This window comes from Pinus tabuliformis, chromosome 5_2, assembly GCF_031772625.1.
Source record: "Pinus tabuliformis cultivar Carrire ecotype Pingquan chromosome 5_2, CPIR1, whole genome shotgun sequence".
NCBI lineage: Eukaryota > Viridiplantae > Streptophyta > Pinopsida > Pinales > Pinaceae > Pinus > Pinus tabuliformis.
In genome coordinates, this window is record NC_142306.1 from 483,222,726 (window position 1) to 483,294,814 (window position 72,089).

At 37.1% G+C, this 72,089-nt stretch overlaps 1 protein-coding gene across 1 annotated transcript; it reads right to left on the minus strand.

Moving 5' to 3' along the window:
* Window positions 1-52,696: 52,696 nt before the first annotated feature.
* Window positions 52,697-53,194, minus strand: LOC149159771 (uncharacterized). Its single transcript, XM_089434420.1, has one exon. It carries the CDS (start codon window positions 53,192-53,194, stop codon window positions 52,697-52,699), a length of 498 nt encoding a protein of 165 aa, XP_089290546.1.
* Window positions 53,195-72,089: the final 18,895 nt, after the last annotated feature.

Consider the following 72,089-nt stretch of genomic DNA (forward strand, 5'->3'; position numbering starts at 1 on the left):
CAAATAGATTAACTACCATTAACCTCATTCATCTAGATGAAAATGAGGCTTTGATGAGGGAAGTCTTGTTTGCAGAGGTGGAAGAGGTGGTAATGGTGATGCCTAAGAATAAAATGTTGTGTATCGATAGTTAAAATATTCAATTATTCCATGTATGTTGGCCCTTCATCACCCTTGAAGTGCATGATTTGATAGAAGAATATCGTTTCTCCTAAAAGGTCTGGTTAGGTCTTAATGCTACTTTCATTACTTTATTTCCCACATCTAGTAGGTGAGAGGATCCTAGCAAATTCTGACTAATTTCTCTCTATCATGTGATTTAAAAAATATCTCTTTAATAATTTTGAACCATCTTAAACCTCTGCATAACAAGATCACTTCTCCTAAGTATTTTTTTTTTTATTTTTTTTTGTGGAAGGACATTAAATTCTTGATGAAATTGTAGCAACCAATCAGGTCATACACTCCTTAAAGAAATCAAAACAAGCTAGTATTCTAAAAACTCATAACCTCTCCAAAGCCTATGACTAGTTAAATTGGGATTATATTATCCAAATGATTTAGGCCTTTGGTTTCTCTACTCAGTGGATTGACTAGATCAATTCCTTACTCTCTACCCCCCTTACCCCCTTTTTATTCTATTCTCTTGAATGGATTTTCAACCATGACTTTCAATCCCTCTAAAGGCCTTCACTACGGAGATCCTATATCACCTTTCATTTTCATCCTAGTAGCTGAGGGGTTGGGAAGATATCTTAAAATTGTTGGGAGTTAAAACATCATTAAGTTTCTCTGACATTGTGAAAATTATCTCCCAACCACTCATCAATAATTCATATATGATATCATTATTTTTTTCCATCCCACTGTGAGGGAATTCATGACCCTAAAATCCATTATCAATGACTATGGAGGCCTTATGGATGTTAATTGATTGTTGAAAGTCCACTATATATTTTTTTAACACCAATCGGATTGTCCAAAGATACCTAGTTTGACTCCTGGACTTCCAGATCAACAACCTCCCCTTTAAATACCGAGGAGGTCCTTTGATAGAGAACTCCGCGAGATCTGCTTGTTGGTAGAGTATTCTTCAACAAATATTGAATAATGTCGACAATTGTGTGTTTCTTTCTCTTAATATGGTTGGAAAGCTTTTCATTCTCAATTTTTTATTCAATTCCTCCCCGTGTATTAGTTATCAACCCTGGTCATCACTAAAATTATTTTCAGGTCCATTATCTTCCTTTATAGATATTTTCTCTAGAGAGGTGAAAAGAAGGAAAGGAGGTGGTTACTAGTCACCTAGGAGAAGCTCTATACCCCTAACCTTGCAGGGGTTTTAGGTTTGCAAGTCTAGGAGAGATTAATTAAAGAATTGGAAGCAAAAATATGGTGGCGTGGATTTAGGGTGGAGATGAACTTTGGAAACAAATATGGGATAGAAATATGACCATTCCTCCTCGCAATCAGAAATTTTCAAGAAGCTGAGTTTCCTTTAAGCTCATCCATATGGGATATGTGATAGGATAAATAACACCACAATCATTCCTTTTTGGAGATCTGGGATGTTCAAACTACATTATTCTAGAAAGATGCTTGGAAATAGTTGTCATATCTAGGAGACCAAACTAAGCTCAAAGACCTAGAAATATTTACTTCATAATACTAGGGTCCTACTATTGCAATTTTCTGGAAGTTGAATCAAGTTACAATGTTATGGAGGGAATGGAAAATAGTTGAATATTTTCCAACACATATAGCTCTCTTTGCTTGGTCAATATTAGCTCAGGAGCTACAAAACTTGAAAATATACAATTCTTAAGATAGACAAAATTTGGTAGGAATAACAAACCAAGGGGTTGTTTACTCTTAGGGAATATCAATCTCTTATTGTAGGTCACCAAAATATGAACCCGTATCCCATTTGGAGGAAAATATGGATGAATGGTCTTTAGCCCAAGGTCACTTAATCCCTTTGGTTGGTTGGAATTAGGAAGAAAGGTTTTCAAGGCCCCTCACTTTGCAATCGATATTGGAACTGGGAAGAATCTATGGAAAATATCTTGATTGTATTTACTTTCATTGAACATCTATGGATGTAGACTTTACTTCTTTTTGCATACTCAGTTTTCTCATCAAAACAATTTGGTGGAAGTAATGGAGTATTGGAGATCTAGTATTTTCACCAATATGGTGATAAATAAAGCATGGTTTCTTGCCCTTGGATTTGTCATGTGAATGCTTTGGAAAGAAAGGAACAAATGAATATTTAGGCAAAGGAAAATGGAGAAGGCCTAATCTAGTGAGTTTTTAAACAAAATATCCAAGAGAGCATTCTCTTTGAATTGTGGTCTCAAGAGGACTAGAAAATGAATCAATAATAATCATATATTGTTTGCAATTTGGAGCTCTCTGCTTTAATGATATCCTCCCTTCTTTTTAATACTTTGTTTCCTAGAGCATCATTTCCTTCTTGATTTACTCCATCTCCTATGGGTTTCATGAAACTGAATTTGGATGGCATGTGCAAAGGAAACATGAATAAGTGAGGTTGAGAGGAATCTTCCATGACTAGGATAGTTGAACTGTGAAGGTCTTTGCTGCAAAATGTGGTGTTACAAGCAACAATGTAGAAAAATTCCTTGGCCTTGAAAGAGGTTTTATTTTGGTAGTCAATGAATGATACAAAAGACTCTAAGTTGATGATAATTCTCCACTAGTTATAGAGGCAGTAAGGAAGATCATCAATGAAATGCATGTTCAAAGTTTTTCCAAGAGTTCAAGAATTAAGCACATCATCTCTCGCATCCATACACTGCGTTGATCTATTTTCTATATCATAATCTCCCACTCTCTCTGAATTAGCAATAAAGCAGTGGATTTCCTAGCAAATCTAGGATTTCAAGATAGTGATATTTGTCTCTTAGAATCTTGGTCAGAAAGGGGATCATTTAACTGGAAAGAATACTTGCAATCCATTTAAATTCTAATTAAAGACCCCCAATTTTGATGATAAGAAATGTGGAAATGGAGTTTAGAGGGATGCTCGCCTCCCACAACATTTAAGAGTGGGAGTGGCATGGCCATCCTTCCCCATGCAACACATGTGAACTTAATTCTTGATTCTATACAATGGATAGTAACCCTTCGGCAACTTGTGCCATGCATCAAGAATTATTTTTTTTTAATTTGGGTTGTGTCTAGCCTCCCTACCCACCATTGGTGGGCTTATTGTTTTAGCATCCTGCCAGTATCAGAACAACACTTTTAGTCAATTCAAAAGAAAAATGGTTTATCCTTTGAATTTTTTTCTGAGTTTGGGTCACATGCCTTCGATTTTGGAGAGTGAGGAACCTAGGATTACATGCAATGCATTACATCCCATGAATCCAAAATGAATAGAAGCTTGCGTGAGAAGGTGGATGCAAGTCCGATGCCAGAACTAGGATACGTTGAGCTTTCATGCCAAGAGATGCTACAAGTTGCACTGGGTTGAAGAGAGTCGCCACTTGCGGTTCCACCTTGTACTTAGTGTTTGAAATTGTGCTAGCTATGATGAAGTTGGATAATGGTAGTAGGTTTCAATTTAATCCCTCTTTTCCTCTTATCTATTGTTCTGAATTTGTGTTCTTTTAGTTTAAGTCTAGATATATCTTTTTAAACATTTACAAGGTGCATTGGGATTGGCTCTCTAGTGTCCTCTCATAGTATGGGGCCTCTGCTTGGATGTGGGTTTCTTTACGTTTGGTATAAAGAAATTTCTTTCCATATAGGCTTAGGTCATCCCGAACCCTCTGTTCCTCCTAGTTTGTCTTCTATTTTGATCCCTTTAAACTCCATCTACTCAATATAGGTCTTGTGTGGGTCAATTATCTTATTTGGTTCCTTTTCTATTATGGAAAATTCCATGACAATGCATGCATTGCTACAGGGGCGTTGGGGGTAGAGGCCAACAAGGCCTATTGTGTCCCCAAGCCTAGGCTCAGGAAGCCACAACCATCTTTCACTCTGCTACTCACCAACATATTCGTGAAGGAATTCTCTAGCTTGAAACCCTAACCATTAATGAACACTAGGCATACTCTTACTCCTTGATCATGGAGGAAGAATCCAATTGGGTTCCTTACACTAGTCATACCAAAGGAAGAAAAAAATGGTATATGAATTCTATCGCTCTCCATTGGAAGCTGAAAAATTTTCTAAGTAAAGTCCTGAAAGAGAAATAAAAAGATCATAATGATATAATTTATTCTATGAATGAGATAGATAGGGCACAACTCCATCTTCGATCATGTTTGGCTAGCTTGGATGCTCCACTGGTTCATATGGAAAGCCATATTCAATTTGAATTCAAGCCTTCTACTCCCCTAACACCAACACATAGGATCCTATTCCAGTGACCTCATCTGATTCTTGATCACTTGTCTAGACTTTAGTTTTTTTCTTCATTGTGTTACTCAATCTCTGTTAGACCTAGTTGATTATAGTCGTAGACATTTTATTTTGACTATTATATTATCGACCAATAAATGTCATTTCCATTATGGTGGATTGAGACCAATAATAATATGAATTGTGATAAAATGAGATATTTAAAATAATATAATGTGGAATTTTGAAGTAATGAACGATTAAGTTTAAAATAAAATAATTCGTAATTCATTACACAACATTAACTATACATACATATATATTGATATGTTATGATTTTTCCATTTTTGAACTGTAATTTAATATAATCAATGTATATTATAATTATTATAAATTTATTTTATATTTATTAATATTTTGAGTTTATTAATATTGATTTTTTAGAATCATTTTGCTATTTATTTTAAATAAAATATTTTAATGTAGTATTGAGGCTTCTGTGATCCATATCAAGTTTAAGAGAGATTCTACGGCGTAAAACACATGATATTTCATTTGTCGACGCATTTCGAACCAACCAGTGTGGTTCATCATCAGGACAAGTTGAATGAACAAATCAGGCTTTGCATGTTAAATAGATAGAGTAGAACCTCCAATGGCTATATTCAGGTAAGGCTATATTGATAACGACTAGATTTGACCGGTTATATAATTAGAAATATATAATGGAATTTTTTATTTTATTTTCTATATTTTAGTATTTAGTATTAATAATTAATTTTTATATTTTAATAAATAATTTAATGTTTAATGTGAAATTTGTACTAACATTTAAAAGGCAATTAATAACTTTAATTGATAATTTTTTTTATTTTTACTTTTTTATATAAAATAATTGAAAATAAAAAAATTACAGTAATTAAAATATTTTAATAATATATTATATAATGGGGAGCCTATGTAATTGTTTTAGGAATCACTACAAAGTTACACGCAGAGAGAAATATTATAAAGCTAAAGCTACTTTAATTTTACATTTATGAGAGGGGTGGGTTAAATTCTTTTAACCGATTTTATTTTTTTTTCAAGTAAAATTGAGAAAAACTTTAAAAGAATTTTTGTATTTAATAAAATATAAAATTAAAAATAAATTATATTAATTCTATTTCTATATTTAAAAATATAATAAATAAAAATAATAAAAATAAATTTATTAAATATTGAAAATCATATAAATTTGTTAAAATATTATGTAAAAATAAATATAATTATGTTAATTGGCATGTATTTGTTGGAATAAAGATTTTAGAATTTTAATTTAATTATCAATAATTATTAGGTGGATGGTAGGAATTTAACTTTGGTGGAATATTTTAGAATATTATTAATAGTACACGGTGAGATTTATTTTCAAAGTAGTGATGTCTTTTTTCCCTTTTGATTGAATTCATTAAAAAATTAAGTGTCATATGAAATGAGTTATGTGTTTTTTGGGCTTGTGGTATTGATAAATCATGGTATTGTAACAAAGTTTATTAAAAAATTAAAAAATTCTATAATAAATTTGTAACATACTCAAACCATGTTTAAATTCATTACTTAATAAACAATATGCAGCACAAGGTTATTTGCTAAGTGTAACTTTTTGTTCTTTACCTAAGTGTACCCCTTTTAAATTTTTGTCATCATTAATGTTGTTGGGGCGGATGGACATGAACTCTGATGTCCACATTTAATGGTATATCATTTTTCATTTTATTAACGCATATATCTAAGGTGGCACCTCTCTAAAGGTTCTCAATGTATTGTCCGTACTACTGATCTAACTGGTGGAATACTTGGATCTATCACCATAGTTGATGTTTCACCATCTAATCCAACAACCATGATGTGCTAGAGGTGAGTTAGGGAAACTACCTCACTCAACCTCAGTTCTAGCCCTCATTCAGTCATGCATTCTGCTACCACTTCATTTTCAGCCGCTCAACGAACCAGGGTCACCTCTTGGCTTCAACTATATCAGTTGCTCACTGATTCTCATTGATCTTACCTTCATCTAGAATTTAGTGGAAGGATGGTTCTATTCACGGGTTTTTACATGTGAAATTGTAGGTTTTAGTTGAGGGTTTGGTTACAACGATGAACATACTGGTTATTCCCTTCTTTGGAAATGGAAATGCCTCAAACCGGGTAATTCTTCCTCCCGATTTCTCTGTTCTTATCGTGTTCACATTACAAAGGGATAAGCTCTTTAGTTGCTCATATTTTGCATATTGCTGCAAGTTATTGATCATATTCTGGGGAAACAACTTTGTTTAGGTGAGTCGGGTTTCAAACCCTAAATTCCCTTATGTTATTTCTTTTCCCTCTTGATTCGGATGAAACTCTTGTTTTCTTACAGAATCATGTTTCTTGCTTCTTATCTCAAGTAGCACTAATCTTCTCCTGGCTCTCCATTTATGTATTCTCCAGATTCATTAGGTCAGCTTGCTCTCACAAATGGGGTTTTCATTTTTTCTAGGTTCTTATTTATCTTTACCATCTTTGCACAACAACCATCCTTTTTGTGTCTAATTAGTTTACATGACAAACATTACCTAACCCCTTTGGAACTATCATGGTTGATTACAGGGTTTCAAGTGCTATTATTAGACTAGGTTTTAGGGGTCGACTATTTTCAATAAATTTAGATTGATACCCTAATGGTTTATTTATTATTTGAGCAAGGACTTAAAGTCTAACTATTGTTGAAATTTCCCTATTTTTCAATTATGACTACGACTGATAATTTTTATTGTTCAATACTGGAAGATCGGATTCCCTTTTTTGGTTAACTTTTTCTTTCACTCAAAATTTATCATAACTGTTTAAGTTATTTATTTTGTTTATGAAACAAGCTTCTGCTTCATGTGTAGGAAATGCCTCCTCTTTTCTTTTATCAGAAATTGTACTGAATTATCTATTTATCTGTGTTCAATGATGAGAATATTATTACTGTTTATAGAGCATACCTATAGAATTTCTATATTACTTGTTCTATTCTACTTTTGGTCATGCTTAATACTTCAATTACATATACAGAGCATAAATTTTCTATTTCTTCATGGAATGTATAATTATGTTTACTCCCTGACTGTACTAAGTTTTTCTTAAACTCTTGAACGCCTGACAGAGGCTAGAGTCTTCAGAACCAGAGAACTTGTTCTCTCTTCTCGTGAGGTGTTTTCCTAAGTTCTTAATTCATGTCATGGATTGTTCTTTCTAAATCCTTAGGGTTACATGTTGGAACTCAACCTGGTATTTTCCCTTTTTGCAGGTTGAGTCTTCTAGGTTAACTCTACTTAAATACTTATGTTTCTTTTATTTAGCCTAAATTCTCTTTTAAACTTTCCCATATCTAATAGATATTTACATAAAACCTCACTTTACATTATTCACTCCTTTCAAATTAAATCCGTTTTGCAATAGGGTGTAAGTTGGAAAGACTCATTGTTGTTTCAGCTCGACCTATTGAGTTCTAGGTTTTGTTTTTTTTAGAAAATAATACTTATTCCAAATGTATAAAAATTCGTAGACCAAAATACTAATGTAGATAGGTAATCAAGACTTTTCATAAATAAAAAATACTTATCTGAAATTGAAACTGGATTTGAATTTAGCCTGACTTGCCAAGAACCTTAAATAGGAAAGACATCTTCTCCCATCAACGAGAATGGAAATCACGTCTCATTCCCCCCCGAGCTCTAAACTCCTCAGACTAGTTATATCGGTAGTGATCCTTAACTGGATCATTTTATAGGCATCAAGGTTTCCCCAACCTAAGACTCATAGACCTTTGTCTGTGTCAAAGTTTTCCATTGGCCCTAGTGCAACTCAAGGAAACTCTTCAGGCAACATCTTGCCATACATGTACAGTGTCCTGTTCAGGTGTGTTTTCTTCTACCTCTTGATGTTGATTTCCTCTCCTTGGTTAGTTTTTCCCAAGAAAATGATAAAGAACCCCTTTTCTTTTCGTCTGGGATGTTTCATCCCTCTTAGAAGGATGAGAGCACCAACTACCATAACTGTCTGAGAGTTATTTATATTTCATTTGGCTCTTTCGAGAAGTTCCACGAATTGTCATTTTTATTAATTAAAATAAAAATAATGGTTTCACTAATTGTTCCATATCCATTCGACTTGTCACCAAGTCCTATTTTTTTAAGTGTTAGTTTGTAAATGAAAAGAAATAATTAACTAATAATAAAAACAAGAAACTAATTATTTTCATTTATGGGGGTGTCACATCTCTCTCCCCTTATGCGAAACGTTGTTCCTGGTGTTCATCCTTGCCCATTAGAATAGGTCAAGATATGCTTGTTGCATAAAATCCTCATCCTCCCAGGTAACCTCTTCCAGGCTAAAGTGTCTCCATTGCACCTTAACCTGGGTGATAGCTTGCTTCCGTAGTGTTATTTCTCTTTGATATAGAATATGTAGGGGCTCTACCAAGAATTCTCTGTCCGTTTCGACCTGTTACACCATCAAAATTCGTTTTTCATTCCTTTATACTGAACTTTTATGCATATTAAAAGAAACAAAAACAAAAATACTTGTTACCTTTCTACCTCACATGTACATCATGCCAATTAATCACATGTATGGGATCATAGAAATATTTATTTAATAAGGAAACATGAAACACATTGTGAACTTGTATGTGATTGGGTAATGCAATTTGAAATGCTACGGGTCCCACTCTTTCCAATATTTGGAAAGGTCCAGTGTATTGGGGTGTCAATTTCATGCAACCTCCCCATATGAGTGTACTTTTATTATGTTTTATTCATACATAAACATGTTCTCCTACATGGAACTCCCTATAAGTCCTCTTCTTATATGCGTATGATTTTTGTTGGTCTTGGGAAACTTTTAAAATTTGACGGACTGTTTTTATTGTTTGCTCCATTTCCTTTAACATGTCTCACCATAAGATTAATTTATCCTCTAGGTTGCTCTAATTTGTGGGTGTTCTACACCTCTTTCCATACAACACCTCATAAGGACTCATCTTTAAGGATTCATGATAATTGTTGTTGTAGGAAAATTCCAATAAATGAATGTGCTCCTCCCATTTGATTGCTTGCTTCATTATATACATCCTTAGCATATCTTCTAGAACCTAGTTAACTCATTGGGTTTGCCCATCCTTTTGTAGATGGTAAGATGTGCTAAACTGAACCTACGTGCCTAATCCTGTAAAAATGGCCTTCAAGAATGTAGAGGTGAATTTAACATCCTTGTCTGAGATTACTACCTTTGGCATTGCATGTAACTAAAAGATCTCCTTCATAATTATTTCTGAAATTTCCATAATTTTATAAGTGTATTTAACAAGATTGAAATAAGTTTTTTTACTTAATTTATCCACTACTATCATAATGAAATCATTTTGTTTACTGGTCTTAGAAAGGCCCGTGATAAAATCTAAGGTACTCATTTCCATTTCCACACTGGAATAGGAGGTGGATGGAGAAGGCCCACAGGGTGCTGGTTTTCAGCGTTGACCTACTGACATTGTAAACATTTGGCTAAGTATTCAGAAATGTCTTTCCAGATGTCTGGCTAAAAATAGTCTTTCTTTATTGCAGAAAACAACTTCTGATATCCAAGGTGGGCAGTGTAAGGGGTTATGATGAAACTCATCTAATAAAAATGGTTTAAGAGCTAATTGGTTAGGGATGTATATCCTTCCTCTAAATGAAAACATATTATTATGATTTATATCATACTCATAGGTTCTTCCTGAATCCTTAGTCTGTTTAGCTTGCTGCCATATCAATTTATATTTAGGATCCTTGAGAGAACTTTCTTTAATTTTCTCAGATAGATTAATCTCCACTTGATTGAAGGACACCTCATACACATAATGCACCTTTTGACTCAGTGCATTGTCCACTTGATTCTCTTTACCTTTTAGGTGCTTAATTTTGAAATCAAATTCACTTAATAATGTTGTCCATCTGGCTTGGTGAGCATTTAAATTAGTTTGTTTGAAATAATTGGTTACTGTTGTGATCTGTTAACACATTAAATTTCTTTCCCAGCAAGTAATGCCACGACATTTGCAACACGTGAACAAATTCGGTCAACTCTAAAACACAGGGGAAATACTTCTGCTCATACTCTTTTAGATTATAAGATTCGTATGAAATCATGATGTCCTCATGCATTAAGAATTCCCCAACACATTCCTTACAAGCATCTATGCAAACTGTAAATTCTTTTTCCAGATTTGCTATCTTCAACACAGGGGTCATGGTTAATAATTCTTTAAGCTGCTCAAAACTGTGTTGACATTCTGTTGTCCATCTGAACACCTTTCCTTTTTTCTGTAATGAGGTCATGGAGTAAGCTATCCTTGAAAACCCTCTTATGTAGCGACGATAATAACTGGCCAACCCCATAAAATATTAGATGTCCACTAGATTTTGGGGGGCATTAGTAAGCCTAAATGGAAACACTACAAACTTGTAATTACCACATCAAGTCATGAATATTGCCTTGAAAATGTGTTTCTCTTTTATTTTGATTTGGTGATAACCTGTTCTTAAATCAATTTTAGAAAATACCATAGCACCCTTAATATGATCAAACATATTGTCAATTTTCGGTAATGGGTACTTATTTTTAATTGTTAATTTATTGAGTTTCTGGTAGTCGATGCACAATTGTAGGATTCCATCCTTTTTCTTTACAAACAATATAGGGGCTCCCTAGGGTAACACACTCAGGTGGATGTACCCCTTATCTAACACCTTTTGGAGTTGTATCTTTAGCTTAGTTAGCTCTGGTATGCTCATTCGGTAAGGTTTTTTGGACATGGGGGCTGCCCCAAGAATTAACTCTATCGTAAATTCAATTTCTCTCTTCAATGGTAATCCTAGAATACTTTCCCAAAACTTATCCATAGTCTTGAACCATTGGTATCTCTTCTAGTGTGGTCATTTTTTCTTTGGAGTTAGTAACACCTACTTGTACTGGGTATATTTGATAGCCTTTCTGAAGGCACTTACTCAACTGATTAGTAGTAATAGGCTATAGTTTAACAACCCTTTTGATACTCTGGATTTCCTACCTTACACCTTTGTTAGTAAGGAAACTAGTGGTCTTGTCCTTGCAATTCACTATGGACCAGTGTCCCTCCAACCAACCCATCCCTATCAGTACATCATAGTATCCTAGAGGTAATATGTTCAAGTTTACATTAATGCTTTTTCCTCCTACCGCAATAGGGAAATTTTCTACCTTGGTGGTTACCTTCCTCTTTGCTCCAGTGGCTAGTTTAACCAGGCATGAATTTTTAAACTTAACACTTGGTAAAAAAACACAATTCAACTATTCCTAGACTATCATAACTTAAACATGCACCTAGATCTATTAAAATAGAGACATAATGGTTAGACAAAGTACCTTCAAATTCTACCATCACAGGTTGATACTCAGCTTGATGATCCTCCAAGGAAGCATTAATTCTTGCATACTCCTAGCTACCTCTCTTGTTGTTGATGCTTCCTAAACATTTGCAGTTGGTTCAGTTCTGGGTCAGCGAGGGAAATTTTTATAATAATGAGGCTCTCCACAACCCCAAAATTGCAATGGTGGCCTTTGGGGCTGACTAACATCTAGCTTACCGGATGCTTTAGCTTGTCAGGTTTCATTTGGTATCTTAGGCTTTGGATGGTTCCACTCCACAAGTCTAGTCAATCGTTTCTAGAGTGGGGCCTTGACTCCTGAAGGTCTAACATTCTTATAGCCTTGGAAATTCCTCTCCCTTTTTTATTAGTCCAACCCTTTCTCCCTGCCCCTTTTCGCTTCATTTGCTGATAACAAATTCTAGCTTTACAAATGGCTTCATCCATTGTCCTTGGATTATTAAATTCCATCCTTTCCTTTATAAAAACCAATAAGCCACTAACAAATCATTTCACTTTAGATTTTTCCTCTTGAATATAGGGCACATACCGCATAAGGGAAGTGAATTTAGTTACAAATTCCTCCATTGAATGCTACCCCAACCTTAATCATGAAATTATTTATCCTTCTCATCATAAGAATGTTCTGTTAAGTATTTATCTTTAAAATGATTCTGAAAATTCTCCCAAGATACTTCCTATTCGTCAATGCCTCGCATCGTTTTAATCTCCTGCCACCACATAGTAGCTTTACCCTGTAATTGATATATTGCTAGCCTAGATTTCAAGTTATCATCATAATAGTGGATCTGGAAATATTTGTTCATGTTAATTAGCCACACCTCAGTCGTCTTCTCAATTCCACCATCAAACATTGGAGGTTTAATTTTATTAAATTCTCCTTACAACTCAACCTTTTCCCTTTTGTTTCCTCTACCACTTGAAGGATTTTCTGATTCCTCTTCGTTTTTTACCCTTCCACCTTCATCTTCTAGATTACCCCCCCTTAGACGTTGTGTCTCAACTCTATTTTCACCCTTTGGGCTGGGATTTGGATTTCGTTGATTCTATCTGTCAGAGAGGCTTTTCATAATTCTTTGCTGCTTCGGCCTTAGTCTTTCATTGTTGGCCAGTAGATTCGTCATTTCAACTCGTAGTTGTTGTAGAGTTTCCAACAATACCACATTTATATTCTGACTTTAATTTCCCAACTGGACCCACATTTCTAGGTTAGTTTCAGTATGAGGGATCCTTCTAAATGGATTACTTCCAGATCCTCTCCACATTATTATTTTTTCTCTTCCTTTTTACTCTATGTGAAATAGGAAGGATTAGTTATTACGTAGTCACCCAAACTGGCCACAGTCTTGTAACCCGTCTCTGATACCAATAGTAACATGCTCAAACCACACACATATAAAAAAAAAAATTACTTTATGTTATTATTACTCCCCTTAGGTAATGGATGGACAATACATTTAAATTCATTACATAATAAACAATAGGCAGTGCAAGGTTATTTGCTAAGTGTAACTTTACGTTCTTTACCTAAGAGTTCCCATTTTAATTTTTTATCATCATTACTGTTGCTTTGGCTGGTGGACATGAAATTTGATGTGTGCATTAAATGGTATATCATTTTTCATTTTATTAACACATATATCTAAGGTGACACCTCTCTAAAGGTTCTCAGTGTATTGTCCTTACTATTGATCTGGCTAGTGGAACACTTGGATCTATCGTTGTCGTTGACGTTTCACCGACTGATCCAATGGTCATGATGTGTTGGAGGGAAGTTAGGGAAACTACCTCACCCAACTTTGGTGCTACCCCTCATTCAGTCGTGCGTTCCACTACCATTCCGTATGCACCCACTCAGCAAACTAGGGTCACCTCTTGGCTTTAGTTGTATAAATTTCTCATTGTTTCTCACTAATTTTACCTTCATTTGGCAATTAGTGTAAGGATGGTTCTATTCACAGGTTTTTACTAGTGAAATTATAGGTTTCAGTTGAGGGTTTGGTTACATCGATGAACACACTGGTTATTCCCTTTTTCAGCAAGGGAAATGCTTCAAACCAAGTAAGTATTCCTCTTGATTTCTTTGTTCTTACCGCGTTCACATTACATTAAAAACCAATAATTCTCCCATTATTTAATTCCTTGAGAATTAATTTCATAATTCATTTAATTGTAATAAACTATTCTCAAAATTGGTATTATTTTATACTTAATCAATATATAAAACAATATTATAATAAAATTATATTCCAATTTTTGAGACAATCATAGAGGGAAACTCATTTAATTTAACAACAACAACAACAACAACAACAACAACACATCTAAAAACAATTCTAAATAATGAAGCTTAAATTTTTTCTTACTACATAGATTTTAATAATTAAACTCATATAACCTCATATGAAACCCATTAATAAAATTAAAAGATTGGAATGAAGATTCAATATATTAAATTAGTCAAATTAATAATTTAAAGGATTGTAATCAACAACCAATATATTAAATAAGCCAAATAAGAAAGAATTAAAACATTAAAAATTAATATTTCAAAGCAACCCTAATAACTATTTATCGTAATCTAATATTATTAAAATAGTATTACAGTAAATATAATAAAAATTTCAATTAATAGAAACAATCCTAAAGGGTAATTTCATTCATTTAATTTATCAAGAAAAATAACAATAAAAATAATAAATTAAATAAACATAATGCATATACAAACAATTCAAAATAATAACTTACAAATTTACATACTATTTAGATATTAATAATTAATAATTATATAAATTTATAAGAAATCCATTATCATGATATTATAAGATTGTAATCAAGGAACCATATATGAAATAAGTAAAAAATTCAAAATTCAATATATTAAATAAGTCAAACAAATAAATGAAACATTAATGAAAATTCATTTTTGAAGACAACCCTAATGGCTAATCAAACCCTAATTTAATAATAAAATCAATTAATCACATTAGACTGATATAATAAATAAAATATTTCTAAAGAATGGAATCTCCATTAAATCAAATAATAATTTGAACCTTTTTCAATTACTAAACAAGTAAATAAACATAAATTATAAATCTTTCCAAATATGAAATAAACCTAGCCAACTAAATCATTTCTTATTGATCCTTTCTTGAAGGCTTATACATACATAAGTCTATCTCTACGATACATCATTAATATCCTCTTAAACAATTGGTGTATTCCCTCAGGATGGACTCACTTGGAAGTCCGAAACATTGGGTTAAATAAACTCTATGAACAGTTTGTTCCTCTCTTATTTAAACTTATCCCCACCTGTATGGATTCATTATTTAAAAGTGATAAGCTTTTCATATTTTTCATACTGATACAGGTTATCGATCATCTTATGGGGAAACAACTATGTTTAGGTAAGTCGGGTTCTGAATCCTAAATTCCCTTATGTCATTTCTTACCCCTCTTGCTCCAGATGAAACCCCCATTTTCATACAGAATCTTGTTTCTGTTTCTTTTCTCAAGTAGCATTAATCTGGTCTTGGTTCTAGATTTATGTATTCTCCATATTCACTGGGTCAACTTGCTCTCACAAATGACGTTTTCATTTTTTCCATGTTCTTATTTGTCTTTACCATCTCTTCACACCATCCTTCTTTCTTGTGTCTAATTACTTTACATGCCAAATGGAACCTAACCGATTTGGAACTATCATGGTTTATTATGGGGTTTCAAGTTCTATTATTAGACTATGGCTTAGGGGTCGACTATTTTCAATACGTTCAGATTGATACCCTAATGGTTTATTGTAGAAAATCCTGTAGATTCACAAGCTCATGTAATATACTAAAACAAGAGACAGTAATCTACTTCTACTTTCAACCAGCGGAAGCCAATAGATCGATAAAAACCGTATGAACAAGAAGAAGATAAATCAATGGAAAATAACACAAGATGTATATGGGGAAATCCACTTCTCAAAAATCCCATATTTGTATGGCATATATCATAAATATGAGTGAAGATACAAAGCTTTTTCTCACTAGAACAATTTCGCACAAGTATGCTCAACTCTCTCAGCTCACAAGCTAACTCTTAGCCAACACTTAGCCAATTTTGTAGCTATCCAAGCCCCTAATCTCTTGCATAATTCCTAGGATGAATAACCTGTATTTAAAGGGAATTCATGCTTTCAAAACTGCACAATCCAAACATAGTATCAATCTTCGATGCATGCATGGTATTTACACTCCAATAAATAATACAATTGATAGTACATTGTCCCTACACTCTAGTCTCAACTAGGTATTTCTTAGAATCAACATGCATGAGTTTCTGACGAGGGAATATTGAGTTAACTAGAGTGACACTTGTGGATGCACTAGTGCACCAACTGACTATTAGCTCTCTATTAGTTCCACAAACAGTTTGGAACTAATTTAACTGAACATAACTCATTAAACCAAGTGATCTAGTTTCCAACTCAATTTAAACTCATATTGGACCCCTTAAACTTAAGGAGAACATCTACATGACTATAGAAAGACTTCCAACTCAAAATTCCTAAGTTAATTAAACTTAATTAACTATTTAGAAGTTTCTATGAGAATAAAATTCGATTTTATTTCTCAGTTTAATTCAAGGACAAATTAAATTGGAATTTCTTGTTGCCATTTCTCAACACTCCCTCAACAAGAAAGGGATTATTAGCTACCCCGATCATGTCTATGTGAAACTCAAATTTACATCTTGACAATGCCTTTGTCTAAATGTCAGTAACCTTCTCCTCCAAGGGAATGTACTCTAACAACATAATTTGCCTCAATACACAATCTCTGAGATGATGATATCAAATATCAATATGCTTGGACAGGTCATGAAAAACTGTATTTTCAGAGAGTTTGATACAACTCTAATTATCGCAGTAAATCATAGTTGGAGCTATCTGCTGACCAAAAAAACCAACCAAGATCTTCCTCATCTAGATGGCCTCACATGCTGCCTAACTCACAACCATGTACTCTACCTCTACTGAACTGAGAGCAACTGATCTCTATTTCATGTTGTACCAAGAAAATGTCACTGACCCAATACTGAATATCCCTCTTGATGTGCTCTTCTGGTCAGCTGGACTCCCTACCCAATATGCATTGGTGAAGCCTTGAAGCTTCACTCCCTTTGTCCATCTATATCATAATCCATACTAAGAAGTGCCCCTGAGGTATCTCAACACATGCTTTGTCACCTTCCAATACAGCTTGATAGGCCTACCAATTGCTTCACTAAGTTGGTTAACTTCATAGCACATATCCGGTCGTGTGTTCACCAAGTATATGAGTGAACCCACAAGCTTCTTGTAAACAGTAGCTTCAACTACCTCCCCTGAAGTAGCATCCTCCTTCCTCTAGTTACCTACTAGAGGAGTCTCCATGGGTTTGTTGCTCTCCATGTGAAATTTCCTGAGTATCTCATTGGCATAATTTACCTGAGACACAAATAAATCCCCATCACCCTACCATACATCCATGCCAAGAAAGTAATGTATGAGCCCCATGTCCTTAAACGCAAACTCTCTTGCAAGGTCTTCCTTGCAAGATTTGATCAACTGAACATCACTTGTCAGTATGAGATCATCAACATAAAGTAAAATGATTAATAGTTTACCTTCCACCACTATGTGGTACAAGTTCACATCTGCTTCACTCTTCGTGAAGCCCAACTCCGTGAAGTAGCTATCTATCCTGGTGTACCAAGCATGGGGTTCTTGTTTCACCCCATATAATGCTCTCTTGAGCCACAACACATGCGACTCACTATCAAAGATCTCAAAACCTTCAAGATGCTCTATGTACACCTCTTCTTCAATCATGCCATTAAGGAAGGTTGTCTTCAATTCCATGTCATGTATCTTCCAACCCATCTATGCTGATAGTGCCAATATAGATCTGATCAACAAGTACCTTGCAACAGTAGCAAAGGTCTCATCATAGTCAATCCCATCTACCTATGAAAGCCATGGGACACAAATCTAGCCTTATGCTTCTCCACACTACCATCTGTAGCTTGCTTTACTTTGTAAAGCCAACGGGAGCTCACCACTGACTTGTCCTCCGGTCTCGGGACCACATCCCAAACACTATTACGAACTATGGAGTCATACTCCTCCACCATGGCATCAACCCAAACCAGCTGCTACACTGCTTCCTTAAAGGAAGATGGCTCTGTCACAACACATGCGCTCATGAAAGCCATGTATCCAGTGTACCTCTTAGGTGACCTCCTCTACCTGTGCTGTGAAGTGGGTGTTCCCACATTCTCCCGTGCATGATCCAAAAATCTATCAGCCTCTTTGGTGTGCTTTCTTCCCTCTCAGGAAGACTCTGCTTGAGTGGATGTCTCCAATCCTGTATCCTCTACATGTGGCTGCTCCACATCAATCTAAGCCTCCTTAACCTTAAGAGCTAAAAGGTCCTCATATGCATGTAGCTCAAGCTCCCTCTCAAGAGAAACTCACATGGCCTTCTCCTCATTGAATCTGACATCCCTGTGAACCACTGTCATCCTGCTGGTCAACAAGTACATCTGATAGTTGTGAGGTGTATCAGTGTACCCAAAAAGTATCCCCAACTCTGTTGTAGGTTCAAGATTCTTCCATGCATATTTGGTCACATGGCAATATATCGATGGCCCAAAATTCCTGAAGTGACCAACATCTGGCCTCTTGTCAGAATCAACCTCCTCTAGTGTCTTCATCTCAAGCATCCGATGTGGGCCATGGTTTTGAAAATAAACCATTTTGTTGCATGCATCATCCCACAAGTGTAGTGGTAGGTCTTGATCATGCAACATTGCCCTTTCTACCCCTACTATGCTTTTATTCTTCCTCTTAGCCAACCCATTCTATTGAGGATTATGGAGTGCCATTAACTCCCATTTAATCCCCTCCACTGCACATAAGTTCTTAAACTCATTTGGGACATACTCACCAACCATTATCACTCCATAGAGCTTTAACCTTGTTTCCTGACACTTTCTCCACCAATGATTTAAACTCACAAAACTTTGTAAAAGTTTGATCCTTTTTCTACATGAAAAATATCCAACATTTACGATAATAGTCATCAACAAATATAACATAATACCTATGTTTGGCCGTGGATGTTGTCGAGAATGGTCCACACACATCTGAATGGACTTGCTCTAGAATAACCTCTGCTCAAATGTCTCTATCATGAAAGGAAGACTTAGTGTATTTACCCAAGCACACCCCTTTCATGTATCAACTTTCTTAAGTGTACCTTTGGGAAGAGCGGGAGAGATCTGTTGCAATATATTCAAAGCCCCATGATGAAGGTTGCCTAATCGTCTGTGCCACAACTTACCAACATCTCAGCTTGGACCCTTTCTGCTTTTGTGCTCAAAGAAGCACACTCCTCTACCTCCAGCTTATAGAGATTCTTCACTAGAATCCCTATCTTCTTTACTTGATCATGGCTATGTGTTGAAGGAACTCCTTTCCTTTCGAGAAGATCACATCATAGCCTCTATCCTTAAGCATGAAAACTGATACCAGGTTCTTCTTCAGCTCGAGCACATACATAAATTCTTTAGGTGAGTGGAGCCCCTTTCTCCCTCTTAAAAGTAATCGTGCCCAATCCATTAACACTCTACTTCCCATTGTCACCCATCTCGATATGCATATGGAGAACTTTCTACTCCAAGTCACTGAATTAATCCTTATCGCCTGTCATGTGGAATGAAGTGTTGGGTTTGGGGCCTGATTATCTTTTGTATTCAAAGGTCTCAACCGAATGTATACCCCAGGAAGATTGTACACCCCTCCACGCAGGGGGAAGTTGTCCCCCCCTGTGGGGATTCGTGGGGGGGGGGGGGGGGGGGTGATCCCCCACGGCTGGGGGGTCCGGGGGCCAGCAGTCCCCCAGTGGGGGTATTGGGGGGGGGGGGGGGGGGGCGCGATCCCCCCTAGCTGGGGGGTCTAGGGGCCAGCAGTCCCCTGGTGGGGGTTCGGGGGCAACATCCCCGAAGCTAAAAATAGATGTAAAATTACCTTGTAAAACTCTAGTAATTTCTAGTCAATCTGGGCTGTTCATTAGGCAGATGATCTAATGGTAGAAGTTATGTTTAATTTAGGGTTTTTTTCCCTAGAAGGTAACCCCTCAGTATATATGAGGGAATTGTATTGCGTCTATGCATATCTGTATTCTGAGTGAGGAAGAGAGAGGAGATTGAGAGCGATGAGGGAGTTACAACGGATCTATTGTAGGTTGTATCTCTTCAGTTTGTTGGATAATATAACAAAAGAAGGACTGGCTGTTTCTCCGTGGACGTAGCCCAAAATGGGTGAAGCACGTATATCTATGTCTCTCTTGTTTTATGCGTTTTCTGTGTTTATATTTCTGCAATATTTTATGTGTTCCATTGCTCTGTAATATATAATTTTCTAACATGAAGCTCCACTGTCTGAGTACCATACAGTTCCATCATTGATGACACCATGCATGAGGGAAAGGTCCAATTCGAATTGAGAGGCCAAAGCCTCACCTGCTGCTCCTCCTGAGGACTTCTTCTTAGACTTCTTGAGTGGACAATTTGTAGCAAAAAGGCCCAGCTCATGATAATGAAAGCACTTAAATTTCGTCATGTCTTTCTTCTTACGTCCATGATAAGAATCCAATTTGGAATGGGAAGCTTTCCCTTTCCCCTTTTTTGCCTTAATTACTAAGGCACAATTCTCTTCATCATCAGTCTTTGATGAAGAGCCATCCCTGGTGTTCCTCCTGATATCCTCCTGCATCAAATCCGACCACAGTCGTTCCCAATCTGGCAGCTTCTCCTGACCATTGACAGAGTCCTAATAACTATGCCAACTCTTTGGGAGTCCTAGAAGAGCAAGACTCACCATATCATCCTTGGAAACCATGATTCCAACACTTCCAAGTTCATCACGACATTGAGTGAACTTGGTCAAGTGTTTTGGAATAGTCTCGCCTTTCTCCATTTTTATTTTTCAAAGTTTGTCCTTCAATGCCAATTTCTTTGGTCATTGTTATTCTAATACAAGCTCGTTAATGCTTTCCACATAGCATACAGAGTTTCCCTGCCATGAAGACTCAAGACAATGAAGTCTTGAACTCCCTCACAGATTATCCATCTCGCCTTCGCCACACACTTCTTCCATTCAACCAGATTCTTTGCATCTGATGTTGTTGGCTTAGGAATGTCTTGATTAACAAATTAGTTCAAGCCATTATCCTCCATCACATCCTCCATTATGTCCCTCCAGGCTATAAAATTTCAGTTGCCTTACAAGGCATAATTGAAACGCAAACCATAGAATTCCTTCTACCCATCCTAAAGTATTTTTTGAAAATTCGAATTTCGCTTGTAACCTGTTGGGACAGGGTCCCCTGTAGTCAATTTTAGGGCAAAAGCCCAAGTTTTGGGGCAGAAAACCCAAGTTTTTGTTATGTAAAGTGTAAGGTCTCTATAAGTTGTGGCCGCGGAGCGCGTAGATAGTAAAGTGTCATAAAGGGTTTTTCCCTTCTTTTATGTAAGTTGTTTCTAAGGTAGTTTAGTGAAGTTGATGATATTGATGAAGACAAATGTAATGGGTAATTAGAGAAAAGAACAAAGGGTCTTAGAGTAGAAGAGAGGCTCTGCAGCTGTGTGCACAGGGCCTAGAGTAGAGTCCACAGCTAAGTGCATGGACCCCTGCAGCTGAGTGCGTAGGGAAGTCTTGAGTTTGTAAGAAGAACTGAAGTATCAGTAAAGAGATTATTCTGGAAATATATGTGTTTTGTCTATCTATTTTTGTTATGAGTAAATGTGCTATTATGATATGATGAATAATGAGGTTATGATTTAATACTGTATTGATGTGTGATTCAGCATGTTTTACGTTGTTATAAGAATGCAAGTAATAATATCTATTTATGTAAATAATATCTTAATGCGTGTTAAAGTTATCAGATACTTAATCTGATCTGGGTAAATACATAAGTAGGAGTAATCATAGAGGCGCGTAATTAATCGATTCACTCATTTAGGGTCCGTGAAAGACAGTCGTAGACCTTCGTGAAGGTTTAGAGGTTGGTAAGAGGAAGTTATATTGATAAGCCTTAAGGGCTTATCGATTTGCGTGAAGGCAGGTTTAGGGAATAAAACGACATCACGCTCATCTCTGGGTGTAGAAACTTGGTTCCAACATCCCCCCATAATGCTTCAAGTGAGACTTTAGTCTGCACTCTGCGGATTGATGCCAAAAGGGCCAGTAGTGTAGGGATTTGTTTGGCAAAAATAACTCTGAACTTGGGTCAGGACCCACTAAGCCAACAAATGGCTTCGTTGCCGGGACCAGGATCTGCATAAAGAGATGTGTGATGTCGCACCACTAGAACCCATCAAAGAAAGAGATTAAGGAGTGTTTTGATAGAAAGATCCACGAATTTGCAGCGCAAGAAAATAGGAATCTGTGATTGACGAAAGAACAGTGGTTGGAAAGGTATCTGTACATAGAGATACACGAAATTTTCTTTTGTCCCTTCCCAGTATAATTATACGATTGGATTGTTAAATTGGCAAACAAACAAGGAAGGTGGAGGCTTGACGGTACAATAGTGTGGACCCCAAATTTAGTGTGGAGATTGGCAGCCTTTGAAGATAAGATCGCATGCGCTGTTAAACACTAGCTTGATCATGTCATCGAAGGAGTTGTGAAAGAGCTTGCGGTCGATACCTCATTCAGCTACAACGAAGCAGAGCGAGGCTTCTTCAAGGGACCATGATGTAAGTATTTGAGATCTTTGAATACTTGGATTAAAATGCTCTTGTGTGAAAAATGGGTTATGCAATTACCTTGATGTTTGGAGCTATGCGAAGTGGAAAGTTATTCAGGGATAGAAGGAGAACAAGTCCTAAATATAGCCTACTGATTGAACCTCCTCTGAGTGACAACCAAGGAGCAACACAAGCTTCTCTGCAGAGCACTTTCCAATTAATAAGGCAAGGGTTCCCGCGAATACCCCATTCCCCCACACCACGTCCATCATCACCCCCACAACATACACCTTTTCCCACACCGCCACCACCTCCACCACTGTTCAATATGGCGAATGCAGTGAAGTTTTCTGTTTTCAAGGGCTTGGGAAATGAGGAATCAAACCAGTTTTGTTTCATTGCAAAGGCCGTATGAACAACCTAGAACATTAAAGATGATCAGATGAAGAAAGAAACATTGGTTACTATTTTATAGGATCGAGTGCTAACAAGGTACATTAAGCATTGCATCAATAATCCGACAACTGCGTTGGTAGACATTTAGACTGTGCTAAATAAGGAATTCAGTAGACCCAAGTCTGAAGCGCAATCAATTGTGGGATTCAAGGAAATCATGATGAAGCCTAGCAAGACACCCTGGGAGCTGGATAAGAGATTGAAATGCAACATCCGCGAAGCTAACATGAATCTTACGGATGGGAAACACCGCGAATGGTTTGTGGCTTCGTTGTTGACTCATTTAAGGGTTGTTTTATCACAAGAAAAGATTGGGACCTAGGCGGAAGCCATGGAGATTGTGATGAGATTGCATGAGACACTGATTCAAGATGCTTCTTTGGGAGTTCAACAGATTCACATGGAGTTGCATAATCTTTTCCTAGAGTTCCAAAGTCTGAAGAAAGATAAAGTGGCTCGGCCTGAGGTGTGCAAAGAAGTTTGGTTATTGTAATGTAGGAGTCAGGGGCATGATAAAGATCATCGCCCTGTCTTCGCGAATTATGTTGTAGGAGGAGGGTTGATGCCTCTGAGGCCAGAAGCTCAAGTAGGGCCAAGTACGGGGCCCATGTTGTGGTGTGCTATTTGTCAGGTAGCTAGAAAACATGTGACAGATAATTGTCACTTGCTACAGAAATTTGTACAAACACTGCAACAACTCTTCTATAAATTTTGTAAATCAGTAGGTCATGATGAGTGCAATTTATTTAACTATGAGTTAATGATGGATAGAACACCCATGTATCAGATGCAGAAAGAAACTCAGCCTCTGGATCAAGATGCTAGGGGAGCACGAGGAGGATATCAGGGACGCGGACGAGGACCAGTGAGAGGTTAGGGACAAGTTATTTGCAACAATTGTGGAGGGCCAGGACACTACAAATGAGAATGTACAAACCCAATGCGCTTGTCGTGCCGATACTATTCTCAGTTTGACCATGCAATAGAAGAATGCCCTGTATTAATAGCTAAGATGCATGGAAAGGGGATGCAACCTACCCAGAATCTGCAAATTATGAGGGCTGAACCCCGTGAAGAAGATCCTAATGTGAATATAGTGTTGCAAAGTGGAATGATGACTGAAAAAGATAAAGGAAAGCAACCTGAAGAAAGTGAATGGGTCTGCAAAGCTCCGAAGAAGGTGTTTAGCTTTGATCTAGAGCACGCGAAGGAAACTTTCATGGAAGCGAAGAAAAGATTCGCTGAGGTTTCTACCTCAGGAAGCCAGGATAAGCAGTGTGAAGAAATGGACTAGTCCATGCTTACTACCTTTTTAGAGACCTGTACGAAGCTACTACGTGATAGCAAGGCCTTGAAAGGTTTACAGCAGTTGATCAATAAAAGTGCTGGTAAATAAAATGCTCCTAAGGGACCAAGTTTGGTCAAGGAAATTGGTAAATGTAAGGAAAGAACATGGTGTGAGATGAGGCTCACTGCGCAAATAGGAGAATATGAAATGGACCAAGTTATTTTGGATCTTGGGTCAAATGCAAATGCTTTTCTTAAAAAAACATGGGAAAGAATGGGGAGATATGCGCTGCAATGGTCTCTGATTCAATCGAGGATGGCGAATCAACAAAATATTATCCCCATGGGAAATTTAGGGGAGTGACAATATCTATTGGAGGCGCAAGTACGTTGGCTAATTTTGAAGTGATAGAGATTGTCATTAACAATAGTCTCTACCTCACGTTCCTTGGCATTGATTGGGCTATTGACATGAATGGGGTGATCAATTTGAAGAAGTGGATGATGTCATCTAAAAGAAAATCCCTCCGCATAGTAGTACCTTTGGACCCTGCAGAAGGACCACGCTATACTGAAATGGTCCATGATTATGAAAGCGACGATGATTTCGACTAAATGTACAAAATAACAATGTGAGATCAAGATTGGGTGAATCCGATAGCTAATGGATGTATTGCATGGGACCATGAAAGCTCCTGCACATCAAATTCAGATGAGGATTTGGAACATTGGTAGAATCGATTGCATGAAGTGTCTACGTTGCGTTGTAATATGATGACTAAATCATTGCACTATGTATCATCGGAGGTAAGAAGTTTGCCTTATTATGATGGTTTAACTGATGTTGATAAATTGTTTGCCTTATTATGATGGTTGAACTGATGTTGATAAATTTTTGGATGCATTTGAAAGGAAGTGCCAGAGAAGCATCGCTTCCAAGCCTTAGACTTGGCATTGTGCACTACACCTGCAAGATGGTAGGGTATGCATAAAGACTATTTTGATGGATGGCGTGAATACAAAAGGATGATGAGGGTGTTGTTTGGTCACCCAAAAGTGTGATTGACAGAGAAATGTGATGGGAGGAGTGACCCACATGATCACTTAGCAAAATGGACTGATGCTTATGTAACATAGTTGCAATCAGAGTGGGTGCATTTGTTCTGTCACACTTTGGATGTAATACCAATGAATTGGTATTTCGAAACAAATCTCCACCATGGGATGGATGAATGGGATATTTTGATACAGGGATTCGTGATGACATTCAGCTTTGAGGATGGATTTGAGTGCATCGATGAAGCATTGCTAGAGGTCAAAGTAGCAATCTTCAGAATCCTGCAAGATCCCTTAGATTTGATTCAACTAGATTGGACCATCTAGTTGCACCATGTGCTGGAGTGCTACAAGGTGACTAGTGAAGAAGAGGAGGATCCAAGGAACATTAATATCCCAGAGGCAGAAGGTCACCACGAAGTTTAGGGGCTGCAGATAGAGAATCTAGATATCACCGCACCGCTGAAAGCTAGACAAGTGAACATTAGAACAAAGGTGGAGCTGAATTTTGTGAAGATAGGGGACTACTGGGATGATGCTACAGTGGATAAGGTCACTAAGTTGCTCCACAAGTACCAGGATTTGTTCCCTACAAAGTTTTCAGACTTGAAGGGGATAATAGGTGATTTAGGAGTGATGAAAATAATGTTGAAACCAGGCGCGAAGCCTATGAAGTAGAGGCCATATCGCCTTAATCCTAAGTATAAGGAAAAGGTCCACTTGGAATTGGACAAGATGCTTGCAGTAGGTATCATTGAGCCAGTGGAGGAATCTGACTGGGTAAGTTCCATGGTAGTCCAGGAAAACAAGGAGAAGGATGAAATAAGGATATGCATAGATCTCAAGAAGCTGAATGATGCTTACGTTCACAATCCTTTCCCAACTCTGATCACTGACGAAGTGTTGGATAATTTTGGTGGACAGGAGGCCTATTCATTCACTGATGGGTTCTCTGGATATCATCAGATAAAGATCGCATCAGAAGACAAGAGTAAGACTACCTTTGTGACTAAGTGGGGATGTTTTCAATATACTGTAATGCCTTTTGGACTTAATAATATGCCAACAATCTTTTCGCACGTAGACATTGCGGCATTCAAAGAGTTCATTCACAAGTTTTTGGAGGTATATTTGGATGTTTGGACAATGTTTGGACTGGTAAAATGCCATGTAGCTAGTTTGCGCTCGATGCTGGATACGTGCCGAAGGTATCAGATTGTGCTAAACTTGAAGAAGTGCTTATTTTGTGTCCCTTTTGGAATCTTTTTGGGTCATCTAGTGTGCAGACAAGGATTAATGGTGGACCTAGCTAAGATCACGGTTGTAACCAATTTGGAGGCACCAATGAGTGTTAAACAACTACACGCAACGCTCGGTCATATTGGTTATTATCTAAAGTTCATCAAGAGTTATGCTCAGATTACCGCACCAATGGAGAAGATGTTGAAGAAGGATGCTACATTTTGTTGGAATCAGGAATTTCAGTGGAGCCTGGATGTATTGAAAGAGAAAATGGTCACCGTGCCTATCCTAGTCTTCCCAGATTGGAAGAAGGAAATTCATGTGCATGTGGATGCATCGTGTATTGCACTAGGAGCGGTATTGACACATGCCAGTGAAGGAGAATTGGATCACCTGATAGCCTTTGCAAGCAGGAAGTTGTCAAAGGTTGAAAAGAACTATTCGATGACGGAGCGCGAAGGGTTGGCTATGGTGTACGCACTACAGAAGTTCAAACATTACTTGCTAGGCGGACACTTTAAGATGTATACAAACCATTTTGCATTAAATTACCTGGTCACCAAGCCTGTGTTGGGGGGGGAATATGCAGATGGCTACTGCTGTTTCAAGGGTATGATTTCAAAGTAACTATGAAGCTAGGGAGATTGAATGTAGGACCAAATCATATGTCGCACATTGAAACAGGAGAGGAGCCTACTAATTTGGAGGAAGGATTGCCTGACGCGTGGCTCTTTGCGATGTGCACAAAAGACAATCATTTTGCAAACATCATCCACTTCCTGACTACAGGAACAACTCCAGAAGGATACATGAGTCAACAAAAGAAGGAATTGGTGGTGCACGCGACAAATTTTTCTATTATTGTAGGTCACTTATATAAAATGGGATCGGATGAGATACTGCAATGCTATGTTCCTGATTTTGAATGAAGAAATATCCAAGTCGAAGCTCATGGAGGAGGTGTAGGAGGCCATTATGCAGGAAAAGCAACAACACAAAAGATTTTATTTGATGGGTTGTGGTGGCCAACATTGCATAAGGATTCCAAAGCATATTGTAGGGCATGCGATGCATGTTAAAGGACTGGCATGTCATCGTGGATGGATGGACCACCTTTAATCTGTAGGTATAATTGCAACCATTCGAAAAATGGGAAATTGAATTTATAGGACCGATTCAACCTTCAGGAAAGAAGACAGGTGCATAGTACATCATCCCTGCGCCCATGTATTTGACCAGATGGGCAAAGGCGTAGCCTGTAAAGGACTGTACAGGGGTAAGAACAATGAAATTTTTGTTTGAGTATGTGCTAACCAGGTTTGGTTGCCCAAAGGTTTTGATGAGTGATCACAGCATGGGCTTCCTTAATGAAATGATCAGTGCGCTGACGGAAGAGTTCCAAGTTTATCACCAAAATAGCACGCCATATCATCCTTAGGCCAATGGGATGGTTGAAGCGTTTAATAATATTTTGGAGAATGCACTGACAAAGGTTTGCAATGTGCAGAGGAATGATTGGGATTTGTGCGTACCATCGATGTTATGGGCTTATAAAACTACTTGTAAGAAGCTTACTGGTCAGACACTATTTAGGCTGGTCTATGGCATAGAGGCTATGATTCATATGGAGTATATTGTGCCTAGTCTACGCATAGTGGCGTTCACAGGAATGGCGGATCATGGAGCCTTAGAAGAGTGGCTTGCGTAACTGATAGAGCTGGAGGAAGATAGATTCTTCACTGGATTCCATCAACAAGTTCAGAAGGAGTGCGAAAAGGCACGGCACAATCGACACATCAAACTATGCACCTTCAAGGTAAACGATTTAGTTTTATTATATGATAGAAAGTTTGATAGGTTTCTAGGAAAATTTCAGATGCATGGGTTGGGGCCATATGTGATCTAAGAGATTACCAATGGTGGAGCAGTTCAACTTGTGAAATTGAATGGAGATCCATTTCCGAGAAAGGTAAATGGAAGCCGATTGAAACCATACACCAGGGATTAGGCTAGATGACTATATGAAGGTAGCATAGTCTTAGCACTCTAGTTAGCCGCAAGGAGGTGCTAGAATATTAACTACACTTCTCGGGTTGTAGAATTACGTGACGAGGGGTCTGCATGAAATAGGAGGATGTCACAGTACCATCATTGTTCATGACCAGAAAGTGACCATTACCATCACTGTTCATGATTTGACTACCAGAAGATGGTTGAGAGGAGAGGACGGCCAACATTTAAGGCATTTAAGGCTGAAATCAAGTGTGAAATACTTGGAAATCTGCTACCAATCTCGCATTTATGGACAAATTTTGGGGAAAATGGTTGAATTTGAATTTGAATTTGCCTATAAATTATAGGTGGCCACCCAACGAGAAACATTTTTCATTCTGAGAAGTTATGAGTTGTGCTACCTGTTGCATGATATCTTTGATAATATGCTTGCAAGCCTCACATATGATCAGTATCTTAAGTCTGATCAAAACCTCATTAATAGCTCAAATTCTGCACCAGTTGAGACTGCTAGTATTGGGGCCATTGTCACCTCTAAGGGAGCTACCCCTGAGATCGTGAGTATGGAGGTTCCCATAGCAGTGCCTAAGGCACCGAGGTCACCTAGGCCAAAGACTATGCCAACGAGAGAGGTTCCCAAGCTGAAGAAGGATAAACAGATGAAGACATTGTCGGTGCGCGAGTCACCAAGGAAACATGCAGCTACACAGGTGCAACAGAAAGAAAAGCCGAGCACGAAGGAGAAGGGGAAGGTGGTCAATTTGGAGGTAGAGGAGGGTGCAATGGATATTGACATTGAGGGGGTGAACCCTATTTCAAAACTTCAGGAGTATATCCCTCCGTGAAAGGGCAAGGTGAAGGACCCAAAGGACCCATATGTCGACAAATTCTCCCTTAACACTCCCCTGTTGCTGGAGAATATTACATTTGAAGGTCTGTGTTTGGCGCGGGTCCCGCATTTGAAGCTTGAAGACTAGGATTTGGCGGACCTTGAGCGGTTCCCCAACCTTGCTACTGACACCTTCATGCAGAGAGTTTTATACGGGGAGTTTCAAGTCACCGCGCTGGAGCCATTGGAATGGATTCACAGAGTCAACAAGTCAGGGATGCTGAACTTGTTATGGGTCCTACACTACCATCGGTCAAACATAAACTTGATAGTCATCAAACAATTGTTGTGCCTAGTACATGACGGGTGCCTATGGCTGAATGAGACGAATTCCATAACTGACATGTTGATCCATAGAATCATCATATTACTGCACTCTGGGCTGAATCGGCCAAGGCATTTGTCAGAAAGACGAGCGAGCATGACCTCGCTAAGAAGATGAAGGACAAGTTTAATCTTGTCAAAATGCCACGTGGGTATTTAATTACCAACATTTTCGACTTCACAGTCAAGATTGCCATGAAAAATCTCACTGCAAAGTGATGAGAAAGTGTCACGCAGACGAGGTGCCAGCACCAGTAGTTTCTTTGGTGGCTCAGTGTGTGGAAGGTGTATAGTTAAACTGGGAATGCTACCTATGTAGCGAGTTCCTTGCGAACTGCAGAGAGGTGAAAAACGAGAGTAAGACTTTTCACTATTCGTGGTTGTTTCTCTCAATAGTGGTGGTCACATGGGACTTGCTAGAGGATAGCCAATTTCCTCTCGTGGAGAAGGATTTACCAGAAGCAGCAAAGTTCGTGTCTCTTTGGGCCACAGAAGATGTTGCGTGGGTGATGGAAAGCAAAGCCTTCTGGGTGCTAATGGAGGTGAGTATTAACATAGCCATCAACTAGAAGCAGCGGTTGTCGCCAACTGTGTTCGTGTATTGTTGGGGTACGCAGAGTTCAAAGTGGACTTCCACCATGTTTACATCTCAGCGCTGAAGGATCTAGATCAGAAGTGGTACAATCTTCCCTACTTGGCTATGGATGATGCCATTACAGAAGTCCTCAAGCGATGGCCAACAAATTGGCAGACAACATTGGATTTGGCCGCCAGGACTAGCAAGTCAGCGGAAAAGCAGAAGAAGGAAGTGACCCTACTTAAGGTTCAACAATTGGCATAAAAGAGGAAGAAGGAGACTGAGGAGAAGGCCCGAGAAAAAGCAGAGTGCGCTATAAAGGAAAGAGAAGAGCAAGAAAAGTGCAACTTTGATAGAAGTTAGAAATCTCCTTCGCCCCAAATGGAGGAAGAAGAGTGTTCAGAACAGGATGGCAGTGATCAGGAGAGCAATCCCTTCCACGTAAAGTGACATAGGAAACAGGAAAAGGAGGGACAACAAAAGAATACCAAAGCCTCCAAGTCATCGCTCAATCCAATTACCTTGATAAAGGGTGACTTGGATGACATTGGTGACAAGATAAGGGACATGACAGCAGAATTGTTGTAGCAGTTTGAGTAGCAGCAGAAGTAGGCACTAAGCACCATACATACGGGTCTATGTGAGCTGCAGATCCAAACAATTAGTCTCCAGGAAGGTGCAAGATAGGGCACAACTGCATCAACTAGTTTGGTGTCGAGGACCACTCAAGCAACAGAGTTGGTTTGATCCTTGGATCTCCGGGCAGTCACACTGCTTGATGGAGCTTTGAGCGTGGAGGTAGACACTGACAAGGCTACTGTCAACACTTTAAAGAATATCGGTCCGAACTTGGACGTGCTCCCGAGTGAGTTCCTTCACACCTTGCAAGTAGGTGTGATAGCGGAGCTTAAGGCCCAAGAGCAGCATGCGATGAGCATGATCAACGAATATAAGGTTAACAACAAACAAATGTTCATTGAGAAGACATCACCACTAGAAGTATGGAAGAAGGTTCAGGAGAAGAAAGAGTGAACTGCAGCCGTGGTGGCCAAGGCCGGCAGAATAATCCCTAAACTGCACATACTAGAAGAAGCACCGTTGGAGGCCAAGATTGAAAAGTTGGTTGCAAGTGTGCGTGATGCGAAAACGAAGGTGGTCAAGGTTTAGTTTAAATTGAACCTTAAAACTATAGAGCTTGAGTTGAAGTCACAGTGTTCAACTCCATCAAAGATAAGAGAACAATGTGAGGTAGCTGTAAATGATGGAGTTGCCACAGTAGATGCCATAGTGGTAGATTACACAACGCTCTTTGAGCAGTCCATGGAGGTAGTCATGGTGCTCCAGGAGGATCCTAACCTACAGAGGTTGAATACAGAAGCCCATGAATTATAGCAGCAGTATGATGAAGCAAGAGCGACAGTGTGCACAGTTGCTATATCACAATAGTTCGTTAGGCTGCATGAGGCAAAGTGGTTGCTCGAACAGGTGGAGGCAGTGCAAAGGAAAGAGGCGGTCCTCAAGGCTAGATGGGAGCCTTGGCTGGATGAGGCCTATCTTATCACTGCCACCATTGAAGAGAAGCTGGCAGGCCTATAAAGGACACAAAAGAAGATAAAGGAAGACAGTGCAGGACCAACAATAGAGCAGCTGGTGGAGCGAATCAAATAGGCAGCCACGTAGAGTGCAGTTCAGGTAGCAGTGGCACAAGTAAAGTTGGGAGGTTTTTGCAGTAAGATCTCTGCACCAACATAGTGACTCGAGGGCGAGTCACGATATTTATGTTGGGGACCTATTGGGACAAGGTCCCCTGCAGTCAATTTTGGGGAAAAAGCCCAAGTTTTGGGGTAGAAAGCCCAAGTTTTTGTTATGTAAAGTGTAAAGTCTCCGCAAGTTGTGGTTGCGGAGTGCGTAGATAGTAAAGTGTCATAAAGGGTTTTTCCCTTCTTTTATGTAAGTTGTGTTGGCTTTAGTATATCTACCTATGGTCCACAAACCATGGGATTGTATAAAAAGGAGAGTCTTAGAGAGTCTAAGGTAGTTTATTGAAGTTCATGATATTGATGAAGACAAATCTAATGGGTCATTATAGAAAAGAACGAAGAGTCTTAGAGTAGAAGAGAGTCTCTGTAGCTGTGTGCACATAGGCCTAGAGTAGACTCCACAGCTGAGTGCATGGACCCCTACATCTGAGTGCGCAAGGAAGTCTTGAGTCTATAAGAAGAACTGAAGTATCAATAAAGAGATTATTCTAGAGATATTTGTGATTTGTCTATCTATTTCTGTTATGAATAAATGCACTATTATGTTATGATGAATAATGAGGTTGTGATTTAATATTGTATTGGTGCACGATTCTGCATGTTTTATGATGTTATAAGAACGCAAGTAATAATATATATTTACGCAAAGAATATCTTAATGTGTGTTAAAATTATTGAATACTTAAGCCGATCTAGGTAAATATAGAAGTAGGAGTAATCACAAAGGCACGTAAGTAATTGATTCACCCGTTTAGGGTCTGCGAAAGACAGTTGTAGACCTTCACAAAGTTTTAGAGGCTGGTAAGAGGAAGTTATATTGATAAGCCTTGAGGGCTTATTGATTTGTGCGAAGGCAGGTTTAGGGCATAAAACGACATCACGCTCATCTCTGGGTGGAGAAACTTGGTTCCAACATCCCTCCATACTGCTTTGGTTGAGACTTCAGTCCGCGCTCCACGGATTGATGCTGAAAGGACCAGTAGTGTAGGGATTTGTTTAGCAAAAATAAATTTAAATTTGGGCCAGGACCCACTATGCCAACATAACCCAAAACTCAAAACTTCGAAATCTCATCAAGTATACTGTTCTAAGCTCTGATACCATGTAGAAAATCATGTAGATTCACAAGCTCATGTAATCTACTGAAGCAAGAGACAAGAATCTACTTCTACTTTCAACCAGCGAAAGTCAATAGATCGATGAAAACAATATGAACAAGAATAAGATAAATCAATGGAACATAACACAAGATGTATCTAGGGAATGTCACTGCCCAAAACCTCACTATCTGTATTGCATATATCAGAAATATGAGTGAAGATACAAAGCTTGTTCTCACTAGAATAATTCCACACAATTATGCTCAACTCTCTCAGCTCACAGGCTAGCTGTTGGCCAACAATTAGCCAATTATGCAAACCTCCAAGCCCCTAATCTCTTCATAATTCCTAGGATGAATAACATGTATTTAAAGGGAATTCAAGCTTCCAAAACTGCGTAATCCAAACATAGGATCAATCTCTGATGCATGCATGATATTCACACTCTAGTAAATATTACAACTGATAATACATTGTCCTTGCACTCTTGTCTCAACTGGGTCTCTCTCAGAATCGACATGCATGATTTTTTGATGAGGGAATATTCAGTTAACTAAAGTGAAACTTGTGGATGCACTAGTGCACCAACTAACTGTTAACTCTCTATTAGTTCCACAAATAGTTTGGAACTAATTTCGCTAAAAATAACTCAATAAACTGAGTGATCTAATTTCCAACTCAATTTAAACTCATACTGGACCCCTAAAACTTAGGGAGAACATATACATGACTGTAGAAAGGCTTCCAACTTGAAATTCCTAAGTTAATTAAGTTAATTAAACTTAATTAACTATTTACAAGTTGCTATGAGAATAGGATTCGATTTTAATTCTCAGTTTAATTTAAGGAAAAATTAAACTAGAATTTTTGTTGTCATTTATTAACATTTATTTAGTACTCAGGCCAGGAATTAAAATCTAGCTAATGTTTCAATTTCCCAATTTTTCAGTTATGGCTACGGTTGATAATTTTCATTGTTGAATACTGGAAAACTGAATTCCCTTTTTGGTTAATATATATATATATATATATATATATATATATATATATATATATTTACTCGGAATTGATCAGAAATGTTTAAGTTATTTATTACATTTATGAAACAATCTTCTGCTTCATGTGTAAGAAATGTCTCCTCTCTTCTTTTATCAGAAATTGTACTGAATTATATGTTTATATGTGTTTAATGATGAGAATCCTGTTACTGTTTATAGAGCATAATTGTAGAATTGCTATATTACTTGTTCTGTTCTACTTTTGGTCATGCTTAATACTTCAATTACATATGTACATAGAGCATAAAATTTCTATTTCTTCATGGAATGTATAATTATGTTTACTCCCTAATTGTATTAAGTTTTTCTTGAAGTCTTGAATGCCCGACAGAGACTAGAGTCTCCAGAACTAGAGAACTCATTCTGTCTGCCCATGAGGTGTTTGTATAAATTCTTAATTCATATCGTGTATTGTTCCTTTCGAACCCTCTAGGTTACAAGTTCGAACTCAACCCAATATTTTCCCTTTTTGTAGCCAGAGTGTTCTGGGTTAACTCTACTTAAAGATTTATGTTTATGTTATTTAGCCTACCCTATCTTTTAAACTTTCACATATCCAACAAATATTTACATCAAACCTCCCTTTATGTTATTCACTCCTTTCAAATTAAATCCATTCACCAAAATCGTTTAAGTTAGAAAGATTCATCATTGTTCCAGCTTGATCTCCCGACTTCTAGGTTCTGTTTTTTAGAAATAATAGTCATTCCAAATATATAAATATTCATAAAACAAAAGCTATACTAATGCAGATACATACTCAAGAATTTTCATAAATAAAAAATACTTATTTGAAATTGAAACTGGATTTGAATTTAACCTGACTTGCCCAGAACCTTAAATAGGAAAGAACTCTCCTCCCATCCAACGAGAATGGCAATCATGTCTAATTCCCCTCCGAGCTCTAAAGTCCTTAGACCAATTATATCGACAATTATCCTTGACTAGATTAGTATTCAAGAATCAAGGTTTCCCTCGCCTAAGACTCATAAACCTCCATATCTGTCAGAAATTTCCACCGGCCCTAGTCCGGCTTAAGAAAACTCTTCCGACAGTGTCCTTCCATGCCTGTACAACGTCATGTTCAGGTCAGTTTTCTTCTCTCTCTTGGTGTTGTTTTCCTCTCCTTGGTTAACTTTTCCCAAGAAAATGAAAAAGAACCCATTTTCCTTCCTTTTGGGATCTTTTATCCCTCTCGGGAGGATGAGAGCACCAACTGCCATAACTATCTAAGAGTTATTTAGAATTCGTTAGGGTCTTTCAAGAAGTTCGAAGACTTGTCATTTTTATTAATTAAAACAAAATTAATAGTTTCACTAATTATTCCATATCCATTTGACTTGTCACCATTCTTAGTTTTTATAACGAAAAGAAATAATTAATTGACAATAAAACCATGAAACTAATTATTTACATTTATGGGAGTGTCACAAAAGTGGAGCGAATCTCCATAGTTAAGAATAATGGTACATGTTTTTATAAAATGCATATATGGTTAACTTATATATTAATTCTTTTTATCATTAGTAATAATAATAACTATTTTAAATAAAGTTATAATTTCATTTCTTTTTATGACTTTTTAAATTTCAGAAATTTGAGACGTAGAATGAAATTACTATTTTGATGTTTATTATGAATTGATGCAAATCAACATTTACCAAACATTTAATTTATATGACCACGCTAATCATATTAAAAATTAAAAATAAACCCAAACCAACAATAACAAAGATAGAAGTGATATGTATGCATAACTAAAAATTTACAAAATATTGAGAAAACTAAATTTTATAAACTTTACCATCCATTTACTTTAAACACTGAAAAAATAAATATAATTTTTTTTAAATATATAAAATTTACCAAAGCATAAGTCTTTGGTCTAGAATCTGGTGATGGATGAGGTCTAAATTCATAATGCATATGTTTCTCCATGTGAGCCATTTTTCCTTCAAAGCATTCAAGTTTATTGCACCACTGACCTGGTTGCAAGAAAGTTAACCTATCATTCATATGCTATGATTGCTTTGGAGATCATTCATGAAAAAGATTAGCGCATTTCTATCATCGTAACTATCTATGCTCATATGTTCCATGAGTCTAGTGAGATCAGAAAATTATCTGCCAAAGCTTTCCTTATTGATATCAACCTCATAAATGGATGAAGTATTGGCTCTCCCTGACCAAAAAAATTTCGTGACTAATATCAACCTCATGAATGCCTGAAATATTGGCTCTCCTAGACCAAAATTTGCCAAAATGGGTCTGCCATACTGACCTCATTCACTAGCTCCGCACCCCTCTCTCTCTCTCTCTCTCTATATATATATATATAGATATAATTTTATGAACCAAAAAATAAAGGAAATATTTATCTTAAATAAAAATAATATTTTCTTTTTCAATTTTAAATTTATTAAATAATAATTTTACAAAAAAAATTAAAATATTTTGTTATATTTAAAATGTTTATGATTAGTATAATTTGTTTAATGTATTTAATTTAAATATTTTATTATATAGAGTTTTATGCTTATATTTAATAAATTATAAAATATATTTTATTTATTATAGAAATAATAGTAAATTATTATTAGTGTGGTTAACCATCGTATAAAAATAATGATTAGTTTGAATATATATATATTACTATAGAAATAATAGTTAATTATTATTAATGTAGTTAACTATCGTATAAAAATAATGATTAGTTTGACTCTCTCTCTCTCTCTCTCTCTCTCTATATATATATATATATATATATATATATATATATATATATATATATATATATATATTATTTAATTTTAAGGTCACAACCAAGCTAGACACCAAATTGATATATGAGACCCCTTTCTTTATGAGGCAAGAGACCCACCTCCATGCAATGATTTGACTGCTAGGTCTACGAAGGCATACATATTCTACCCCCCTCTGGTTTTGAACCTGTGACCTCTTAGGAGGAAACACATGCTCTTAACCATTAGGCCCACTCAAGATAACCATAATTATATAATTTGTATTGAGACATGTAGGGTTTACATAATAGAATATGTTTGCAATTCTCTTCAATAGATTTAAACATGGAATATTAGAGTGGCCATTATCTTTCCTATAATTGCATAAAACACAATCGGCGGTGCACGATGCTCATAACCGTTATCACGATACCACTAAAAAATAATGGGTCTTCGAGTACACCCACCCATGTATAATCGAAGTTAATAGTAAATTTTGTTTTTAGTCACAAAAATAAAAGTCTAGCAGTGAACATTAAGAAAGTCCAAAAGGTTCTTATTGTACTCCCATGACCTTGTTTGAAATAAGGATTACAGTATCCAATCTTCGTCAATGTCCATTTTTGGATTTGGGATTGGTAGTAGCGTTGTGGGTTAAGCGATATCTAATATCCATATTCTCAACCATATTATAAATTTTGACCTCCTAAATGACCACAAGCCTAATTCTCACCATAGACATCTATCCTTAACTCTCAAAATTGACATGCACACCAGCCACATGCAAAACAATTATGAGAAATTTCAAAAGCATATTCATATTCATAGAAATAAAATGGATGCCTTCTTAAAATATTTAAAAAGGGATTTAGATCTCTTAGCGCATAATGATACAATTGATCACATCTACCACAATTTTACTGCTAGCCTTTCTACTACCATTAAAAAGTTCTCTACTGAGGTGTCATTAAAAAGAATAATATAAATTCCAACCCTTGGTATGATAATGATTGTAAGATTTCCAATAAAGCAATTTGAGATGTCCCTAACGAAACTATAATGCTTGAAAAAATCAGTATGTATAAAGCTCTTATCAGAAGAAAAAAACTGTCATATATAAATAAGAGGAAAGAGAATTTTTTCACCTTTCTAAAGTTGAGCCTATAAAGGTTTGGAGGAATATTCTTGTTCATAAAAGGAAGGAAAATAATTTGATCCCCTTAAAGAATTGGGATATCTATCTTAAGAATTTGTATGATTCCGTAGATACCATGAGAAAAATCTTAAACACTCCTATAGAGGAGGATATCTTTTCTTTGGAAGGCATGGAGTTTGGGCATAAGAATTTCGCTAATGGGAAGGCTAAGGATATTGAAGTCTACCAAGCTGAAATTTTCAAGATAGGCAGATTTATCCTTATCCCTCTTATACACAAAATCCTCAATTTGGTGGTGAAACATGGCTTCCCTAAGCCTTGGATGCAAATCCTTATTGTACCTATATTAAAAGTGGGGAACAAATGTTCCCTCTAAGTGGACCATTATGATCAGCCACATTTTAGCCAAACTATATGGGCTGATATTTGAAAAGGAGATTATCCTCTAGCTTGAAAGCCATGGTAAAAGAGCTAAATGGAAAGTTGGTTTTAGGAGACATCACTCGACTATTGATCATCTTGTCACTCTCAATATCATTGCTGAGGAATGTCACTATAGTAAAACTTACTTCCTATGTTGTATTTTTTACTTTACAAAAGCCTTTGACACGATTCCTTGGGATAAGTTATGGTAGATACTTGAAGAGATAATGGTTCCTCTCAAGTTGAGAGTTGTTATCACTAGGCTATATGATAATGTTCTTTCTAAGATTAAGACCACTAAGAGTTGGCCTAAAGAAATTAAATGCAATATCAGAGTTAATCAAAGGTGTCCCCAATCTCCTACCATTTTTGGCATTTACATTGATAAGCTAGAAGAGTGCTTGGAAGTTGCACAATGTGATGGCCCCAAACTCATTGATATTCTCATTACTCTTCTCCTTTATGCCAGTGATATCATTCTTCTTTCTAAAAGCCATGATGATCTCGAGAAGTAGCTTAGAATCCTACATGATTATTGCTCGAAGATGGATATGATTATTCAAACCGACAAGACTAAAATCATGATAATTGTTTAGTGATATAATTGATCGTAAATTACTTACATGAATTATCAACCAGGGCTTGTAAATTGATAAAGTGTAAGTGCTAGAAGTCTTTGGTTATTCACACAAAATCTAAATTAAATTGATTTATTGAAATCTGAATTCTAAATTAAATTAAGTTATTGAAATGAACATGAGTAAATTAGTTATTCCTATAAAATAATATTATCTCTACAATGATGATCACACTCTCTGGTTTCAAACAAAACTAATTCTACTTATAAGATTCCACACCTTACTTTAAAATAGAAATCAATCTCACACATCACATAAATGAAAAGCAATCCATACTTTTCTTAAATGAAATTCACACTCTGTTGCATAAATGAAAACTACTCTTACTTAAGAAATCTCATGTCTAAAGAAAATCACACACCTACATGAATAAAAATCACACTTTCATGAAAAATTATATGAAAAAAACTTATGCTTAAAACACACTCGCACTTACTTGAATTAAAGATCACACATGCTTGAATTTAACAACTAATTTTCCAAATTAACCTATTGTCTAAGATGAAACTCTATGTGAAGCTAGATCCTTGTTGTTAAGCTTTATCCATGTGCATTCAAAATCTGAATAGTAAGAATGATTAGCTTAATGATTTTAACTTAACTCTAAAAGAAAATTGAAAACATGAATAATCGATTGAATAAACAAAAATCTACGAGAATATAAGCCTAATAGCTAACTGTTAAGACAAAGCAAGAATCCTTACTGTCTTGAGGGGGGCCTCCACGAGAAGCAGGCAGTCATTACATTATTGATCAAGCACTTTAACCATGCGTTGAGGAAATGAAGTGATTCCTTTATAAACAAAGCATTAAAAACATACTTTCAATCTCACTGTTGCGTCCTTACTTAATAGAGTATTCATTTTTGCTGAGAAGCATATTTATAGAGCTCATAGTAATAAATTGTTCAGAGCTATATGCCTAATACATATCAACAGAAACCAAATTTAACTTGAAAAGATAATATTGCATAATTCACTCATGATTTGTATTATCAAAGCAAATCATGAGGCACGAATCTTGTTCTCGCTCCCCTGTTGCCGATTATGGAAGTTGACTATTCCTTTGACCGCATTGCTATTACTTGTTTCCATCGATCTGGTTCATGAGAATAGGAGGAAATCATTGAGTTCATCAATTGTCACCTGTCCATTCATTTCGCGTCCTAGTTGACACCTTAGAGCCCGTCAAACCATTGGCTGCAGAATTGTCAATGGGTAGCATGGTTGTCCATCCAATGGTGCAAAGAGAGATCAAACAACTTTTAACATAAATATGAATCAGACAACTTTTGATATAAAGATGACATGGTTTCTTCATGTCCCTCGTCCAATGTCCATCATAGTAAATTGAGGGATATTTTGTCAGCAAGTACGTTGGATATCCGAGAAATTTATGGAATTGTTTTTTCGGTGGTAACTTATGTCAAATTATTTGAAATATAGGGATAATGATAGTTTGATTTTGTTGGCTTATAAATCACATTGGCCTCTCACGGGATTTTAAAGCAGTGTTGTTTTCTTGTTAAGTAAATTGGGATTGGAATAACATTGTGAGTGGATTGTTAGCAAGGTTTTGAACTGGTGGAAAATTTTATAGTATTGGTGAAAGTCTTTGAGAAGTGGGGAAGAAAGTAGTGTCATTAGATTTCTAGTATTCTTGGTTTTGGATTTGTGTACTTGAAGGCTTATTTTTCATCTCTTCTTATTGTAGGTTTTAACCTCGTACAAAAATTACCTGCGTATGAATTCTAAAACACAGAAAATAAACAATGTAAGAGCATAACACATAAAACACATATACACAAATATTTTCCCCTGGATCCCAAAACCAGGACTACCAGCTTGATTTTTTATTATGTTTCTTTCAATGTTACAATACATATTTGTACATGCCGAAGCATCCAATACCATGGACCAAAAACCATCGCATCCAAAACCATGGACCGAAAACCATCGCATCCAAAACCATGTGCGAAAACCATGCACAAAACCATAGGTAGGTCCACCCAACCTAATATAGGGTCCAAAAAGAATTTCCCTAGGGCACTTCCCCAGATCCCATAGAGGGGGGCTACCCGCCCCCACTCTAACCCCCCGGTTAACTACATGGGCTAGTCTTGGAAAGAATATAACACAACCCAACATTCTCCCACTTTTTGTTTTCTTTCCATAGGGGCCATAGGAAAGCTTAGTCATTTATCCAGCCCTGCAACACCCATTGTTTCTCTACACCAAGAGAACTTCTTAGAGCTCACAGATTTTGTCAATGCATCTGCAGTATTCTTCAAAGTGTCCACCTTTACTAGCAACACCTTTTTGTCTTCTATCATATCCCTCACAAAGTGACACTGAACATCAATGTGCTTTGTCTTTGAATGGTAAGCAGGGTTCTTTGCCAATAAAATTTCACTTTGGTTGTCACAGTCTATCCTTATAGCTCCCTGTACTAACCCCATACTTGAACACAATCTTTGTAGCCAAACTTCTTCCTTCCTTACATTAGTGGCTTCCATTTATTCTACCTCTGTAGTTGATCGTGCCACTACAAATTGTTTCTTACACATCCAACTGACTGCACCTCCAAATAGGTTAAACACATACCCACTTGTAGATCTTCTCTTGATCCAGATCTCTAGCCCAATTCACATCAACAAAGCCATGGATATCCAAAACATTGTCCAATCCAGGTCTTTCTTGGTAGCACAAACCATAATCACCAGTGCCACGCAAAGACCTGAAAACTCACTTCACTGTTGTCCAATGCTTCTTCCCTATTTTTGACATAAACCTGCTCAATACTCCCACTACATGTGCAATGTCTAGTCTAGTACAGACCATTGCATACAACAGGCTACCAACTACACTTGCATATGGAACATGGGACATATCGTCTTCCTCTTCTTGTGTCTTGGGACACTGTTCAGCAGATAACTTTAAACCTACAGGAATAGGAACCTTCACCAGTTTACTATCCTGCATATTAATCCTCTGTAGTATTTTCTCTACATACTTCCTCTAGTTTAACCAAAGCTTCCTCTTTGCCCGATCTCTTTTAATTTCCATGCCCAAAATATAGTTTGCAGCACCAAGATCTTTCATGTCAAATTTGGAGGACAATTGGGTCTTCAAATCTTGGATAATTTCTTTGTCATTTCCAACCAGCAACATATCATCCACATACAAGACCAGATAAATAACACGGTCACCAATTAATTTAAAATACACAATGATATGCTTTGCTTCGGGTGAAGCCAAGTCCCCGTATAAATGTATCAAATTTCTGATACCACATCCTTGGTGACTGTTTTAACCCATAGAAAGACTTCTTTAGCTTGCATACCAGTTCTTTCCTACCCTTCACCACAAAGCCTTCAGGTTTCTTCATGTAGATCTCCTCTTCCAGATCCCCATGAAGAAATGATGTGTTCACATCCATTTGTTCTACCTCAAAATCAAAAGTAGTAGCAATAGATAAAAGTAATCTAATAGAAGCTACCTTGGCAAAAGGAGAAAAAATATAACCAAAATCAATTCCTAGCACCTGGGAATAACCTTTTTCTACCAACCGAGCTTTGTATTTCTCCACCTTTCCTTCAGCATTTGTCTTCTTCTTGAACACCCATTTGCTGCCAATGGGTTTCCTTCTAGATGGTAACTCCACCAGATCCCATGCCTCACTTTTGTGCAAAGATTCCATTTCATCAACCATGGCCTCTTTCCAAAGTGTTCCATCCTCTGAATCTACTGCTTCCTTCACAGTTCTAGAATCATTATCAGTAATAGATAAAGAAAAATTTGAACAGAAAGCAGATGGACTATACCTTTCTAGCTGCCTTCTTTCTCGAATTGATCTTCTCACACCTGGAGTTTGTGGCTCTTAATCTTCTGATTCCTCTTCTGTTGTAGAGTCTAATTCTTCCTCCTTTAGCTCAAACTCTATCTTATCAGGTTCCTTTGGTTGGACTTCATGTTTAATAACACCTTTAACCTCTCTGAGCACCACATCTCAGCTATACACAACCTTCCTTATTACTGAGTTCCAAAGCTTATAACCCTTTAAACCATCCTTATACGCAATAAATATACACTTTTCAGATTTACTATCCAATTTTGTTCTTTTCTCATTTGGAACATGTACATATGTATCACATCCAAATACCCTCATATGTGAAAGAGAGGGTTTCTTACCATTCCATGGAGTCTTATCCTCCAATGCTAATGAAGGTGACCTGTTGTTGAGGTAACATGCAGTCTCCACTGCCTCTGCTTAGAATTCCTATCCTAGCCTGGCACAACTGAGCATGCTTCTTGCCATTTCCATAAACGTCTTGTTTATTATTTCTGCAACTCCATTTTCCTCAGGTGTATATGGAGTAGTATCTTGCTGTGTTATACCACACGTCTTACAAATTCTTCAAATTCCTTATTGCAAAACTCTCCACTGTTATCTGTCCTCAACACCTTTATCTTCTTCTCTATTTGGTTTTCCATGAGAGCCTTAAATTTTTTAAACCTATCAAAGACTTCAGATTTCTTCTTGAGGAAATATATCCATGTATTCCTTGAGAAGTCATCTATAAATGATACATAGTACACATACTTACCTAGTGATGGAACCTTCACAAGTCCAAACACATCACTGTGCACAAGATCTATTATCTGTTTCGCCCTCTTACTACCATAGGGGAAACTCACATGATTCTGATTCCCATATACACATTTTTCACAGAGATCAAAATCCAGAGAGCTATTACTCATACCTTCTACCATACCTTTACAATGAAGTATTCGAAGGCCCTTCTCTCCAGTATCTCCAAGCCTTTGATGCCACAACATGGTCTTCTCTCCAGAGACCATTAGATTTTCTACTCCACTTTCAGGAACCACAGAACTATTGCACCCATCAACAACAGTGATACCTTGCAGCTTTTACAGAGTTGCAATCCGAACTCCCTGCATCAATACCAGTGTTCCTTGAACCATCTTGCAGGTATCATTCTCAAACACTGTTTTTACACCTGCATCATCCATCTTGCTTATGGAAATCAGATTTCTGGCTAATGCAGGAATATGTAGAACACCCAAAAGTGTTCTAACCCTTCCAACTTGCAACTTCACCTTTACTTTTCCGCGACCAATGATTCTAGCATTCCCATCATCCCCCAAGAAGGCATCACCACCATCATATTTCTCATACTCGCATAACCACTCTCTATGGGGAGTGAAGTGAAATGATGCTGTTGAGTTAATCAACCATACCTCATGATCTACATGTGTACTTGAAGAAGCCAAGTACACATCCCCACCTTCATCTAAGGTGGTTTTCGCCTCTGCAGAAGGAGCATCATCAAATCCCTTTCCTTTGTTAGGAGCTTTAGATTTATAGTCCTTTTTGTAGTGCCCTTCCTATCCGCATTTCCATAACACCACCTTTACAAGTTTTCCTGGAGATTTAGATCTCCCACTCGATGACTTATTTTTCTTTTTTATTCTGGGATCGTCCTCGTACAAACAAGGCATCACCATTCTGGCTCTCCATATTTTTCCGTTTCATCTCCTCCATCAGCAAGGATGAGACTATTTCATCAAACTGCAAGGCAGTTGAATTGCTACCTATTGCAATAACCAAACTATCCCACGAATCTGGTAGAGAACACAACAAACTAATGTACTTATCTTCATCTGAAATTTTAATATCAACAGACAATAACTGACTTACCATCGTATTAAATGCATTCAAATGCTCAGTCACCGAGTCTCCATCTTTCATCCTTAGGTTATACAGCTTTTTCCGTAGGAACAGTTTATTCATAAGAGACTTAGATTGGTACAAAGTCCCTAACTTGTCCCACAAAGCCTTCTCCATAGCTTCCCCTGATACATTCAGCACTACTGAATCTGAGGCACACAATCCTATTATGCTCTTTTCCTTCTGATCCAAATTCTTCCATTCTTCATCGGACGCTCCCATTGGTTTAGTACTTGGATCTACCGTGATCCACTGATCTTTATCCACCAATAGATCCTCCATCTTGAGTTTCCATAACTCAAAAATCCGACCATTAAGTTTCTCAATCTCTATCTTTCCACTGCTCGCCATCTTCTTTCACCACCAGAATCGATCTCATAGATCTCCCATTGAACAGGGTCTACCATAGGCCCAAGCGAAATCCCTCAGCAACAAAGGCATCCCCTTGAAGCCAAAACAGCTCCAATACCAAATGTAGGTTTTAACCCTGTACGGAAATTACTTGCATACGAATTCTAAAACACAGAAAATAAACAATGTAAGAGCATAACACATAAAACACATATACATAGAGATTTTCCCCTAGATCCCAAAATAGGAACTACCAGCTTGATTTTTCATTATGTTCCTTTTAATGTTACAATACATATTTATACATGCTGAAGCATCCAATATCATGGACCTAAAACCATCACGTCTAAAACCATGGACCGAAAACCATCGCATCCAAAACCATGCACAAAACCATAGGTAGGTCCACCCAACCTAATATAGGGTACAAAAAATGGGCTACCCGGCCCCCTCAAACCCCCTGTGACCCCCCCACTGCACAATTGGTGCAACGAAGGGGGGTCTCTGCCCCCCCTCTAGTTGTGGAAAGAATATAGCACAACCCAACACTTATTTGAATATTGCACCAATAAGTTTTACTTATTGAGTTTTCTTTGTAAGTGGGTGCATTCTCGATGGTAGCTGACACCTTTTCTTTTCAAAGTTGATTACAAGAAAGAGGGCTAGTGTCAATGATTTGTTACGGCTATTAAGAAATCTAATGTCATCTATTGTTCATAACACTGTCCAATGAGATGAACTTCAATAGAAGTGTTGTGATATGAAGTCAGAGATGGATCAGAACACCATTTCATAAGAAAATTTGGATGTAGTTGAAAGTTCAGATGTGAAACGTGTTATAAGACCATGGGAAGAAATTTTTCATAACAAAAACAGAATTTGTGTGGGATATAATAAAGATGTTTGTTTTCATGTGCCTGATTTTTCAAAACCTATAAAATTTTGTAGTGCTGGATTTTTGGATGATGTTGTTACACTGCCAAAACCTGAAACATTTTAACATAATTGGACATGAGAAAGATCACTGTTATGATCTTCACCCTTGTGAACATTGTGGAAAGAAGAATCATCATCCAAACAAATGTTCTAAGCATAAGACTATTGTTCTTAGAAAAATAGAGAAATACTAGAGAGAGCAATTAAACAAACAACACTAAACACACATATTATATTCCTTGATCACATAAATTAGTTACATATATAAGAATTAGATCACCGACTTCTAGATGATAAGATCCAAAGAAGGTGAATCTATGACTCATAAACAAATCACACACATAGGAAAATAACTATTTGTAGAATTACACCTAGAGACTCACAATGACAACTCATGACAACTTAGAAGTCATGGAAGAATTACTTCCAATACCCTTCCTTAATGATTACATGAAAAAAATAGAGAGTAGACATTACAAAAATGAATGAATCTTTGTCAAAATTGCATGGTATAATGATTACATGAAAAAAATAGAGAGTAGACATTACAAAAATGAATGAATCTTTGTCAAAATTGCATGGTATAGCCATCATTAGCACTCACATCCACTCAGAAATGTCACATTTCCACTCTTTTCTTCACCACGCTTTCAATCTTCCCACTTGATCCATTTAATACATAAACTCTTTAGACCACAGTTGACATGATTTGCAAAATTTTCACTTATCAACCTCTTGGAGCACAACAGTTTAGTCTCGATACTGAACCATCCTATGGAACTATGACCATATATGAATCCATGACCCTCTGCAGCCTTCATCAGCTTTCTAGGATAACACTCTGGGTACAAAATGTCTTCAGAAGACAATTCTACAACTTGTCCTTGTATAAACTAACTTGTACTGAGGAGCACGACGTGTCACTCCAGCTAACCTTATTAAAAGCTACCTGTGACTAATGCTCCCAGAGCACAACGAGCTACATTAGTCTATTGAATAGTTGGCCTGTTCTTTGTGGTTCTGCATATTTGATCATCTCACAGTTATAAATGTGTGAGACACCCACCTTCATAGGTCCATTAAAAATGTGTACATAACATATGACTCCATTCCATCTTGATCATATAAACAACACTCACTACACACATAAACACAAAATTAACCACTATAACTAAATGAATGATCAAATAATTAATTAACATATGAAATCCATGCTCATAGAGAATGAGATGAATGGCAAGAGAAATTGTTGAAATGGGAGGAAAATATGGAATGGACAATGACACTTCATCATGTCCAACAATCGATCCACGTCCAACAAAAAGTTGGGCAATCAATTCTATTGGAATCCGACTCCTACCCAATAGACATTAACTTTTCAAGATACTTCATGTCAAAAAATTGACAATGCTAGGGAAGTGATACAACATGGATGGCGCCATCCTGAGATATAGATCTACTCACATAGTTCATAATGGTTCGAATCAATTCACCTTTTCCAAGCCTTGCCATGAAATTTCTTGAGAAAAAGAGAAAAATCCTTTCCTAGGCAAACTCTGGGACTTGCATTGAACAATGGATATTTACAGCTCCCTTCCAGAATAAACACGCCTTTTTTTATCCATCTGTTGAGCTTGAATTCCTTGCAATATGCTCCCCATATGCTCTTCATCCTTTCAGGGAATATATCAGGAATATGAGATTTGTTCCCCTTTTCAGCCTTTCCCATTTCGACCTAACTCAAATGTCTAGGAAAAACGTTGTCAAAAGGAGATTTTATGTTATTCAGATAATACACCGAGAACAGTCCCGCTGTAAGACTAACTTCTCCAATGAAGCAACCTAATATTATAATGGCTCTCATTCAAGGACCATAATGGGAAGAATTCATATCATAGTGAGGACATTTCTTAGTAAGGGGTCCATCGTTGCAATAGTAAAGGAACAAAGGAGTCTAAGTTGCTCCTGTAATTTACAACTGCATGACGACTGTAGTAGTGGTTGTTGGCGTATTTGTAATGGATATTAATCCCCTCCATCTACAGATCAATGCTAGGTCAATTCTTTGAATTCGACCGTGGCCACTAATGATGTGCCCCTATTTTCTTTTGTCATTGTGACTCCTTACCTTATGATTCTCAGATCTGATCCTGTATTCTCATATTTGGAAAAAATCATTCAGATCTTTGCAACTGCTTAAGAAAAAAAATATTATACACACTGACACGTTACCCTTTAACGACTCAAATCAATACACACAAAAATAAAATTTTCTCATAACAACACTCCACTCAACAAAATTTTCTACACTAATCTATTTACATAAGATCAATAAACTCAAGGCTCTCTGACATCTTCCTAGCCCTCCTACAAAGGAGTCAGGCCAGAATAAGCTCTGAGACCATGTTAGAAAAAGAGAGAGAGAGCAGAGAGAGTGATTAAACACACAACACCAAACACACACAATGTATTCCTTGATCACACAAAGCAGTTGCATATATAAGAATTTGATGACCGACTTCTAGATGATAATATCCAAAGAAGGTGGATCTATGACTCCTAGAAAACTCACACACATAGGGAAATAACTATTTCTAGAATTACACCTAGAGACTCACAATGACAACTCACGACAACTTGGACGTCATGGAAGCATTACTTGCAATAACTGTAAGAGTGAAAATCAATTTTGGGTGGATTGATTCTTGGGATTGGTATAAAAGTGCTAAGAATATTTACAGGTCATACTACAAGATATATTCGAGAGTATTGACTAGCCCTGCAGTGAAATGCACTTCATATTCTCACCCTGTATCCAACAAGGGGAGAATGGATGGAATTGATATAGTCTGCTATAGGTTCAAAGATTTGTCAAGTGAGCTTGAGTTAGAGATAATCAAAGTTATATTGCTATAGACTAGATTCCGAGATTAGAAATCAGATTTAGAGTTGTAGACAAAGTTGTTTTGGTTTATGCTCCATTACATTTTATACTCTATGAGCATGATTGCATGTTATTTTAGCATGTTGAGAATTATTATGGAGCACTTCCACTAAAAAAAGATGCTATATTAGGAATTGTACCAGAGTTGGTTTGTTTGAGGAAATTCTATGATAGTTCTAGAGTTTATGGTCATCCTTAAACCATCACTAGTTGATACCTTGATTTCTCCCACATTTTGGTATCATTTGTGTTTTTCTTTTAAAAACCACCATCCTTGGTTTGTGGTCATCCTTGAAAATCATTTTTGAGAGACATTAAGCTCTTGGCTAAGGTGCATTTTTGCATTTTTAGCTCTCATTCTTGGACTTTGATGCATCCCTTCAAATTAAGTGGGGAATGTTAGACACCTGATCGTCGGGAATAAGTTTGGGTTAGTGTGTGTTATGATGAGTAGTTATTGGAGTCCAAGAAACTTAGGAAATTGAATCAACAGTTTGCCTATTATATTAATATATAAACTATGTACATCATTCTTTGAGATCACTTAATATACAATTGAATTTGGTTTCCAATTTGTGTTGTCTTAAAATTCAAAGTGTCCACCTTTACTAGCAACACATTTTTTTCTCAACCATATCTCTCTTAGAGTGATACTAAACATCAATATGTTTTGTCTTTGAATGATAAACATGGCTCTTTCACAATAAAATTTCATTTTGGCTATCAAATTCTATCATTATAGCTCGTTGTACCAACCCTATACCTTAACACAATCTCTTCAACCAAATTTCTTTCTTGCTTGCATGAGTAACTGTCATGTATTCAATCTCTATAGTTGAAAGCACCACTATAAAATGTTTCTTCCTCATCCAATTAAGTGCTCCTCCAATAAGTTAAACACATATTCACTTGTATATCTTCTCACATAATCATGTAAAATATATATTTATGTGTTCATGGGTTATTGAATTATTCAATATAATTTCTCGCTGTAACCATACTTTCAACCACTAAATAAATAAATATATGTATGTATTTCAATTTTAATATTTAACCTATGGAGCAACTTAAATAGAAATCACCAGATTATAAAGTAGGGTGAAAACCAATAAAATTCAATATTCAAATATTTTTTTAGATAAAATTAACTTAAAAAACAAAATCAATATTTCAAAACAATTAAAATTATAGTATAATATAAATATTTTACTTATAATTATAGGTAATTTTTTTAATGAATATTATTAAAATTTTATAAGAATTATTGGGAAAGTAAATCTGAGTTATTAAGTAGTGCCAAATTTGTATTTCATTAAGTCATCAAAAGTAGAAATTAACTAACCTTTCGAAAATCTAAAATCTATAAACGTATTATGCTGCTTCTTATACATATTTTTTTTCCCCTTTTGCAAATCTGAGCTGAAAAATCTACATAATTTTTTTCATCACTTCCGAAGCAAATATTATCTGAAAATGATGCAGGTACTGCTAAGTAAAGCTTGCAAGCTTCCCTCAGGACTTTTCATTGAGTGGTTCATAAAAGTAAAGCTTGCAAGTTCACTCTGGATTTTCAAGCGAAAGCGTAGAGGATTCCCAAAATTTTTTAAGCCACTGGGAAATGTGGAGTTTACATAGTAAAACCTGTTTGCAGCTCTCCAGTAACTTCAAACATAAAATATTAGGTGGTCATACCTTTCAAATGATTGCAGAACGCACATTGGGCGGTGCACGATACACATTCGTTGTCGCAACATCTATTACATAAATAATAGATCTTAGAAAACGTCCAATCATGTAAAAACAATAGATCTTAGCAAGGCCCAACCATGTATAAGCGATCTTAACGATAAATCTTGAATTTAATCACAAATATAAGCCCAAAGATCAGTGTTAAAAAGGCCCAGAAGGTTCTAATTGCACTCCCACTCACTCCGTTCGAGTTGAAAAATACGAAATGCTGACAGATGTCCATTCAGGGTTGATCCAAAAAAAAGGAAAGACCGACCAGTGGTGTGTCGGCGATCTCAAGTAGAGCATTATAGAGCAATGACATAATTTTGTATGGAGGTTCGAATCATAACGCGCACTGTGGGAACGGAAAGCGTTCTGCCGTCCGACCGCCCCAAATATAGAAACTCCCTTCATCGCATTTTGTTAGCTTTATCAGTGCCCCACCACCATGCATTCCTGATTATTCAGTCTCTGTTTCTGTACATGTATCAATCTGCACTATGCTTAGTGCAGCCCACCAACTTACATTTTCCGAAGTTGCCTCGTATCACAAAATAATTTGTTTTAAAAGCCTCTTGCTTATTGCAGGTTTGGCATCCGGGATTCGACTGGTATTGTCACGCCCCCAATTCCTTTTTTTTTATTGGGCGGGTGCGGCACCGCCTAGGCAATCAAGATGTTTGAACCTTACGGACTACGCCTTCAATTCATAACCATTATGAATTTATAATATTAACATATAAAGAATCATTCACAACATGCGATAATTATAACAATAATTCCAACATATCCATAAGAACCAACAGCAATATAGTAATGAACTTCTTTTTATTATATCGTAATGTTTTTTTTTTTTACAATCGGGAGGGCGACCGCCCGTGCACACCTGCACGGTGGTCCGCCGAGACTCCCCTAAGACCCAATATAGAATATGCAGCGAGCCAATACACGAACCGGCGTTCTGCACGACCTCACCCTGCTGCTACCCGGACTATATGCGAACCGAAACAAAGGATGACCGCGACGTTTAGGCTGGTGGACGTGCCCGTGCACGAGTCCACCGCCAATGCTCCCGTTGAGACTTTACACTAACCCGACGTTGGGCGGGGGGGCACACCGTGCACGACCCGACCCGGCCAGAACCCGGTCCAAGTGTAACCGCTATGCGCACCCGAACTCAGACCTGTTCCCCACCCGACTGCTACCCGACTCGGCGAGTTGCCCGCTGCGGTTGCGCCTGACTAAATGTACACCACCGAAATCTCGAACTCAGATTGCTCGACCTCCGCCCTGCTCGGCGGGCTCATCCACGAATAGCTGCGTCCTTTTAACAAGTGCGCACTATTCCTTAGAAGAATCAGAGCAATGTCCGTTGTCCAAATGAGCCTCAGCTTGCTCATGTTTATACGCCCCAATGGTGCGTCTTAACTACCCAAGCCGACGCTATAAAATACAATAACTCGTCACCATTCATTCGAACTCATCGTCGGCCCATCCAACAATGGTTTATTCCAATGGTCGGCCTAAACATAAGGCAAGCTGCCTTATAAATGAGCGAGCTCCCCATTACTTGCGTATTTCTCCATCGCACTTCATGGTTCGCTCGCGCTCACTGTTTTTTTATGTGTCGGAGGGGCGCGCACCCGGGCGGAGCCGCAGCTCGCCACATCGCATGCCCGTGCAGAACCGCAGGTCGTCACACTCTCCCCCACCAGAAGTCATTGTCGTCCCGACAATCCCTGCTTTCCTCCTTAATTTTCTGTCATACCTTGCAATCTTGTCTTTCCATCTCCAAAGTGAATCCTCCGTCTCCCAGCTCTCCTCCTCCGGTGCATCCTTCCATCTGCAAAGAAATTCCCGTCGTCGGTGGCAACCAACACCAGTAGTCCTGAGACTCACAATCTTCTCCAACTCTAGTCCTGGTCTCTCCACAATCCCAGCTGGTCCTCTCGTCGGTTCAACTCTCTCTGGATGGTCTGAATCAAGTCGACACCTTTTCAACTGGCTCACCTGAAAAACTGGGTGTTTCATGTTCATATGGTGTGGAAGCTCCAGCTCGTAAGCAACTTCCCCCACTTTCTTCGTCACTCGGAATGGTCCCTCATATTTCCGTGTCATTTTTCTCGTCGTCCCCTTGGCTGGCTGAAACTGCTCCCCGGTAATCCTGAGAAACACCATGTCCCCTTCACCAAAGTGTGCTTCCCGTCTCCCACGGTCAGCATACTTCTTCATCCTCCTTGCAGCATCGTGCAAGCGCAATCGTGCTAACTCCAAGGTCTCCTCCCAAGCCTTCATGAACCTCTTCGCATGAGGACTCCTCAAGAAACCCCCCGTCACTACGGTATGCGGTGCAACGGGCATCTGTCCATTTACCAATTCGAATGGACTATACCCCGTCGCAGAACTCTTTTGAATATTGTAGCTAAACTGAGCAATATCCAAGAGTTCGGGCCAATTCTTCTGATCGGCTGTCACATAGTGTCGCAAGTAGTCCTCTAGCAGTGCGTTGATCCTCTCGGTCTGTCCATCTGTCTGTGGATGGTAACTCGAACTCATCAACAGCTCTGTCCCGACCAACTTGAACAATGTTGTCCAAAATCTCCCTATGAAACGTGGATCTCTATCTGACACGATACTCAACGGCATTCCCCAATACTTCACTATGTTCTTAAAGAATAACTCCGCTGTCCGCTCGGCCCCACAAGGTATCTTTGTAGGAACAAAGACGGCATACTTGGAAAAACGGTCAACCACAAACATGATCCCATTATACCCTTGAACCTGTGGTAACTGAGTGATGAAGTCCATTGAGACACTCATCCATGGTCTCTCTGGAATCGGCAAAGGCTGCAACAATCCTCCTGATCTTTGATTATCCGATTTGTCCTGCTGACAAATGATGCATGTGTGTACATACTCCTCCACATCCTCTCTCATCTTCTCCCAAAAGAACCCCCTCTCCAGCAATGCCAAAGAACGACGCTGCCCTGGGTGTCCAGCCCATGGAGAGTCGTGGCACTCCCTCAAAAGGTGTCTCCTGAGCCCAGATGACTTTGGAACATAGAGTCGGTTCCCAAAGAACAAGAACCCGTCTCGTAGGAAGAATTTCCGTGTCTTCCCTTCCTTTACCTGCTTCACTATGTTTTGCGCCAAAGTATCGGTTTCGATGCTTCCCTTGATCTTATTCTGCATCTCTTCTGACATCTGAACTCGACTTCTACCCCTAGTTGCTCGGTCCTCTTCTTCCTCCAATGCTGCTAGTTGTCCCTTCCTGCTAAGGGCATCTGCTACCGCATTGTGTCTCCCTGGTCTATACTCGATAGTCATGTCGAATTCTGCCAAGAAGTCTTGCCACCGAGCTTGTTTTGCAGAAAGCTTCGGTTGTGATGCAAAATAACTCGCTGCAACATTGTCAGTCTTGACAACAAACGGCTTCCCAATCAGGTAATGTCTCCACACATGAAGACAATGGATGATGGCAGTCATCTCCTTCTCGTGGACTGGATACCTCTGTTCCCTATCCTGCAACTTCCGACTCTCATATGCCACCGGGTGCCCATCCTGCATAAGAACCCCTCCTATAGCAAAATCTGAAGCATCGGTGTGCACCTCAAACGGTCTCTCGAAGTCAGGCAACTTCAGTATCGGTGTCGTAACCATCCTTTTCTTTAAGTCATCAAATGCCTCTTGGCACTTGCCCGTCCAATTCCACCTCTTGTCTTTTTTCAATAAGTCTGTCAGTGCCGATGTCACCTTGGAGTACCCCTCTACGAACTTCCGTTGGTAGTTGGTCATGCCCAAGAACACCCTCATCTCATGGACATTCTTTGGTTCAACCCAGTCCTCAATCACCTTCACCCTGCTCGGCTCCATCCGTATGTATCCTTGACCAACAATATGTCCAAGGAATGGAATCTCGGTCTGAGCGAACACACACTTAGACTTCTTCAAGAACAACTGATTTGCCCTCAGTGCCTCGAATACCATTGCCAAGTGTTTTTTATGATCCTCCATGTTATCATTGAACACCACTATATCGTCCAAGTATACTACTACGAACGAATCCAAGTATGGTCGTAGGACATCGTTCATCAAAGTGCAAAATGTAGCAGGGGCATTGCATAACCCGAATGGCATAACAAGGAACTCAAAGCTACCGTACCTTGTTACTATCGCGGTCTTCTTCTCGTCTCCCTCGGCTATCTGCACTTGATAATACACATGCCTTAAGTCCAGCTTGGAAAACACTCGGGCTTTCGCAAGCTTGTCAAAGCAATCAGTAGCCAATGGTAAAGGATATATGTTCCTTACCGTCTGTTTGTTTAATGCACGGTAGTCACAGCACATCCGTAGCTCATTCAAATCCTTCTTCTGTTGGAACAATACCGGGGCTCCATAAGGGGACCTTGAAGGCCTAATGAAACCTGCCTCAGTTAACTCCTTTAACTGGCGCTTCAATTCCTCCAATTCAGGTCCCGACAATCGATAAGGTGCCTTGGCCGGGGGTTGCTTCCCTGGCTCAAGCTCAATGCTGTGGTCCACTGCACGCCTTGGTGGAAGTTTCTTCGGAAGCTCATCAGGCATCAAATCTGCATATTTGGTAAGCACCTCAGATATTTCGGCTGGAACAGGCGTCCCTACTCCATCTCCTTCAACATCCTTGAACATCACCGCATATGTTTCCATATTTGAGTCCTTCATAGCCTTCTCCAAACTTAGTGCCGAAACATGCTGCACCTTGACTTCCTTCCTTTGCCCATGAGTGGGTAAAGTCCAAGTTTGTGACTGTCCAACCAGCACCACCTCATCACAGAAGGGGACAACAATAGCCTTGTTGCCTTTCAAGAAATCCTGCCCAAGTATCATATCAAAGTCATTCATCTCCATCACTGTGAAGTCCAAATGACCCTTCCAATCTTTTATCTGCACCGGTACATCGTGTACCAAACCCGCCACCTTAGCTTTAGAGTTTACTGCCTTGACCTCCATATTTGATGGAGTGATTGTCAGTCCAACCTCTTTTGCTAACCGTGTCGTCATAAAGTTGTGTGTGGCACCTGTATCCACCAGGGCTTGAATGGTCTTGCCATGAACCATCAAGTCCACGAACCCTAGACGGTTCATCCATGCTTTCTCCATAGTCTTATCGGCTTCACCTGTCATGAGAAACCTTTGCTCTGATACCACCTTTCACGCCCCCAATTCCTTTTTTTTTTTTATTGGGCGGGTGCGGCACCGCCTAGGCAATCAAGATGCTTGAACCTTACAGACTACGCCTTCAATTCATAACCATTATGAATTTATAATATTAACATATAAAGAATCATTCACAACATGCGATAATTATAACAATAATTCCAACATATTCATAAGAACCAACAGCAATATAGTAATGAACTTCTTTTTATTATATCGTAATGTTTTTTTTTTTTACAATCAGGAGGGCGACTGCCCATGCACACCTGCACGGCGGTCCGCCGAGACTCCCCTAAGACCCAATATAGAATATGCAGCGAGCCAATACACGAACCGGCGTTCTGCACGACCTCACCCTGCTGCTATCCGCACTATATGCGAACCGAAACAAAGGATGACCGCGGCGTTTGGGCGGGTGGACGTGCCCGTGCACGAGTCCACCGCCAATGCTCCCGTTGAGACTTTACACTAACCCGACGTTGGGCGGGCGGGCACACCGTGCACGACCCGACCCGGCCAGAACCCGGTCCAAGTGTAACCGCTATGCGCACCCGAACTCAGACCTGTTCCCCACCCGACTGCTACCCGACTCGGCGAGTTGCCCGCTGCGGTTGCGCCTAACTAAATGTACACCATCGAAACCTCGAACTCAGATTGCCCGACCTCCGCCCGGCTCGGCGGGCTCATCCACGAATAGCTGCGTCCTTTTAACAAGTGCGCACTATTCCTTAGAAGAATCAGAGCAATGCCCGTTGTCCAAATGAGCCTCAGCTTGCTCATGTTTATACGCCCCAATGGTGCGTCTTAACTACCCAAGCCGACGCTATAAAATACAATAACTCGCCACCATTCATTCGAACTCATCGTCGGCCCATCCAACAATGGTTTATTCCAATGGTCGGCCTAAACATAAGGCAAGCTGCCTTATAAATGAGCGAGCTCCCCATTACTTGCGTATTTCTCCATCGCACTTCATGGTTCGCTCGCGCTCACTGTTTTTTTATGTGTCGGAGGGGCGCGCGCCCGGGCGGAGCCGCATCTCGCCACATCACATGCCCGTGCAGAACCGCAGGTCGTCACAGGTACTATCTTCGCTTTAGTCATTCGATTGCATTCACAAGGAATTTATAACACAAGGAAAGCGACAGTGGATTTTCCAATCAATGTCGATCCACAAACCCTTCCTTCTCGCCTGCATGGCCGTTCTTATGTTTGCTTGTGCTATTGTTGATAGCCGTGTTGCACGAAGCAACCTGGGCTAGGACCTCCACGGAGGTTTGGGTCTTGGTGTAGGGGTCGGAGCGGGCCTGGGCTTGGTCGGCAGCGGGAGTGGGTCAAGTTCGGCCTCTGGCTCCGGTTCAGGTTCAGGCTCCGGCTCCGGTGCTGGCTCAGGTTCCGGTTCAGGGCTGGTTCATGTGCCAGTTCTTATGAAGGCTCTGGCGCAGGCAACAGAGGCGGCCGAGCTCGTGGTTCAGGAAGCGGCTATGGAGCAGACTCAGGGAGTGAGACGGGAACGAGCGGTGGCAATGGCTACGGCGCGGGCTCCGCTACGGGCAGCGGTTCCGGACGCGACTCTGGTTCGGGCGGTGGTTACGGCGGTGGTTCTGGCAGCGTCAGTGGCTACGGAAGTAGCTCCGACTGTGGTTCGGGCTACGGCTCTGGCTCTGGTTACGGAGCTGCAAATGGTGGCAATAATGGAGGAGCTCCCGGTGGATGATATTAAATTCAATAAGGCTAGTTGTATCGAAATATAATATCGCGTGACTAAATTAGAAAGCCATTGCAGGTGCAGTACTATGCGGATGATATTCTGTTTTTTGGAATAGTTACTCTCTCCATGTTAAGACTGCAAAATATAAATGAATTATTGTCGTTTGTGGCAATTGATGTGTTTGGAAGCCGGCATCAATTTGGTTACTGAGTTTCGAACATTTCAACCGCTATATTTAACAACATTGCTTGAGTTGGTGCTATATTATTGATGACTTTAAGTAAGAAGCAAAGTACTATATAGGATAATTAGTATTATTATTTTAAAGTAAGGTTATTTTAAAATTTACATGGGTTTAAAAAAAAATTTAATTAAATTTGTAATTTTATTTTAAATTATTATTTTATATATATGTGAATGATATTTTTAATTTGTAAATAGATTTTGTTAAATATTATGTTTTAATATTATAGCTTAATAATATTATAGGTAAAAAATAGTAACTCATGTTTATATGATACATGTTTATAAGACAAATTTTAAATTAGTTCATTTTATTAAAGAAGAAGAAAATGCCTAATTATTTTTGAGATAAATTTCAATCTTTGATATGTGATTAAGAATATTATAAAATATTGGGTGGAAGTTAAATTTTGACAGGCTAACTGAAAATTTTGAAAGCTCTATCTCAAAATAAACAATCCTATCTAGATAATTTAAAATCATATATTCAAATAATTAAAAATCAAACATTTTAAAAGTATGCTGATTTCAAAAAAAATGTAATTCCTTTGACACTTAGATTAGAAATGAAATTCCTTTCATACTTAGATTTAATAATATTATACATAGAGATGTAATTTATTCAAATACTTAGATTTGATATATATATATATATATATATATAGAGAGAGAGAGAGAGAGAAGCAATACAATTATTACAAAAAGATAAATTTACTCAAACATCAAAATTTAATGTTATTGAAAAAATTGGATTATTATTAAATTATTAAAAAATGGTCATAAATAAATTAAAAAAAATTAAAGTGATAATAAATTTGGTTTTGAATATCACATAAAGTGGTATAATTCTTTTGATATTTTTTTTTTATAAATTTGATATGACTATATCTTCCTCATGTCTAATATATCATTGTGGTTGGGGTGGGGAATTGAATAAGTGACTTCACATCAAGAAATAGCTTAACAAAGCACCCAACACCCAGTCATGGTTTATCCAAAACCCATAAACTAATTCTTTTGGTTTTTAATATAAAGTTTAAAACAACATATTTTAAATATATAAAAAAATTAAAAATACAAAAAAATTATTATACTCTATATAAGTGTTTTTAAAATTATAATACCAAAAAAAAGGTGTAAATCATTTAATATTTAAAATAAAATTGACAGATAACATTATAAATAAACATATTCTAATATTTACTTAAAAAATAAATTATTAAAAAAAATTATAATTTTTTTAATATAATATTGATTCAAATATTAATATGGTTATTAAATCCAATCACAATCACTTACATCATTATTATTAATACTAATATTATCCAATTCATTATTTCTCAAATAAATTATGAGATTTGATTGTGGTTGGGATGTGAATAATTAATTTTCTCGATCATCCAAACTAAATTAATTAATTAATTTTATTCAATTATATACCAAATATTTATTAATTTATTTAATAGAGATATAATAAAATTTATTTACATTTTGGAATAAAATACATATTTTCATATAATTAATATTTTTTTTAATTTAATTATGTTTAAATTTATTTACACATCTAAATATTATTATTTTACTTAATTTTATATTTTTTAATTTGAAAAAAATGTTTAATAATTTTTAAATTTTGGATTTCAAAATTGAAACAACTTAAAATTAACATATTATATTTTAATAAAATCTAAAATTAACACTTTATTAATTTTTGTGGATGTAAAATATTATAATTATGTTGATAATCATGTCTATTTTGGAATAAAGCTTCCACAAATTTAATTTAATTAACCATATAAATTACAACACTAATAAACACCAACAAACATCAAAACAATTAACTTTATACATTTCCAAGATTAAAATTAACTAAATTATAGCTTTATTATTATTATTATTATAAAAGGAATTAATTTACCACTTAACCATATAAACACTTAAAGAACCTAAATATTGAAATTCGGCCTCCTTTAGCATGGAGGTTTTTAACTTGTAAATAGTCTTTCTTACAATACCATGGCCCAATATTATGGCTTTCTAGTTACATACCGAAAAAATCATAACTCATATTTGCATGACATGTGAACATATGATTTTTCTTTTTAATTAATAAATTTAATTAAAATGGTATAAAAAACATAGTCACTACTAACAATATTTTAAAATATTCCATGGAGGTTAAATCTCTACCATCTCCCTTATTATTATTCATAATTAAATTAAAATTAGCTAAGCTCTACTCTAAAATACACACCCCTATCACCTTAATAATTATTAGGTTGATGGTAGGGATTTAACCTCCACAAAATATTTTGGAATACAATTTTTTATGTACTAATATTTTAATATTGTTTTAATTATACAATTTGATCCCCTTCTTAATTCGACAATGGTCTAGTCAAGAATGGACATCATTATGCCATTCTCGCTTGAAGCAAGGGTGGTGGTTTTGTGTCACACACCCATGTAACATAAGCATTTAAAAACAGTAAAAACAATAAAAATTTATGTGACAAATGTCATTCTTGGTAGTAGTAACAAAATCAAATGTCAACATGTCCATTCAATGGTGTAACTTTACCTTTTACCATTACATTATAATATTAACCATAAGTAGTGAGATTGTTTTATTACGAATAATTATGCTATTACAAACATTATCTATCCATATTGAGCTGTATAGTAAGGCAGTTTACTGCCTTAACGTTAGCCTTCAGTGTTTTAAATTTCCCAATGGACTATTTTACTACTGCATTTAATTTTCCAGGTGACATGACTGCCTAGGCTTGGTGGTGTTATGAGTCTGGAGTCTTTTGTTGCACTCCATTTGGCCCTCATAGCCTCAATAATTTCTCATCATCCATGGTTGCCTTGCTCGCTTTGCATCAAGCGGTGGAGGTTAAATGAGTTCACCTACGCCTTTGTCGTGGTCTTATCTCCTTGACATTTCTCTGTCTTGGGTTTTGGTTTCTCCTACACAGATGAGATCGACAATCATTACTCTATCTTTCTTTCCTAGACATGGTTGTTTTGTGCGTTGTTTTCTGGCCTTCCTTTCAGGCTAATGCTTCTAATTCCATTGGATTTGTCCACGTCAGGCTTCCTCCTTCTCTGTTCAATGCTCAGCTTCAAGGAGGCATCCTTGAGCCCTATTGCTTCTCAGGTAAAGAGTTTTAGCATAATCATTGGGTTTATGGTTTTACTTCTTAATTCTTCAATGTTTGTCGGTTTATAACTCTGTGATTTTTCTGCCCATGCAAGATTGGAGGGTTTCATTGTGAATGGGGAACATATGCTAGGGTTTGAGCCTAAGATTCTGTAGGAAAATCTTGGAGGAAAGCTATCATGCCTAGCCAATGGGTATTGTGCTTAGACGAGAGGCGTTTCTCCAGGTTTTGAATGTTAGAGTAGGGTTTTTTATAGTCGTCTAAAATATCATTAAAGTTGTTATTTGGTCTCAATGATGTTAATGTACTCATTTTGGGTTTTACAAGAACTTGGTCTTATACCCTAAGAATTTGTCGGCTTGTCTCGACCTTAGATGGTTGATTGTTCCAAAAGAGAGACCCTTGGGTTGGTTGCTCGAACTGAGGTCAATTCTTGTTTTCCTTTCATCCTGTCATAGAACTGATGTTGAGGAGAGGCAGGCTTCAGTCCATTGTGACGAGCCCTCTCGAATCTGGTTGTATATACATTTTGATTCATATTTACTTGTTACTTTCGTCTTTTCTGGATTATCCTTAAATGTTTCATAGTCTGTTTCAGATTTTCTTTCCTCTGGGAAATGTTATGGTTAAGAGTCTTTATGGTCAAATTCATAGTTAATCTCTGTTCTAGTTGCATAATAGTGTGTTATACCTGGTTCTTATATTGGTATGTAAACCCTTAAGTGACTATATACTTGTATTTGGGATGGCCATTAGAGTCTTAAACCTTTTCTGGTTTGGAACTACGTTTGTATTCCAAAATTAAGTTGTTGTAATTTTCTAATCGTAATTATAATACTTAGTTCCTGTTGTGCTATTGATGCTCTTTAATAATATGATCATGGCATTTCTTGTTTGTGTGGAAACCCTGTTCTGTAATTTGCTATACTACCATGGTAGCATTGATCAAGGAAATTTTATTATTTTCCTATAAGAAAAATACTAGGGTCAGAATAGCCTTCTTTTGAGAACGAGAGTTGTTAATTGTCGTTCTCCTATATTGCTAAAACGTAATATTAAATACAACCGTTTATGCCTTCTTTTATTGGATAGAATAGTAAGGAATTTCCTCGTTAACATTTTGTGCTTTATATTCTCGAACAGAACAATAAGGAATTATTCTCATTAACAGTTTGTACCTTTTTTTTAAAATAGAACAATACAAATTTTCTCGTTATTGTCTAAAGTAAGCTATGTGTTTAATAGAACATAGAATCTTGCAATAATATAAAAATTGTTTTACATATGTAACACAAGATTTTACTGATTTGAATGTTTGCAAAGGTCTACTACCAGACCTTAACTTTTGCTGCTTTTTCCTCCCGACTGTGAGACTGCCTTAACCAGCTTGCCTCCCCCCGAGATGTTTGTCACATGAAGGAACTGTATTTCTGAGACTATGGTCTCTCTTATTACAACTATCTGGTCCAAACCAGACTTAGCTCCAGAAAACTACCTTACATCTCCGTGAAAAATTCTCATTTCAAACCTCGTATTTCCTTTTTTTTTTTAATCTCAGATATTCGTATCCTCTTGATCTTTTATTGAGAATAAATCTTCAAGAAATTAGTTAAGGACATGTAACTACCAACCTAACTACTTGACATGTGAAAAATATAAACATATAATTGTCATTCCATTTTCCGCATAACTTAACCCGAATAAATAATTATATAACTTATAATAATATTCAGTTTGTTTAGTCTGTAGTAATTTAAATATTTACATTTATTTGATATCACATCTTCCCCCATAAAATTAAACATTGTCCTGATGTTTCTCTTCTAAAAATAGATTTGGAAAAGTCTCCCTCATAACCTGTTCGTCTTCCTAGGTGGCCTCCTGCGGCCCAAAGTGCTGCCATTGCAATTTAACTTAAGTGATAACTTGTTTTCGCACCGTTACTTCTCTCTGATTGAGTATACCCAGGGGTTTTACCAATATCTTGCCTTCTGGTTTGACCTATACAAAAGAAAGACAAAATTAATGAGTCCTCTTCATTAGTAATCGGTCTTACAATCTATTTATAGTACATCATGTTCTTAAGTAATTCTTCTAATTTACTTGTATGTCCTGCCAATTGATTATATGGTTAGGATCATATATGTATTTTTTTAATACAGAAACATGAAAGACATTATTCACACGAATATGGTTGGGCAAGGCAAGTTGGTAAGCCACCGGCCCAATTCGAGCTAGAATTTGGAAAGGACCGCAAAATTGGGGTGCTAATTTAGCACATCCACTCCATTGAAATGTACTCTTCTTGGCTCCTACACGAACATAAACATGACCTCCAACTTGAAATTCTTGAAAAATTCTCTTCCTATCAACAAAATTCTTTTGTCAGTCCTAGGCAGCCTTTGAATTAGAACGTACCTTTTTAACCATATCCTCCATTTATTTTAACATGTCTGGTCCTAGCATGAATTTGTCCTCTGGGCTACCCCAAATCAGGGGTGTCCTGCACTTACGCCCATATAATACTTCAAACGGACTCATCTATAGAGAGGTATGGTAACTGTTGTTTTAAGCAAACTCTAGCAAATGTTGGTAGGCCTCCCATTTAGATGTCTATTGCATGACGTAAGTTCGCAACATATCCTCTATTATTTGATTTACTCGCTCAGTTTGCCATCCATTGAGGATGGAAAGAAGTGCTGAAATGTAGTTGTGTGCCTAAACCTCCAAAAATGTCCTTCCAGAAAGCTGATGTAAATTTTACATCACGATTAGAAATTATGATCTTTGGTACTCCATGTAATCTAAAAATGTTTTGCATGAATATGTTAGCAATTTGTACAACCTTGTAGGTTGACTGCACTGGTATGAAGTGAGAAAATTTTCTTAATTTATATACTACCACCATTATTGAGTCGCTCTGCGTTTTAGACTTAGGTAGTCCTATAATAAAATCGATGGAAATGGTTTCCCACTTCCATTCCGGAATAAGCAATGGGTGGAGTAATCCAGCTGGGTGATGGTGTTCTGCTTTCACTTGCTGGCATTCTAGACAAAGAGCCAAATACTCAGCTACTTCCTTCTTCATACCAGGCCAAAAAAAATTCTTTCCTCAATGCAGTAATTAACTTCTGGTACTCAGGGTGACCTGCATACGAAATTTTATGATATTCATCTAAAATTAAATTTTAAGACTTTCTTGATTGGGTACATATATTCTCCTTCTATAAATCAGTAAACCCTATGGATTTACCTCATATCCCAACTCTCGTTCATTGTTGTTTCAGATTTTAGCTTGCTGTCATAAAAGTTTATATTCTGGATCTTGTAATGTTGCGTCTGTGATCTTCTCATTAAATGTAGTTCGTAATTCACTGAAAGAGACCTCATATATACAGTTTACCTTCCAACTTAAGGCATCCGCGACTTGGTTCTCCTTCCCTTTCAAGTGCTTGATTTCAAAATCAAATTCAATTAGGAAGTCGACCAAACGAGCTTGCCTAGCATTCAAAGTGGGTTGCTTGAAATAATTAGTTAAAATATGATGATTGATCATTAACAAAAATATCTTACACATTAAGTCAGTCGCCACATCTTTAATGCATGAATGATAGTTGTTAGCTCTAAGTCATAGGTTGAATATTTTTTTCATGTTCCTTAAGCTTCCTAGACTTCTAGGCAACAACCCGACCCTCTTGCATTAGTATGCCACCTACACCTTCCTTGCTAGCATCTTCACAAACCACATAATATTTATTTGGATCAATAATGCTCAAAATGGGTGCGGTGGTGAGTAAATGTTTAAGCTGATCAAAACTCCTTTGACAATCCATGGTCCACATAAAAGTTTTTCCTTTCTTTTATAGAGAGGTAATGGGGTATGCTACCTTAGAAAAACCTTCAACAAATTGCCTATAATATCTGGCTCGACCCATAAATGATCTTATATTAGCCACATCTTTTGGTATTGGCCATTCCTAAATCCTTGATTTGTTCTTTAAAGAAGTCACATTTACTGTACTTGGCATAAAGTTGATGCTCTCTTAAAACTTGCAAAACAATAGGGAGATGTTCTTTATTTTATTATATATTCCGAGAGTAAATTAGTATGTCATCAATAAAAATTAACTTAAATTTATCCAAATACTGATGAAATACACTATTCATGAGGCACATGAAGGTTGCGGGAGCATTAGTTAGTCCAAAGGGAAACACAACGAACTCATAATGCCCATAACAAGTTCTAAGGGTTGTTTTTGCTATATCTTCTTCCTTTATTCTAATCTGATGGTAACCTGAATGGAGGTCGATCTTTGAGAACAAAGTCACACCCTTCACCTGATCAAACTACTCATCTATTCGAGGTAAAGGGTATTTTTTTTATGGTCAATTTATTTAATTAACGATAATCTATGCACATTCGCAAGGTTCCATCCTTCTTCTTAACAAAAAGCACCAGAGCTCCCCAAGGTGATACACTTGAGCGGATATATTTTTTATCAAGCAACGCTTTTAGCTTCATCTTTAATTTTGTTAACTCTGGTATGCTCATTTGATAGGGGGCTTAGGATAATAGGGAAGCTCTCAGAATCAACTCAATGGTGAAATCTATATCCATCTTTGGAGGAATTCCCATAATTTCTTCAGGAAACACATCCAAAAAATTCTGCACCATGGGTATATTTTATAAAGAAACATATTTATCCTTTGAATTAGTATATACTACCTGTGTTGCATAAATCTGGTAGCCTTTTCTGATACATTTTTCTAATTGAGAGGTTGTTACTGGTATTAATTTCATTGGTCTTAGTATGCCCTCAATTGCTTGCCTCATTCCCTCTTCATCCATATAGTTAATAGTTTTGGTTTTACAGTTAATGAGGGACCAATGTGTTTCCAACTAGTCCATGCCTATTAGGATATCATATGATCCTAGGGAAAACACATTCAAATTTACCATAATAGACTGACCTACTAACTTTAGAGGGAAGCTGCTGACCTTGACCAACACCCTTCTTTTTTCTCCCGTGGCTAGTTGTACTAACCAAGGATTTTTAAACTTAACATCTTCGAAACAACATTGTTCTACTACTTTGGGACTAATATAACTCAAAGTAGCTTCCGAATCAATTAAAATAGATATAGTTCAGTTGAAGACTTTACCTTCAAATTCTATCATGGTTGGTTGGTATTTCTCTTGATGGTCTTCAAGGGCAGCATTGATTTTGAATACTTCTTGCAACTTCTCCCACAGTAAACGATTCTTGAATCTATGCAATCTGATCCGTTTCTTTACGACATGGAAAATTTTTTACATAATGTGGTCGTCCACATCCCTAGCATTGTACTGGAGGTCTAACTGTTAATTCCACTTCAGTTATGCCCGATTACTCACTTGTTTTAGACTCACTTGGAAGTTTGAATCTGGGCTGATTTTTGTTCATATTCCTATTTGCTTGCCCTTTATAGGGTCCCTTATTGACTGTGGCCTTATTTCCCTTGCTGTTAGAGGTGAACTTAATCCCCTTTTTGTCATCCCATCTCTTCCCACATCTCCCTTTTACTTGTTTTGTTAATAGCATATTTGATCCTTTTGTATAACTTCGTCCATGGTTTTTGGGTTATCAAACTAGAGACACTCTTTCATGAACAACGACAGAGTGTGGATAAATCGCTACACTTTCACCTTTTCTTCTCGTATGTAAGGAACATACCGAAGCAAGGACATAAATTTTACCATCAACTCATCCATAGACAATTTTCCCAAGCGAAGATCGTGAAACTCTTTCGCCTTTTCATCATAAAATATTTCAATTAAATATTTTTCCTTAAAATACTTTTGATTTTTTTCCCAATTTATGCTTTGATCATTTACTCCACATACCGTTTTCATTTCCTCCCACTACAGGGTGGATTTTACTTGTGGCTAAAAATGGCCAAACAAGCCTTTAAATTATGGTCATATTCATTTAGCTGAAAATACTTATTCATATTGATGAGCCAGGCTTTAGCTGCCTGTTCCTGTTCACCATCAAAGCGGGGAGGTTTTATTTTCTGAAATTCTCCTTGCAACTGTATTTTATATCTTTCATGTGTTTTATGTTCTGATACATTATTAGATTCTTCCTCATGATTCTCTTCAATGCCTTCTATTTCTACATTATCAATTTGAAATTATTGTTCGCCAGTCATGTTCCCGTGCTCAGGACTAGGAATTGGTTGTCGCTGATTCTGTTTATAAGACAGAGTCTTCGTGATATTTTCCTACTCCTGCATCAACCTTTCATTATCTACCCATAATCAGGCAATCTCATCCTTCAGTTCTTGTACAATTTCCATGGTTGCAGTATTGGTATTGGGTGGCTCTTCCCCCAACTGTACCCATACCTCAAGATTGGTTTCTTGAAAGGATGTTGGTCTTGTTCTTGTCACAGGCCTGTGTGGTGGAATCCCCATCCTCCTCATGCTGACTAATTTTTATTTCTTTCTCTGTGCACACCACAAATGTTGTTATTTACTTATATTCTAGAGGTCTCAGCTTTGCAACCTGAGTGCTCTGATACCACATGTCACACACCCATGCAACATAAGCATTTAAAAATAGTAAAAACAAAAAAAAAAAGTGAAAAATGTCATTCTTGGTAGTAGTAACAAAATCAAATGTTAACATGTTGATACAATGGTGTAACTTTACCATTTACCATTACATTATAACATTAACCATAAGCAGTGAAATTGTTTTATTATGAATCATTATGTTATTACAAACATTATCTATCCATACTGAGCTGTATTGTAAGGCAATTTACCACCTTAATGTTAACCTTCAGTGTTTTAAATTTCTCGGCGGACTATTTTACTACTTCATTTAATTTTCGAGGCAACATGATTTCCCAGGCTTGGCGGTGTTATGAGTATGGAGTCTTTTGTTGCACTCTAGTTGGCCCTCCTGGCCTCAGTAATTGCTCCTCATCCACGGTTGCCATTCCATTGGACTCTGGAGGTTGAATGAGTTCACCTATGCCTTCGCTGCGGTCTAATATCCTCAACATTTCTCTGTCCTGGGTTTTGGTTTCTCCTACACAGGTGAGATCGGCAATCATTACTCTATATTTCTATCCCCGGCATGGTTGTTTTGTGTGTCATTTTCTAGTATTCCTTTTAGGTTAATGCTTCTAATTCCATTGGGTTTGTCCATGACACACTTCCAGCTTTCTGTTCAATGTTCAGCTTCGAGGAGGCATCCTTTAGCCCTGTTGCTTCTCAGGTAAAGAGTTTTAGCATAATCATTGGGTTTATGGTTTTATTTCTTAATTACTAAATGTTTGTCTATTTATAACTCTGTGATTTTTTTGCCTAGGCAAGATTTGAGGGTTTCATCACGAATGGGGAACAAATGCTAGGGTTCTAGCCTCAGATTCGGCAAGAAAATCCTAGAGGAAAGCTGTCATGCCTAGCCACCACGTACTGTGCTTAGCTGAGAGACATTTCTCTTGGTTTTGAATGTTAGATTAGGGTTTTTTACAGTTGTCTAAACTCTCATTAAGGTTGTTATTTGGTCTCAATTCTTTTAATGTACTTATTTTTGGTTTTACAAGAACTTGGTGTTATACCCTAAGCATTTGTTGGCTTGTATCGACCTAAGCTGGTTCATTGTTCCAGAAGGTAGACCCTTGGGTTGATTGCTCGAACCTGGGTCAATGCTTGTTTTCGTTTCATCCTGTCGCAAAATTGATGTTGAGGAGAGGCAGGCTTCAGTCCATTGTGACGAGCCCTCTTGAATCTGGTTGTATATACATTGTGATTCATATTTACTTGTTACCTTCGTCTTTTCTGGATTATCCTTAAATGTGTCATAGTCTGTTTTAGATTTTATTTCCTCTGGGTAATGTTGTGGTTGAGAGTATTTATGGCCAAATTCAAAGTTAATCTCTTTTATAGTTGCATAACAGTGGGTTATACCTGGTTCTTATATTGGTATGTAAACCCTTAAGCGACTGTATACTTGTATTTGGGATGGCCATTGGAGTCTTGAACCTTTTCTGGTTTGGAACTGCGTTTTTATTCCAAATGTACTTTGTTGTAATTTGCTAATTGTAATTGTAATACTTAGTTCCTGTTGTGCTATTGATGCTCTTTAATAATCTATTTATGGCATTTCTTGTTTGTGTGGAAACCTTGTTCCGTAATTTGCTATCCTACCATGGGGGAATTAATCAAGGAAATTATGTTCTTTTCCTATAAGAAAAATACTAGGGTCAGAATAGCTTTCCTTCTAGAACGAGAGTTGTTACTTGTCATTTTCATATATTTCTAAATTGCAATTTTAGATACAACCACTTATACCTTTTTCTTAATAGAACAATACAAATTTTCTCGTTACTGTCTAAGGTAAGTTATGTGTTTAATAGAACGTAGAATCCTACAATAATATAAAAATTGTTTTACCTATACAACCCAAGATTTTACTTATCTGAATGTTTGCAAAGGTCTGCTACACCTTAAATTTTGCTGCTTTTTCCTCCCAACCGTGAGATCTCATTAACCAGCTTGTCTCCCCCCGAGCTGTTCCTCGCATGTAGCAGCTATATTTATGGGACTACAGTCTCTCTTATTACAGCTATCTGGTCCAAACCAGACTTAGTTCCAGAAAACCTCGTGACATCTCAGCGCAGAATTCTCATTTCAAACCTCGTATTTCCTTTCCTTTTTCTTTTTTATCTCAGATAGTCATATCCTCTTTATATTTTCTTGAGAATAAATCTTCAAGAAACTAGTTAGGGATAAGTAAATGCCAACCTAACTACTTGACATGTGAAAAATATATACATATAACTGTCATTCCATTTTCTGGATAACTTAACCCGAATAAATAATTATATAACTTATAATAATATTTAGTTTGTTTAGTCTGCAGTAATGTAAATATTTACATTTATTGGGGATATCACATTTTGGCAAGAGTTAGAAGCAATTTTCTAAAAGCTCTTGTCATCCATGTTGTTTAATTTTTTCTTATACATAAGTTGTCTAATCATAGTCATGCTTTCAATGAGAAAAAATAGTCCTTAAATAAGAAGGATAGGATATGGAGAATTTCCTTTAATCTTAAAATTGTAAGTTATAAACTACTCTTGGATCTTCCTCCATCACTTTCTAGAGAAAATGTCGCCCTAAACCTCACATCCATATAAAATAATAAAGGTGATGAAAATTTCAAAAAAGAGTTTATTTTGATTTTATATCTAAAAATGTGTTGACTAACAATTATTTTCAAGTCTATAATAAACTTTTTTTTAATTTATCTTTTTCTCAATACTTGTGATCAAAAAAATTATATAAAAAAATTATTCCAAATTATTATTGTAATATATAAAAATATGATAAGTAATATTTCTAAAGTTAATTATCATAACTTTTGCTTTTTAAATATATATTTTCATAATAAAATTGTATCATTGAAATATTCTTTTACTTTATAATAAAAAAAATTGACATTAATAGGAAAGGTTTTATGAAATCAGTGCTCGTTTACATCCCAAAAAACCGAGAAATTTTACATTTTGTTATATTTTCATAACAAAATTATATTTTTGAAATATTATTTTTTTACTTTATAATAAAAGGAAATGACATAAAATAGGAAATATTGATAAAGTCTGTGCACATCCAAAAAAACGGAGAAATTTTACATTTTGTTCCAGTAGACGAGTTCTTCTAAGAAGGGTATGAGGAGATGTTCAAAATTTACAAGGGTCTTTCTCTTCTAAGAAGGGTATGAGGAGAGGTTCAAAATCTCTTCTAAGAAGGGTATGAGGAGAGGTTCAAAATCTCTTCTAAGAAGGGTATGAGGAGAGGTTCAAAATTTACATGAGTCTTATTTCTATAGTCATGTCTGAGACTCTTCTAAGAAGGGTATGAGGAGAGGTTCAAAATTTACTTGAGTCTTATTTCTATAGTCATGTTTGAGACAAAAACTGTAACTACTATATACTAAAAAAAAATTGACCTCCTGACAAAAGGCACTTATATTTAACATGCATGACTTGGTGAGGAAGGTCAATGGAAATCTTGTCCAATGAGCCACCTAGTGCACTGCTTTCCATGCTCCTATTTTCATCTTGAGGGCATTGAAACTACAGATTTTCAATCTGACATTGAACCCAATCCAATTCATTTTCCAATTAACTGATCTTGGACTAGTGTTGTTGTATTTCCTCTATCAGAAATAATATGTTCATTTTCCGATTGACCAATCTTGGAGTGGTGTTACTGTCTTTCCTCTCTCAGAAATAATATGTTGCTTGATTGTTGATTCAGTTGCTAGTGGAGGGCATTGATATCTACTTGGTTGTCATCATTGGCAGTGGTTATAGGGGCCAAAATTGTCCATCGAGTTGCATTTGTCAAAGATGTAGAGGGACTGCCAAACGCCAGGAAGACCACAATAATAAAGAATTGGGATATACCTCTTGGAGAGAATGTCCTCTATGTATAATTCCACGATTACAAGTAACTGACTCTTCTTTCCAATTAGAGTTATACTTGAAGTCACACAATACAACTAGGAGCCTTTTCTAATAGGAATGGGAAATTCCAAAATGGGCTTCAAACACATTCTTAGAATCTCTATGCTAGTCACTGCCTGGTTATTCCAACTAGTTGTTATTGTGGAGAAAAGAAATTGCTAGCAGAA

Coding starts and splice junctions, on each gene's coding strand:
- LOC149159771 (XM_089434420.1), bottom strand. CDS start 53,194: ATGACACGGAAATATGAGGGACCATTCCGAGTGACGAAGAAAGTGGGG.